The 72,089-nt window shown below is 31.6% G+C and overlaps 1 protein-coding gene and 2 long non-coding RNA genes across 3 annotated transcripts in view; 1 reads left to right on the top strand and 2 right to left on the bottom strand.

Moving 5' to 3' along the window:
- Nucleotides 1-6,467, top strand: part of LOC143058694 (C4b-binding protein alpha chain-like) — an 11,543-nt gene extending 5,076 nt beyond the window's left edge. Inside the window, exons 3-6 of the mRNA XM_076232153.1 lie at nt 769-1,001; nt 2,983-3,168; nt 4,744-4,929; nt 6,128-6,467. Coding sequence (XP_076088268.1) covers nt 769-1,001; nt 2,983-3,168; nt 4,744-4,929; nt 6,128-6,417 — 895 coding nt within the window. The 3' untranslated portion in view covers nt 6,418-6,467. The remainder of the gene's footprint in view (nt 1-768; nt 1,002-2,982; nt 3,169-4,743; nt 4,930-6,127) is intronic.
- A 9,669-nt stretch (nt 6,468-16,136) lies between these two features.
- LOC143058705 (uncharacterized) lies at nt 16,137-53,871 on the bottom strand. The gene is made up of 4 exons (XR_012973199.1): nt 53,625-53,871; nt 53,026-53,142; nt 19,504-19,614; nt 16,137-16,636 (listed from the first exon to the last, which is right to left on the bottom strand). It is a non-coding gene; the product is annotated as an uncharacterized LOC143058705 (long non-coding RNA).
- On the bottom strand, nt 44,445-46,590 carry LOC143059115 (uncharacterized). Its single transcript, XR_012973390.1, has 2 exons — nt 46,104-46,590; nt 44,445-45,108 (listed from the first exon to the last, which is right to left on the bottom strand). It is a non-coding gene; the product is annotated as an uncharacterized LOC143059115 (long non-coding RNA).
- Nucleotides 53,872-72,089: the final 18,218 nt, after the last annotated feature.

Raw genomic sequence — 72,089 nt, 5'->3', positions numbered from 1 at the left:
TACGTTGAATGTAAAAGGGAGTTTTCTCCCCTCTTGTATTTAAAAATAAGGCGTTTGGTGATATAAATCATTAACTAAATATAATAAAGACCTATGGTCTTTTGATTTGAGGTCCTTGGTTTATGACCTTGAAACTGATCTCAAGGTCATAGCTTAATTTGACGTTCTAGATTTTGACCTTTGCTTTTATTCTATATGTATACATGATAAAGATATACAACTTTTAGAAAAAGATATCAAACCATTTAACCTTGTAAAAAACAACCGGAAGTGACCTTTTGTAAACCGGAAATAGCTATTTTTTGTACTTTTTAATATAAAAGTATATAGAACCAGATATTTTTGGAATCAGTGTCAAGTAAATATTCAAATATAATCGGAAGTAACATTTTTCAAACCGGAAGTAACAAATTATCTCCCTTATTTAAAATAAATGTATGGAAACAATATATTTTTGGAATCAGCTTACTAGGAGCTATCATTTGACGATTGAAATGACATTTTAAACTTAGTTTCACAACTTTTCATATCAAAATACATTGTTTTGATGGAAAGACCTTCAATTGTTCTCTGAACAATTGGTTTTTAATATTTTCTTGAATTTCTTTAACTTTTGATGTGATACTTCATTCTTGTAAAATTATATTCAGTAAATGAACTAACAGTAATTTGTTCCCATTCACGTTAATACATCTAAATTTAAATGTAATCAAACATTTTCTTGGGACGATCTACTAAAACAAGTTTTTATTTTCATTTATTTATTAGCGAGTACTATTGGCTAGGCACTTCTTGGAAACCAACACTTCAACAGTTTCAGTGGGTAGATGGAACCTTGTGGTCTATAAATGATGCCATATTTCCTTATAAGAAGATTACAGAACCAAATTGCTTAGAAGGGCACGAATCTTGTGGATCTTATCAGAATTGCATCTTTTTCGAATATACTAAAATTGGATCACAGAAATGTAGCAACACATATAAATCTTTATGCCAAACTAGTACGTAGAATATTATGTATCATTCAATTTGTAAGTTCATGTTATATGTAAAATCCAGTTGTACTTTGACAACCGACTTAGTTGTCTTCTTCTCCATAACTACTAATAAAATAACAAGAGCACACTGGCAAGTTATGTTTAAAATGTATACGGTTATAATTTTCCACGAAACCCAATCGAATAATATTGATCTCCATAACAACAAAATAAAAAAAGAGTACAAAGGCATTTTTTTCATAAGACATTGTAAGATACACAGTTATAATTTTCCAACTGATCGAATGAGCTTGATATCTATAACAAAAACGAGTATGCAGGCAATATTAGTCAAGTGATATACGGTGACAATTTTCCGCCCGATAATAAGTTAATATTACTTTTATATTTTAAAATATAGTTTAAGTTGTAAACATATATTCTTTAGAAGCTACATTTCGATATAAACATGTTTAATTCTCAATTCAGATGTTATATTGCAATAATTTAATTTTGGAAAAATAACATATCTTCTGGCTAAGAGAGCCTATAGATATAATTTTGCATGTGACAGTGACGTCATTGATTAATATAATGACATAATTTGCAAAAATGAATAAAAAAAATAAAAGTTATTTATACAAAAATTATCTTTAAAAAATACATCAATATAAATATGAAAATTTTATTATGCAAAATTAGGAAAAAAGAACATAGAATGATAACATTTTTTTGGTACAAGTTAGTTGAATTCAATTTCGATTTATTGGTTATAAAAGGTTAAAATCGGTCAATCTCGATATCAATACATCGAATTCATTGCTGACAAATCATGATAATCCGTCAATCTAGAAAGATAACGTAATAAGAAGGAACAGGAGAATAGATAATTACATGATAATAAGATATTTTTTTCAGAATTAATATGAAAAATAAGTGTAATTTATATAAATAAACGTATAACTATCTTAAGACCATCATAAGACACCTCTCGCGTTGTCCTAACTTTATGACCAACTTTTAGAGATATCCGAATTTAGGACCACTTGGTAAACCCCACTTAGGACTAAGATATGTCGTAAGACCATTCTAAGACTTGTCTTAGAACTCAGAAAGCTTCGTGAAACTAGGCCCTGGTATTCAGTCTTTTTTGACAGGTCATATTCGTGAAAATGGGACGGGATTGCTACTTATTCTCATAAACATTTTCGCAAATTATGTACTATAATGTCTGTCAATGTATCATTATCATGTAAACCTGCTTCATCATAACAGAAAGCAAAGGTAGTTTATCAGGTGTTTTGAGTATTTACTGATCGAAATTATCGTTAGGTACGAATTACTGTCACCTGCTTTACTCAATAACATAATTGATAAAAACAACAAATTGCTGATATCTGAGCATTTATTTCATAGTTTATTTGTAAAACCAATATTTATATCTGCAATTCTTCTAAAATGAGGAACGCGTATCCGTATTTATAATAAACCAATCAGGATTGGGTATTACGTATTGAGGAGTAAATGCAAACTTATGTCCTATTCAACCTATTGTCGTTTCGAATAGTATGGGTTTATTCTATATGGAGAGTGAGGACGAAAGCATGGTTGGTTTGATGATAAAAGCATTTATACAATTGTAAATTTACATGATATATGTACTGTAGCAAATTCAAGAGGGCGGTCAATCAGTCACAATATTGCCAACATGTATAAAGTATTGGAAATAATATTCATTTAAAACCAAACTATCGTTCTTTTTTGTTGATACCAATGATTATTAGATTGAACAAAAAGTATTATAACAGATATTTGATATATTTTTTCACATTTTCTTCATAAAATCTAATTTAAATTAGGAATATGTTGAAACTTAAATTCATTGTTTACTAAAACATCCGAAATCAACGAAATTTAAGACTGAAAAAAGAGTCTCACTAGCATTTATTCCATTTAAAATTACTTATAACATAGTAATTATCTTTCTGATCATAATTTAATGCAGTTATAACCTGTACCAAACCACCTACGATCATCAACGCTGTAACAGACACCACGGTTGTTAAATCTCCAGGAGATATGATTACTTATACGTGTGACTTCGGTTACGAGTTACCAGGTGGACAAACGAGTTGGACCAGACAGTGTGGAGTCGATGGAAATTGGACAACGGATATTAACGTTTGTGTTGGTTGGTTGATTAAAATATGAAGAGGATGCATTATTAGACATCGGTTGATAGTTAAATGGTGTGATTTTACCTTATTCATTGATCTAGTGTATATCTTCAGCATGTTCAGTCTTATATTTCTTTAAAACTTACAATATGAAAAATGACAGATACTGTAAATGCAGAAAACATTGTGAAGCATTTTTTAATTCTTATGTTGATACGTACTTTGGGTATTTCAATAACACTCGCCCTCTGATACCGGATACATTTTTATTGAAATCATAAATATTATTATCACATGCTTGTCCATTCTTAACAGCAATTCGCTTTAATAACATCAATAAATGCACTCAATAATTTATGAATTTCCGGTACTCGATTGGTATGAATATCACACATTGTAGAACGAATTAGTTTTAATAAGATAATATCATTGCAAAAACATCAACACGATAATTACATGTTTTTTTTTCACAAAAACTAGCGTGTCATACTTTTGTTTACGACTCAAACTTATACACGCTTTAAGTTATATACAGGTTATTTACACCCAAGCAAGACCATTGGCTTATAAGTAGATTGTCGATCATAGCATTAAACATAAAAAGAAAACACAGAATCGTGTATACTAATTGCATTATCAAATGTATATTATGCAGTCTGACATCTAAATTGCTGTCTTGTATTTAAGTATTTTAAAATGATCTCCAAGATTTCGTAAACAAATGACGAGATAAAGTAACATAATGATAATAACGATAATAAATTTTATTTTATTATTGTGTAACATACTGATTGAACAATATACAATGTAAAAAATAAAACCAGTAAAATTATACTTCCATCGAAATATTTCGGTAACCAGGAAGTTGTTAAGTGGTGAAATTGAAAACAGACCACACGTTAACGCGGACTTATATATAAATCTTGAAACCAAATTTCAGAAATCCTTGTCAGGAAGTTTCTGAGAAAAATGCGACTGTAATATTAATATTCTGACGGGTGGATTGCCGGATGGATAGAAATAGATAAAACAGCATTCCCCCCTTTTTTGAAGCGGGGGTATAAATATACATTAAAACAATTAATACCGAGATATTGAATTGGCTTATGAGACACATATTTACAAAACATTTTACATTAATCGTAAAATTGAGAATGCAAATAGGATATGTGTCAAAGAGACAACAACCCGATCATAGAACAGACAATAGCCAATGAAAAAAATATGATACCCCCGTCGAAACATTTCGGTAAACAGAAAGTTGTTAAGTGATGAAATTGAAAACACACCACACGGTAAAGCTGACTTATATATAAATCCTGAAACCAAATTTTAGAAAGCATCATGATCATTGTATAACAGTTTCTGGGACAAATGCGACAAAAATAATCATATTCTGACGGATGAATTGACGTATGGATAGAAATAGATAAAACAGTATACCCCTCCATTTGTTTTTGAAGCGGGGGTATACAGATACATTTGAACAATTATACACAGCCATTGAGTTGTCTTGGTTTTTTGTACAATTTCAAAACGAATTAACATGCATATTAAACGCAATTAAGTAAATTTACTCTACATTTTAGTGAAACAGTGTATGACACCACCTGCTGTCAGTAACTCTAATCACAACACCGTTGCTGTTATTTATCCCGGGGAAAAGATAACATACACATGTGACACCGGCTATTACATGTCAAATGGACAAACAGTTTGGATCCGATTTTGTGAATGGGGAGGAACATGGGCAATGGATACTAATAGTTGTTCAGGTATTAGCTCGCAAGCTTTTTGTTTTTAAATGATGACAATCATTCGCCGTTCTAGTAATCATATGAAATCTGAGTAAAATTGGCAAAAGCCTACATCAAAATGTTGTGATCGGCTAATTATGTCAACATTCAACAAATGGCGTGACGTGCATTTATTTTTTGGATACAAACTATGCTATTACCTATAATTATTTAGATCATGAAATGGCAAATTACACTGTGAGCTGTATCGTTACTTTTTATGATACCTTGCAAAATTTTTCTAAAGCTGTGATGAAATATTCAATCATGTCGAAACAAGATGAACAAGAAACTAGCATAGTCTAAGCATTTTATATTATTTAGGCATGTCAATTGAATTGAATCATCATCTTTGGTAGATTGAACCAATTACATGCTGCTGCTATCGGTCCAGCTCTGGATCAGGAAACGGCATGAAATGTGTTTAAAAACAGTTAGGCATGCGCACAAACCTATAACATATCTTATCTTAGGAGATTATGTAAAAAACCAACGTAGATTTTTAGTTTCTTCTCAACCAAAGAAATAATAAGGCATATTATTTAGAAAGCAAACTAAAATACATTGCTTTATTCTACATATAACATGTATAGCTTCAGTATTTACACAAATAGTGTTACTCACTACAATTGTATATTTTGAAAACATATTCTCATAGGTTTCACAACTAGTTAAAAGAGAATTCGGCTAAAATTGTAAGAAGAACTTACGCGTGTGTTGATTAAATTGCTGCATTGTCCACAAAAAGATAGTTATAACTGAAAAATTATAACACGTCTGTAGTGTTTGTTGAAATATATAATTTCAGTGATTTATTCTATTAATGGCAATGCCAAGAGGTAAAGTGATTAATAACGCAAAAAATACTGCTCGAATATTAAACATGTTATATATGGTTGTCTGTTTTGTAAAACTCATACTCTAGATATATTTCGATTTATTCAAAATATCTTATAATTTTCTTTAAATCTATAAAAGATATAGCAAGATGTGCGAATGAGACAATTCTCCATCAAAATAACAATTAAAACATTACATGTCAATGTACGGCCTTCAACACAGATTCTTGGCTCACATCGAACAACAAGCTATAAAGGGCTCTAAAATGGTAAGGGGAAAACCGTTCCAACAGGAGTGTTATATTAAAATATTATAGACTTTTCGTTTTTATATACAGTTCCTGTAGTGACAGAAGATGCCACAACTATGAGTGTCACAACCGATCCGCCAGTAGGTGGATGTTCTTGCAACATAGCCGAAGTTCCGAATACAAGTCCTAGCATTCAGACATTTTCATCCTTCAAAGTAGAAGTAAAAACGACGAGCGCATACCGACGCAGCCTTGTTTCAGCACCTGACGACAGGGTATCGTCTGCTGTCATTGGTTACATGGGTGTATTCATATTATGTCTTGTACTAGCAGTTCCTCTACTGTTCGATGTTTTGAACATTTTTAGTAAGGAATAAAGAGAGAGGACTCATTCATGTCATTGATACTATATGTTGCAGAAAATAATCCGAATCAATAACATTTCGCTGTATAAAAAATAATGTAAGGATCAGTTGAACCGTAATGCATTTAACGATTCAATTTCATCATGTTCATATCAATGTGCATATCTTACATTATTAACTTTTAACTGAATTTATCAATAGCATATTCATTGTTTTACATGACATAAACATATACAATCAATTTTGAGTTAAAATAATTGAATAAGATCGTGACATTTTGATTTAGTTGATGTCTTTTTAACATAGTTTCCGTCAAACCAATGAACTTTCTACAACTAACTGTACTTTTATTTTGTGTTTCCTCATGTTGATCACGTTACATTTCTGACACACGAAGACGCTATTACCTGATTGTGAGTGATCGCTATGATCTTTATATTTTGAATTTTGTTTTGTTATTATGAAGATTTTCTAGACTAGATTCAGATTTAAAAGATGATTACAACACATAATCGTTATTGTTCTGTTCATGAGTCAAAGAAGTGATTTTTTAAATTTTCAAAACACAAGAATATGTTTAAATCACATCAACTTTTGACACAGATGGAAGACTCCACAATAAAAACAGGACGATGTCAGATGTACCCTTCAGGTGCACGTGAGATTTTTTATTTATGAGTTTGAATGTCACATTGGTATCTTTTGCCCCTATTATCAACTTCCCAACTATCAATTTCCCATTTCTAAACAGTATCATATCTTCTGCCCAATCGTATGGTGTTAACATCTCTCACTTGATATGTTATTCTCGTGCATGTTATTACTATATAGTATGTAGGAGTATGTTCCTTATGCGGAAACTAGTCAAACAGAGTTATGAGTAGGACACATAAATAAAGTATAGACACCATCACGAATAGGTTATCTATACGATATGTCTGTGTCCAAGTCTTTGATTATGGTTTACCATCTTTGTCGCCTTTTTTTTTTAAATACCAAACTGAAAGTAACCTCTTCCACAGATGACTATTTAGCTTGGTTTGAAATTGCATTTATATTAGACGTGTCTCGATCTTTATACGCCAAACATGAATGTATTTTGTTATCCTGTTTTATTTGTTGTGCTGACTGGATATTGTTTGAATCGAGGTGTATTTCTGCAGTTTACATGTCAATTGTATTATTAAACTATTCGTTAATAGACATAGGAAGATTTGGTATGAATACAATTGAGACAACTCTCCATCCAAATAACAATTTATAACAGTAAAACATTGAAGGTCAAGGTATGGCCTTTAACACGGATCTTTGGATTACACCGAACAGCAAACTATAAAGGCCCAAAATTACTCAGACATGTTAAACTATTCAAACGGGAATACCTAGATATTGTATTTGCTTATGAGACACATATTTAAAAAAACAATTACATGCTGCTGTCATCGGTCCAGCTCTGGATCAGGAAACGGCATGAAATGTGTTTAAAAAACAGTTAGGCATGCGCACAAACCTATAACATATCTTATCTTAGGATATTATGTAAAAAACCAACGTAGATTTTTAGTTTCTCCTCAACCAAAGAAATAATAAGGCATATTAATTAGAAAGCAAACTAAAATACATTGCTTTATTGTACATATAACATGTATAGCTTCATTATTTACACAAATAGTGTTACTCACTACAATTGTGTATTTTGAAAACATATTCTAATAGGTTTCACAACTAGTTAAAAGATAATTCGGCTAAAATTGTAAAAAGAACTTACGCGTTTGTTTATTAAATTGCTGCATTGTCCACAAAAAGATAGTTATAACTGAAAAATTATAACACGTCTGTAGTGTTTGTTGAAATATATCATTTCAGTGATTTTTTCTATTAATGGCATTGCAAAGAATAAGTAACATCGGAAATTATATCTGGTGTTTTCAGCTGAAGAACATAGCTACTGATTTTAAATTCTGCTTACTTGTGTAGCTTTTATAACTTGATCTGTGATAACTCAAGACGGGTAATTCACTTGCTGTTTCTTTGAATAACTCATTCAAATAACTGGACAAATAATCACGTCTCTTTGCTGCAGCATTTATCACACTTTTCTTCCCGATTCTGTTTGTGTTTTTAAAATTTCTCTTCAACAGAATCACAGATAATACATTTGTATAAAAACAACCACTCTTCTTCTTTTTTTTGGCATCTGAATTGTCAATTTGATTGAATAAAACACACATGGAAGCCAAACAAACCCTACAGTGATATTCATTTTTCCCAGTTTAATTCAACAAAAACAAATAAACAACAACACCAAACATAAATTAATCACAAGGCTTTGGAAATCATAAAATAATCAAGAAATATGCCTGTAAATGACTACGAATGACCTTCGTTAAATCGCTGAATATGGGACCATACCTAGAAACCAAAACAATGTCTGAACATCTGTGACAAATATTCGGACTTGAAATATGGATAAAAAGCAGATATTAAGGTGGCTCGTGGGTACAAAAATTTTAGCAAAAAATTAAACCTCTATTTTTTCATTACAAATTTTATTTATTACACTATTAGTTGTTACTTTATGATATGGTACAAAAACAACCCAAAAAAATGATTTGGTTTGGCCCAAGATGACTTTAAAATTGAAAAAGCTCCAAATTATCTCCCTTTGGTGCAAAAATGCCATTTTTTGGCCTTAAATTTGAAATATCTTTTTTAACTCATCGGTGACCTATATTTTTTATTATTGTTTTCAAATAAGCTGTACATAAACTAAATAATTGTAAAATTTAAGCGATTTCTTATATTAGGTTATTTTTTTATTTCGATATTTCCTCTTTTTCTCCTATTAGTTCCACAGAAAAAAAGGACATTAACAAAAATGTATGCTTCTTCCAGAGGCAGATTTTAGCTTAAATGAACGGTGACCCCATTTTTTTATTTCATTTTTCTTTTAAGTTTATGATAAAGTTCATTCATGAAAAAATATAGCGAAATCCTATATTAGAAAAAAAAAATTTATACCCAGGAGCCCCCTTAAGCCAAATATCTATAATATTAGGATTTAATTTCAAAAAGTGAATCGGGTCGATTGAAGTATTATCAGGCGGTTTTATTGTTGTTCCTTTAAAATAAACATATACTGTACGTTCAAATAATGCTTATGGAAAATCAGTGTTATTTTCAACTGTTTGCAGGTTCAGTGTGCTTTAACTGTAGAATTATTTAGATGCCCTTATATTGTATGAAGTTCAAGAAGAACTGTTTTTGCCAATTTCGTTCTCAAATTAATATTTAGAATGGCTTTGTCACGAAATTTGACTACCGGGTCAATAGTGGGGTATTCGATGCAAATATGGTAACGTCAGTTAAGGCTTATTTTAAAGTCATTTGTACCACATTTGATATTTACGACAAACGTTTTTCGAAAGCTAAATAATCGATAGACAATTTAGGACCTTAAATTTCCATGAGGTATTTAGGTAATTTAAAATCGTTATCTTAGCGACTTTTTCAATTTTCGCCGCTCCACTAAGTCGGAAACTAATGATATAAAATAAAATGTAATCAATATAAGAAACCTATCGCTTTTGCACTGTCGTGCTACGTATAACAATAGTAAATTATTATGTTTTGATGGGTTTCGTGTTGTTGTTGTACCCTTCCTTAATTGTGAAATTTTTCTCACACATCGTTGTCAATATAATGTAATTTGATGCGACTGTCGTGCAAGTGAGAGGTTGAGCGCTATGAACATGAAGGGACCAGGCTCAATCCACCATTGTATTCATATGAAAATGCCTGTCAGGAATATGACAGTTTATACCCATTCTGTTTATTTGTTTTGTCATTTGATTAGAGACACTCCGTTCCGAATTTTACTCTGAGTTCAGTATTTTTGTGATTTTACTTTTTATATTGATATCTTGTAATTTTAGAGATAATCATAAATACGTCTTCGGAGTATAAGTCGGTAATATATTTTTAAAGCTATCCATAAATAAGGATTAACAGTACTTTAGTTGAAGAGTTGCCACCGTCAATTGTGGATTTGACGGTCGCAAATGCAGTTTTACTGGCGACGCGTAGCGGAGACAGTAAAACGGAGATTTGCGACCGTCAAATCAAAATTGACGGTGGCAACTCTTCAACTACAGTACTGTTATTCCGATTCTAATGCATTACAAAAAGAAAAAAAACGATAAAACTTGAAAAAATGTCTAAATTTGTCAAATAAAAAAAAATTCGCGAAACTTCATGAATGATTTTGGCACAAAGACGTCATGGCAAAACGTGACGTCATACAAATGAAAACTTTCAAACTGGAGGTTATGACGTTACTTGTACCCTTCGAATTCGGATAAAATTACATTAAAACGGCGAATTCGAGGTAGGTGTTGTTTTATATTCGATTGTATAGTAGTAATCGAACATTTTTTTATTCATCAATTCAAAATGGCGGGTCCCTCCTTAGTGATGCATGGTCAACTGTGGATTTGACGGCAACTTTTAGCCAATGAAAAAAGTTGTTACATTCAAATTGCATTAGAATGACCTATTACTTCCATCTGGTAAACCTTTCGATAAAATTTCCCTTTTCTTGTGAAAGAGGCCTAGCCAGCTAACCTCAAAACATTTTGACAGTCTCCTTACATTGATTCACTAATAGTCTTTGTGCATCAGGAGTTAAAACATTTATTCTGAAATAGTTGCTTGCATCATACGGGTTATATTCGTTTCATTTTATGTTTTATAATGGCATGATACTAAACCCCTTACGGAAGGGATTGTTCTTGGTATACACATGATAAAGACATAAAATTTCAATCAGTTTTATCGAGGTCTGCTTGTTCTGAACATTTTGGTTCTTCATAATGTAAGCCAAATCAACAAAAGTCTGTATGCATTTCCTTGATTGTAACTGGTTATTTGTTTCACCGTCATTTTATTGTGAAAACATTTTATTCCCAGTATTTCCTTTACTGATGATGTTTGTCTAGCCAATACCATGTACTCTATCAATGTTGAAAAGACTCTTTCCAGGAATGCAATCAACAGCGCCTTCTCGTTATCCTATTTTAACATTACATCTGAATTTTGTTAAACGTCAACTAGACAGCATGAGAATAAAACCAAAATATGACTTATAGTGTACTTGAGTGTGGTTTCGGAATTATTGTCGAACATTCAGACTCCTATGTTTTTCTTACGATGCAGTGAAATTTTCCCCTCATTACACAGGTTTTATTTTTATTTTGACTTCAATTACTCATAATACAATATTTACCCACATCGAAGCATATTAAAGACTGCTTTTTCTTTAGATTTGAGACTCAAATCATATATATGCAAATATAAGGTATAATTCCGAGTCTGACTTTTTCTTGTCATTTAAAACAAAATAGCAATATTTTTAGCATGATTTGACCCTTGCCTACTAAAAAAAATTGGTGTTTTTACTGTCTTTTAATTGGTTAAAATTATTAATTTTTTTTCAATGTTGTCAATTTTGATGGCGACACGCCCACTCTGACGTTGTGTATTCATACGCCAACATGTGTGTACGTTGTTATTGTTAATACAAACAATATAAAAAGTTCTTTGAGCCTTATTTTTGATAGAAATTTATTTATAATGAATGGCAATAATATATTTTGATTTCATTGCACCGTAAATCTAATTTTTGACTCTTCACATTTTACATAATCCGCTTCGCAGATTATTTAATGTAAAGAGTCAAAAATTAGTTTTATGGTTCAATAAATTCAAAATAGATAATCGCCATTCATTAAATGTTCATCCGACTTAAAGTATCAATTTTAATTGATGGATTTATTTACTTTCAACTAGTTCATTCTTAAGTTTACGTAAATATGAAGCCGACAAGTAATATTATACCACAAATAACCATGAAAATATTTGAATGTGAAATTATGCCAAAATATTAAAATAACTAAAACAACAAAAACACCCGGAAACTCGTCCTTTTAGTAGTTGATTATAATAATTGTTATATTATTCGGGAGGAATAACCGATTTATATTCTTATAATTCAATTTCGAATGTAACGCGCCTTCTCATTAGCTGACGTTATTTTTTTATCAGCCCATAGACATAATTTAGTCATGTGACCGTGACGTCATCAACGTTTTTTCGTGGTTTTCTAGCGTTTAAAATTGAATTTAGAATTAAATTATAAGAATTGGCTTTAATATTCTTTCTGTTTATTCGAAATAACATTTAAAATGAGGTGAACACTGTTAAACAACCCGCTATGCGCGTTATTCAGTGTGCATCAAATTGTTTATGTTATTTCTTCATAGACAGAAAAAAATATTATAGTCATTTCTTAAATAAATCAATTATAAATACAAAGCAAGGTTACATCCAAAACTCTGGGAATCAAATAAACAGCTTTTAAAAGATATATCGGGTGTGTCGACAGGGTTATAAGCCCTTCCACTTTGGATGTATCACTCTCCCACGCTGACAAATAAACAGTCACAAAGGGGACAACTTTTTTAAACCCACAGTTACAATTGTTCTGGTATATGAAGTTCTAATGTTGTAGAAACGTGTCGCATTTGAGTTTAGGCATATAAATATTATATCATTCAACCAATTTGTGATGATGTCCAAGAAATCAATGGTATGTCGATTGAAGTCGTCCTTGCTCAAAAAACTCGGATTGAACAGTCTTTTTTGGTGGAAGCACAACACATCAAATGGTGTATGACTTGTATGAACATACAAGAGTGTAATGCATCAACTGAGACATATTGTGTACAATATATGTACTACAGATACCACTGTATATGTTCCACTTGTCGAAACCCTAAAACATTTTTTCTCGAATATGATCTACCAAATCAATATCACAAGGTTTGTATTCACTTGAGTAACACAATTACAGGTGGCACAAGTAAAGCAGATTCTCACTAGTACCCTTCAGGATCATTTAAGATCACCACTTGTTTTTGGTGCGGTGTGGTTCATCAGTTTTTAATTTTCTATTTAGTGTTATGTTTATTGTTGTTTATCTTTTGGTAGTTTCTTTGTATTTTTAAAACTTGTCATATTTGTCGACAATCCTTAAGTAAGAAAGAAGGTCTTAATAAGAAGCTAGATATTCTTTACACGAATTAGCATAAATGTAAATTATAAATTTCTGTGTCATTTTGGTCTCTTTTTTGGCTCATTGGCAATCATACGACATCTTCTTTTTTTATATATAGAAAAATAAACTATAGACTGTTCAGCATGTTAAGATAGAATGTGACACGATATCTATTATAATGGGCTTTCAAAGTAGAAACGAAACAATAGGGCCATGACACAAAATATATAAATTCATATCATTACAATTAAATCGTCCTTTTATTATAAAAAAATAAAATAAAAAAAGAGGATTTGAATGAAATTTCAGCAAAATAACAGAATGAAAGAGAATAGAGGTTAATGTATTTCGATACACCTTTTAGATTCTTCATGACATATGTCATTATACACCTGCTACTTTACTTTTTTATCTGTATAAATATTGTAGTAGTTATTTCTGCGTACACAATGACGTTACATAAATTAGGCCGTCATTTTTTTCTTTTGGATTGTTCTCCATTGTCATTTCAGGGCCTATTATAGCTGACTATGCGGTATCCGGCTTTAGTCATTGTTGATGTCCGTTTGGTGACCTATAATTGCTTATTTCTGTGTAATTTTAGTCTCTTTTGGAGAGTTGGCTCAACGGCAATCATACCACATCTCCTTTTTTATAGTTATTACGAATTAGTTGAATGTTATGTTATATCTGTATCACAGATTACCACGGATATGTTTGAATTGTAGTTACCACAATTAAATACTCTTTTCCTGAATCGGACACCCAAGTAAATACGTATCACCGAATGTGTACTTACATGAGTAGTACGCTGGATGTCATACTTGGAGCAGAATTGTTTTACACAGTCGGAAAACCTGATTTCCCCCTGTTTTTGTAGATTAAAGTTACACAATTTTACTCCATCTACGATTAAGTTGAGTCTTGTGGAAGTGTTTATTTACTTTTGTTACGTATTTTTTAAAATTATAATTTTTTCATCATAGAAAAACGTAGACCTCAAATATGACCAATGATTTCATATGAACTCTTATTGCTAACTTGTTCATAATAAATTGTCGATTAGAGAATAATTTAAAAGATAAATTGATGAATGTTATTCAGATTTGTGTTAAAAATTCAGATTTGTATAATATATACATATATTTCTCAGATTTGACATGAATATAGAAATACAAAATCATAGGGTGAAATCCATTGACAGAAATGATGTCCTAATGCATTTAAGACGTAAGACCCATTAGCATGTTCTGCATCTGCATATATGAATTATGCATTTGCAATTAATGTTAAGTAAACATCGATCACGTAATTATTCAATAGATCCTAAAATGCAATTTCCGTATGGTATGATCAAACATGGAACATTTTTTAATTGATTAAAAATGCATTAGAAATTTGGTGACTTTTATTTCAAGATAGGTCCTATCGCGTGCTAGTTTTGTTGAGTCTGTGATTAACGTGATACTTAAACTTTCCAATTATTAACTTCCAATTTTCAAGCAGTTAACAACTTCTCAATCGTACGGCGATAACAGATCGCAATTGATATTCTACACTCGTGCACACTAAACTGATGTATTGGCAGGATTTGTGACACAATTTTTGACAAAATGTTGATTCGCATAATGGGCTATTCATGCACAATTCACAACAGGATATGATTGCCCAGTCGATGCAACCGTTTTTGCTACTTTTAGAGTTCGTGCGACCTATTCAGTTGTTTTTTGTTTGTTTCCATGATTCGTCTTATTTATAAAATTTATGAGACTTGAACATCGGTGCACTGCTGTTGCTTTATTTAACTCTTCTTAGCTGTATTTTGTAGAACCTTTCGAAGTGTTGGATCCTCAATGCTTTTCAACTTCGAACTTTATTTGACCTTTTAAGCTTTTGTGATTTTCGAGTCTTTCATACACAATTTAAACCTTGGTATCTATGATGAGAGTATTTGAAACTTCATAAACATGATTTTATTATGAAACTGAAAAAATGGAATGATAAAAATTTGATTTTTATCATTCATTATCCGAAAACAGGAAAGTGAAACCTTTGTCAAACATCAGATTTATGATAACATCAGGAAACTTAAATTATTTCATGAACAAACATCATTATTTTTAGTCAAAATTTGCTATTTCTATCATTACAATCTACAAAAACAGGAAAACCTGACAGTTTTTAGAATGTAATAGATGTAAACTTTGACAAATTTTATGTCCATGTTATACATGTTAGACAAGTTATGCAACAATTTGGAATATTCAAAATTATATATGTGAATATATATATTGAAAAGACACTTTTAATTGATGAAGACTTTAAAATCAAGTTTTTTATTTGTAGTCTTTTATATAATCGGGTGGTAAAATCGATTATCCAAAATAAGTGACAACCATTTTTTAATATTGCATGTCATTTCCTTAGATCCTGAATTTTCGTCACCTATTTTGTCCAAATGAAATCTACAGGAATCAATCTTCGATCCAAATAAAGCACCGAAAATTACATCTGCATATATATGATTCTATATACACTCCTGAGTGTTTTTGTGCGGTGGAAGTGGGGTATACATTTCTTTTGGAGATTATTCTAGAAAAAACACTAAAGATGCACGAAATTTTAAAAGTTTTTTATTCTTATTTTAAGAATTAGCAACTTGCAACTTTCTGCTAATGATTGTACTGATTATTCGTTCGTTATATTTCAACTTTCAGATACTGATAGTATACATAAATGTATTCATATTCCTGCTGTTTTAAAGTTGCACCATTGTAAGGCAGCTTGAAAAATCCACACTTTTGCCTTCAATTGTAATGACATCATTTAAAGACAATTGCACAAAGGCTGCCAAAGAGGCAGTGTATCTAGGAGTGGTATGCGAGTCACTATAGTGGGTCCAAGCCCTTGCTATTTCGTTACCATTCTTCCGAATGAAGTAGCCGTCCTGGCTATTTGAGAGAATATTTGACAGCACTAAATAAAATCCTGCTTTATTAGGAGAAAACCGTCCTTCATCATACGAAGTTGACACATTAATACCATGAGATGATCTCAGCGATGTAAACTTTATTCTGCTCTCAGATGCAATTGATCCACCACATGATGTAAAACCAACTGAAAAAGAGAAAAATAACACTTATTTTTTCAATAGTTTATAAGTTAAAAATAGTATACAGAAATATATGGAAACGTGTATATCCTGTTTAAGCCACTGCATAGTCATTTATATTCCATTGATGATTTAGTAGTAGTGTTGCATTTAATCTGTGATTAGGTTAACAATAACATCTGTGTATACTAACATGTTTGTACATCATCACGGATTACTTCAACAAATGAAGGTAACAGTAGTATACCGCTGTTAAAAACTCGTAAATCTATGGACAAAAAACAGAATCGGGGTAACAAACCAAAAACTGAGGGAAACGCATTAAATATAAGAGGAGAACAACGACACAACATTAAATTACAATGTATTCATCAAATATACTCGCTGATTTTTCGGCTAAGTAATTCTGCGATTCAAGGTTATGTTCTGAATTGCAACCTGGACATAGGAGTTGCAGTTTCTTTTGTTGACAACACTTTTACAAACAATAAAGTTTTAAATGTACATTCTACCAAACTTCAAGTTTAAACGAACATTTAAGATATTGCAGATATCAACAAATCACGATAGTTAATAATTAAGTAAGATAACAACTTTCCTATAAGTTCAACTTGGCCTAGCAATGTATCCCCCTTATTCTTAGAATGTACTCTACAAAAAAAAAGCAATTGAAGAGTCACCGCTAATTAAGTAAGGGAATCCCAATTATTATTAAGGACCAATAAACAAAATAGAAGGTGCATAATAACATGATAAGTTGCTAATTCTGAGAACGTTTCATTTGCCACGAAATTACACAGTAGTGCTGAAAGTGGTATTATATATCAATCAATCAATCATCAACCATATAATTCGTTCGGTGAAAATACTTATAAGGAGCAAAGGTACATAATATGATGACAAATTATGTGAAAGTTTCATAGCGTTCTGATAAGTGGCCTAGATGCAGTTCCGGATAAAAAAGTAGGTCAGATAGAAGAACGAACGAGCTGACAAACAGAATCCCCCATCAGTAAAGACCATCCAGTTGAAACAATTTTATATAATAAACTCATCTAAAAAGAGTTACTGGAAGGGAGTTTTGATAGTATATTCTATTAATTTTTTGGCGTCCTTAACGATAATTCAGATGTTGAAGCAGATACTCCCTGTACAGTCAAAAAGGTTTACATTCAAAAATGTGGTTGCTAACCATCTTTTCCCTTGTTGACGCCATTGTTTACTTTGCGTATATAAGAATAAGTGGGCGACATTAGCGTCTAGCGTACCAAAGTTTTGTCTAAGCATTCATGATAAGCTATATCTATTTACTACACCATTTTGTAGGCGTCTTTGTTTAATTAATTTGTTTGTTTATTCGACATTTTTTGTCAGTTGGGTTGTATGTCTGTGATATATGTTTACACAGTTTTGAACGTCAAATCCCGATTCTTGTCATACTAACCTTTTATAAAATTGGGAATGAAAATTGGGAATGTGTCAAAGAGACAACAACCCGACCATACAGCAGACAACAGCCGAAGGTAACAAATGGGTATGTCTGTTTGGATGCCTTATCCATATTTATCAATATAACAGATCTATAAGCAACTGTCATACAAATTTAGCTAGCGATAAAACCAGGTTTAACCCACCCCTATTTTTTCCGGAAAATGCCTGTTCCATGTCAGGATTATAGCAGTTGTTTTTAAGCATTAGATTTTGTCATTTTTGACGGACTTTCTCTTTTTCAATATACCATGGATTTCAGCATTTTTGTTATACTTTTTTGTAAGGGTACGCTTCATTTTTGTAATTATTATCAGTACTAACATTGGTTTTGTTTTAACGTTAATGAGCTATGTCGGATAGAAATCAACCTTATGCAAGTTTATATATAAGACTTTGATTAATATACGAAATAGAAAATGAATTTAGGTCTGTTTTGTACTGTTCTTATTTCAACTCAACAAACAGTCACATACTTTGCATAGACATTTCTTCAACCATAATAGGTTTACAAATGTATTGATATTTATTTGCGTAAGGTCTATTTCTATCCGACGCAAGTTATAACAAAACGAAATATGTATTGTTATAAAGTTGGAAAAAAAACCGAATGGTTCCTCATCCTACGTGGATAATACATTTGTAATTTTAATTTGAGGTGCTTTGTTAACAACAGCGAAATAAAATTATCGATATATCTATATCAAGTGCACACTCATAAATGTCAATATAAACGGATGTTACAAATTACCTTCCAAATAAAACCAAATGCATCGTTACTTATGTACAAATACTATCTAGTTTGCACTTTGCAGATTTTATTTGTAAATACAGCAGTTACCCAAACCAAACTCTTTGGGGAGATATATCATATTCAAAGACATTTCGTTTGTTTACGTACTGGTTCCCCTCTATGCTACATATCATACAGACATACCTTGGGATATCACAAGTACAAACACATTGTTGCAGTGAAAATTAAATTCTGAAGTAAGCACAAAGGGAAGGTATGGGTAGTAAAGAATTTTAGTATAAGTTTAAATTATAACAAGTTATGGGCATGTAATTCTTGAAAATATGCCGCACAGTCTTATGCGTTGAGATTAATTAATCGATAGATGTCACTAGCGGTGACGGATCTTTATACCCTTCTCAAAAACCTGAGATCACCAAGTCTTTAGTGACTTTCTTGTTGTTAGTTTTGTTGTATATATGTAGTGTTTAGTAAATTGTTTAGTCATGGTATTTTTTGTTTTTCGTTCAAAGATTGCATTAATTTGGTATTCATCATCTGCCTTTTTGCATATTTTTTGTTGAGTTATCATCTCATTGACAAATACAAAGCATCTCATAAATAGTCACACATAACAAATGCTGACATCACCTTTTTGGAATAATCTAGTAACGTTGTTTTGTTTCGATGACATATTGAGCGGTTCTTCCAATTCAATTATCCGTCCTTCAAGGTATTCTATTTTTCTTTCAAAGTTCGCATCTAAATTTTAAAAGAAAAGAAAGTATGCTCCAAATCAATCATGTCCTTGAGTGTAATTATTTATTTAAAATACACCTCAAGTATTACATGTGGTACAGATATTTCGATAGACCTTATCCTCTCGAATTTATATGCATGGGTTATAGATTAATTCTTCCTGTGTACTTTCTTAACGCAATTGTTTTACATTGTTTTAAGGAAATTATTCACACTTAACTTAAACAATATGTTTTAAAATTTCAGTATGTTGCGGAAAAGAATTTATTAATATAATTTATCATTAGTAACTTTTAGAAATTGAGAACTAATAACGGTGCTTCTGTCTATTTGTTTTATATTCACTTAATAGTTCTATAAGTTTGTTTATGCTTCGTACCGTTTTATTGAATAAGGTAAATTTCAACTGACTTTTACTCTTTGTTCTGTCGATGTACTGAAAAAACTCCTTTCAGGGTAAGGAGAGGTTTGAGCGTTCATGAACATGTTTAACCCCGCAAAAACTATTATGTACCTGTCCAATGTCAGGAACCTGTTATTCAGTGGTAAATGTTACTTCTTTTCTGTCTTTTTCTTTTTGCAAAATGTACTATATAATAGTTATCAAAGGTACCATGATCATAATTAAGTACGTCAGACGCGCGTTTCGTCTACATTAGACTCATCAGTGACGCTCATATCAAAATATTTATTAAGCCAAACAAGTACAAAGTTGAAGAGCATTGAGGATCCAAAATTCCAAAACATTGTGCCAAATACGGCTAAAGTAATCTATGCCTGGGATAAGAAAATCTTTAATTTTTTGAAAAATTAAAAGTTTTGTAAACAGGAAATTTATATTTATAAAAATGACCACATAATTGGTATTCATGTCAACAGCGAAGTGTTGACTACTGGGCTGGTGATACCCTCGGGGATGAAACGTCCACCAGCAGTTGCATTGACCCAGTTATGTAAATAGTTATTAAAGGTACCAGGAGTATAATTTAGTACGCCAGACGCGCGTTTTGTCTACATAAGACTCATTAGTGACGCTCATATTAAAATATTTATAAGCCAAACAAGTACAAAGTTGAAGATCATTGAGGATTCAAAATTCCAAAAAGTTGTCCCAAATACGGCTAAGGTAATATATGTTTTGGAAGAGAACTCCTTAGTTTTTCGAAAAATTAAACAGTTTTCTAAACAGGAAATTTATAGCTGACTATACGGTTAGATTTTTTTCTGTATGGTGACCTAAAATTGCTTATATCTTCATGTTTAAAACTCTGATTGATAACTCTCTCATCCTGGCAATTATGTAATATATCATTATTTCTACATAGACAATTATTCTTCAGAATGTTCATTTTTTTCCCTTCTTATCCTTAAATTAATTTAAGGGATGTGATATTGTCTGTACGTCCATCCCATATTAGATTTATAATCATGTGTTTGACAAAGATTAAAGGGTTCATTTAACATTGAAATGTGAAACCTTTAGTAGGCATAGTGTCTTTTGTACACATGTTCAAGTTTCATATGTTTTGAATATACATGTATGTGTATTTTTAATATTTATATTATCTGCTTTTTAACAAACTATTTCTTGCAAAATATGTACTTATATAATCAAACTACATATTTCTATGGTGAAAACTTATTGTAAATCAAGTCGGTATTTAAATGTTAAGCGTGCACTAGATCATGATATTCGGCACATCGTTGAAAAAAGTAGCAAACAGACAAACATGAGCACGTCGTAGTGACTGCATTCTGCATCGATATTTTGTTATATTATTGTATTTGTTTCTTAGTTATAACAAAACATTATTATAATATAAGTCAATATTCTACAAGCCTAATGACAGATTTTGCCTGGATTTTGTGTTTTCTTTTGTACACTGTATAATTCGTAACATACTTTCTAAAATTAGTCTTTCTATGGAATTTGTTTATCTATACATTGTATCATCAAAACAAACACTGTTTATTTCAGTCAGCTTTGAACACTGTGCGGGACAAATCTGCCATTCCGGTATCGGCAAATCTGACTTTGTCGGTTTACAAGATATCAAAAAAAAAATTTGCCCAGTGATAGATTATTGAAAAATTAAAAAAATGCCATATGTCCCAACTTGTCACTGTTGTCACTGTTGTCACTGCAGCTGATTAAAAGTACATTTCCCATGGGAAATTTGATAATTCCTATGGGAATATTAGAATTTCCCATGGGAACATTGGAAGTTCCCATGGGAAAAATTACTTTTCCCATGGGAAGTTTAAGAGTTCCCATAGGAACTTTAAAGTTCCCATGGGAAAAGATGAATACAAAAAGTTCCCATGGGAATTAATTCTTCCCATGGGAAAAAATTTTCTTCCCATGGGAACAATTTTTCTTCCCATGGGAACAAATCTTCTTCCCATGGGAACAATTTTTCTTCCCATGGGAACAATTTTTTTTCACATAGGAACAATATTTCTTCCCATGGGAACATACTATATTACAATACAAACATTATTTTCCATTTGAATTTTTTTCTTCAGAAAAATTACAATTTGTTGCAAATACTGGGTATATGAGAATAAAAGAGAACATACTTCTGCCTTAGTTGGATGGAAAGCTGTAGGGCATAACACATTTTTGGAACCTTGTAAAACATCTCAGAAAAGCAGATTTGTCTCCGGGACAAGTTTGCAATTCCGCTGAGTGCAAAAGTTGTTCACCTTAATTTTTGGAGTTAAGTCAAAATGAAGTTGATAACTTGGTTGGTATTGGTTCCCTGATATTTGTCCTAAAATTGTTTGGCTCTAGCACCACTGTTGAAAAAATTATGCCCCTTTTTCAACAATTTCCTTAGAGGAATAGTTGTTTTCCTCAAGGGAAATCAAATTTCCCTAAAGGAAAAAGATTTTTCCTCATAGGGAAATTGTTTTTTCCTCAAGGGAAATTGTTTTTTCAAGGGAAAAAGATTTCCTTCAAGACAACAAATTTCCTCTAATGAAATCATTGTTCTTCAAATTTCCTCTAAAGAAATTTCTGAACATCAAATTTCCCTTATTTGTTCTTGTTAAACATTTCTTCGCTATACCATGTATACAAACAGTATGAATATAATTATTACAAGACTGTATAGTTGATGCAAATGATATTCAAAGCTTTCATAAATGTTTGACTCAACATTTTAATGACATTGAAAATTGATAAAGTCTGACTGTTTAGATCTAGGTATTGTTCATACTTTTTATAAAATTTAACTATGATTTATAAAAAAAATTTGTAGCAAATGATTCTGTTTTCTTTGTAATTGTTTCAATGCAATACATTAATAAGCAACCAATTTGAATGTCATACCATTTGTGGTGTTCTAAAGAATTTGTTTATATATTTGCAGGTTAAATAATAAAATATACACTTTTCGTGTTATTTTAAATTAAAATGTTCTTCTGTTTCAGCTTGTGTACAGTTTTCAATCCACTACGTAAGAATTCAGTGAATACATTATTCCATTCACTTAACATTTTCCTTCAATTCTAAGAGAAAACATTTTTGCAAATTGTTCTTCAATGATCTTCTTCCGTATATTTGATATGAGGGAGCGATGTATATCATGTACATGTATATGAGTGGATAAACCTGGTGTTCCTTTTTTCAACAACAAAATAGTATTTGTTCTGCATTCTCCTTTCTTTCGAATAATATATATAATATGTTGTTGCTTTTATGCAATAGTGTTTTTGTGTATCTATGATAGAACTCCATTTTGTTTATTGGCATTATCATGTGATAATGATGAAATTTCCTGTTTCTTTTTTGTAGGAAAGCACACATTCCAGTTCAAATTAATCCAATTATGCACTTTGTAAATAAATTTCAACTTTAAGTTTCCTCTTCAGTAATGACCTATTGATCATGAAAACCAAGATGTCTGATCACCTATAAATACACAAAATAAACAAATAAAATGTTATAAATGGAGAGAGAAACAGCAATAAATGTTTTTCATATGTATCTTTCTTTATTAAAATTCATTAAGTAAACTTGAACCTTGCGAAAAATAATTAGCTAGAAAGTATAAAACGCAAAATAAAGTAGTCACGAAAAATTAGTTGATTTACATTAGTCCAGTCTGTGTTTGCAGGAAATTTACATCATAGGTTGCCATATTCCTATTGTGCCTGTCCAAAGTTCAGAGCCTGTAGTTTTTGTAAGTTTAGTCTGACACTAAAATTTAGTGGTTGTTGTTGTTGTTGTTTCATACCGGTTATATTTATTTTTTGTAATTTATTTTGTAATAAACTAGACAATTAGTTTTACAGTTTGGACATGTTGGATTGTTTCAATTTTTCATCTTTGGGTCTGTTATAGCTGCCTACTTTGACTATAGGGTATGGATTTTCTCATTATTGAAGGTCATCACAGGCCTACAATTGCTTTCTTAAAGCCATGATAGTTTTCATATTTAATATACCACATCTTTTAATTTTTATAGTAATCATGATTATCATCTTTCAAGTTCAACAACTTTAAAAAATAAATAAAAGTGGCCTTACCATTTAGTTTTAGTTTGCTTCTGCAAATTTTAAATTGCCTATCATTTCTGCTGTTTATAATTTCTCTGTATCTTCTATAGTTCTTGTCCTATACATAAAAGAGTAAAAGTTATTATTGAATGGCATCTTGCATCAATATTTTTTTTTGTTGTTTAATGTACATGATGTATATTAATGCGTGTTTAATAAGAAGAGTGCACACGCTGAAATGTCTCGCCTTCTTTTACTAATCATTGATAATATGTTGATAGTCCTAAGTATAAAGCTTTATCACAACTGTCACATAAACTTAACATTAACCAAGATAAATAAATAAAGACTAATGAACCATGAGAATGAGGTCAATGTCAGATGAACCATGCCAGGCAGACATATACAGCTAACAAGGCTTCAATGCAACAATTATAGTTGACCTATTACTTATAGTTAAGAAAAATAGACCAAATCACAAAAACACTGATCAATGAACCGTGAAAATGAGATCAAGGTCAAATAAAACCTGTGCCACTGACATATAGATCATAAAATATTTCTATACACCAAATACAGTTGACCTATGGCTTATAGTATTTAATAGATAAAGACCAAAACTCAAAAACTTAATTTTGACCACTGAACCATGAAAATGAGGTCAAGGTCAGATGACATCATCCCACTAGACATGTACACCTTACAATCATTTCATACAACAAATATAGTAGACCTATTGCATAAAGTATGAGGAAAACAGACCAAAAAACAAAAACTTAACTATAACCACTGAACCATGAAAATTGTCATAAATAGCATAGACACCTCTTAGTTTTGAGAACAACATGCATTAAATGTGCAAGTATAATCATTGATAAATCATGCACAAGATTGACTTTTTTAAAAAAGCCTATAATATATTGAAATTTTCTGAAAATATTGCATGCATTTATTAATATGACCAATTTCAAGAAATGCGCAAAGATGTGAGATGATTTATATAATTGTAATTTCAGGAATTTACAGTAAAGGCTTTCATCCCCACTGCATTTTGCACTTTTCCCACGTCAGGAGCCAGAAGTTATGGCCTTTGTGACCTTTGTATGATTTTTATTTTAGTTTCTTTTTTAATATCAAAGAGTTTAATATGACGTCCATTATCACTCAACTAGTATACATTTTTGTTTAATGGCAAGCTAAAGCATGCCTCACAGGCAGGGATCCAGGAGGGTCTGAGGGTTGGACATGTTGGAACCCCCCCTTTCTACATTGTTCTTTATTGGACGATCAATGCATTTGAATTTTAAAATTTAACACCATTCGAACGTAAATATATTTCAAAATTAAGATGCTGCAATGTAAAATCCCAGTAGAGCTGGGAAGATGGTATAAGTCATTCCAAAAGAAGAAAGGACATGCAATCTGTGTTTATAACTGCAATTGGCAATGAATTCCATTATTTATTTGAATGCAATTCTTTATTTATTTAGTAAAAAAAATATCAGAAATCAGCATATTCCAGAGTACTATGTGAAATATCAGAATTAAGCAAAAATGAAAGGACTAACTGTCATTGACAAATATTAACTTATTATTTAAAAATGTGTCTATATTCATTTCAAAGTTAACTAAAATATTATAATGTTAAAATATTATAATATAAAGTAATTTTCCATATATTTTATTTCTAAGTTTTTTTGGTTTTTTTTAATTGTATGTGATTGTATTTCGTAATTTACCTCTTGTTTCACATGTCAATGTGACGGAGTGTTTTTCAAATAAAGCATATTGTATTGTATTGTATTGAATGGGGACATGTAGTTGGACCCCCCCCCCCCCCCATTTGTCTTTGGTTAGGAACCCCTCCTCGGGTTGTGGGATTTTCTCGTTGCATTGAAGACCCATTGGTGCCCTTTGGCTGCTATCTGCTCTTTGGTCTGTTGATACATTCCCCATTTACATTTCGATTTTATATTCAGTTCTATTATAAATGTTAGACTTCTTGTTGGTTTGGTTTCACATTTCGGCTTCGTCAGAGGAAAGCGTTCCAGAAATAAAATAGCCTTGCAAGACGTCATAATTATTTGGTCTAGATTTTCACCACCATCAACATTGTAAAGCTTGTCTACCTGTGGAAGAAATTAGTTTGGCGCGTTTACAAAAATATAATTGTCTGTGCTGACAGGGGAGTGTGTGTGCATACCATGATTATTTAAATTTTCTAAACCTTCTTTTTCAATATTTTGTGCATTTCTTGGTAATATACTGTCAGACCTCGAGTGCTGCTTTACAAAAACGATCAACTTACATGTAATGTAGGGGAAGGAAACTAGCTAAAAAGACCAAAAATAAGCCACAACTAATGGGGTCTCATTGGGGGTTCTGTTCACGGATCTCGCTTTATAGTTACTATTTATTTTTTTTAGATTCCCGCTTACACTATGTAAGTAAACAATTCTAATATTTTTGTAATTTGTAATTTCCTATGTCCCGCTAAACTTCATTTTCAGTTTTCACGGCACAATAATTTGACTATTAGTGACACTAAGTACTGTGGTATTTTCACGGGGGGGGGGGGGGGGGGGGTAACTTCGATATTTTTTTGGTAGGGTGTGCCATTTTTGCCTAAAAAAACGTACCCATTTTAATATAACATTCACTGAAATTCAATACCTATAGTTATATAAAAATTTAAGAAAGAATGACCTATACTTATATAGAGGGGGGATATGACCTTTATCGGGACTCCGGGATCGGGTGTTTTTAAGCTCAGGATTTCGGGATTGACCCTTTCGCGATCCGGGAATTCCTTTTTAAAATTTCGGGACCTCTGAATTTCGTTTTTTTTTAAGCCTGGGATTTTGTGATTTCGTGTTTTTAAGCTCGGGATTTTGGGATCAGGACCCCTCCTACCCTCCCTCTATATACAATATCTAAAATATGACCCATACCTACATAAGCACTAACTCATCATCACTCATCATTCATAAATATACCAGATACCCTTAAGTTTTTATATATGAATTGACATCGTTTGATGCACATATATTTTATAACGTAAGATTCTCAATTTAGCATATTTATATTATGATATGTAGACCAATACATACCCCAAATCAATATACAGTTATCAAACGTAAATGCATTTTAATAAGTAAGTAAGTAAGTAAATTTTATTTAGAGTCGGCACATATATACATATAATAACAGAGAAAACATGAGCTCTGGTGAGCTCTTTAACCGACTAATATAGGATGTCATTAAAAAGGAGGGTCATTCTTATATAAAATCTCGCAAAATAATGACCCATATTTTTGGCACATCCCCGTATACCCAATAATAGGAAGTTGACCCCCCCCCCCGTGGGTATTTTACCAATAAGGCCATATATTTCGGTGTGTAGAAATACCGCAAAGGAATTCTTAATGGCGTTGACTAAGAAGAAAGTTTTTGCATTAAGGAAACTAAAACGATGTTTTAAGATCACAGAGAATATGGATATATAGGAGGATATGATTAAATACCTCATATCTGTAAAGTTAGGTATCAATAGATATTGTAATTTTGAAGTTAAATGACTTTTTAATCAACGCGTGCCACTCGGCACGTGACCAACGGCTTATTGCAAATTCACTAATCATCATGTTCAATCAACCTAATCCAATACACAATTGTCTTTTTATCGTTACTTATTGATTAATTAATGGTTGTTGTTGAATAAACCTAACGGTTTAGCGTGGTAAAATTTCAAGTTTATGAAAGAAAAATAAAAATAAAATGAATTTTGTGTTTTAAAACTTTGCCTTTGTTATATTTTGTTTTTAAGGAAATTGCTATGCAAGCTTTTTTTTTAAATTAAAGAACCCTATTTTGAGATACAAATTGAGACAAAAATGCTTTTGAGATTTAATTTCCTTGTTAACAACACAAGAGTTTACATATATTATCATTATACCTTGAATGAGTGACATATGCATGCGAGTATGTGGTGTCCGTGGGGTTCTTCAACATCCGATTACAGAAGTAATATAGAAAAACTCCAAGAGGTAAAATTATATTACGTTTTAAAAAGAGACTATAAATCATAACTGTCTCCTATGAACAATAACTTTAAAACTGATGTCAATGCTTTTTTTTAACAATTCATCTTTATTTCAACAATTGAAGATGAATACCATTTTATTTTATAATGTAATAAGCATCGTGATGTAAGAAATATAATTCACAATGTGCAGGCGCGAATCTAGAGCTTGAAGCGGAGGTTTGGGGGAGGGGGTACGTGATAAATGTTTAGAATACTAGAGAAGTTTTCTTGTTATATAAAACCATTTGTTTTTCAATAAATGGCAAACTTTTTGTTCATCCGGCATATGGTTACTCTAAATAAACTTTTGATTAGTTTAATTATGTGATTACAGATCGTATCTACCCGTTTTGCAATTGCTGTATCACCCTAAATGAGGCTAATAAAGATATGTATAATAAAATATAGAGGTAGCAGTCTTGGATTGTCTTAATTAAATCCTTTGATCCTCTAATTATCAAGTTACCCTCTGGCCAATGTAATTATGACTTGTGTATATTTAAAGAAGTTACTATATATATATCTTTATTCTCATAAAGCAAATGCATAACATCGGTACAGAGATAACAAATACAACAATAAATATTTACAATATGTACAAAACAAGCGAGAGAGGTTACAAAAGTTACAAGCCAGGAGTACAAGCACGGGCCGACAAACACAAGTATTTATATTTTCTATAAAAAAAAACAAAGCTTCTTCAGAACTGGTTATCTTGTACTTGACATAACTTCAGAGAATTTAACTGTATTTTGCCGTTTTGTAAAATATGCAGTTAAAAACTCTTTTCGTTTTTGATTGAACAATTTGCATTCAAATATAAAATGATATTCGTCACCTATTTGTCGATTGTTACATAGACTGCAAAAGCGGTTTTCTCTGATTACGTTTTGCCATCTTCCTGTTTCAATCGGCAACTTAGTATTAGTCGTTTGAAATCGACAAAAAAACAATAGTGTCTTTGAAGTCCAAAATATTAAAATATTCTTCAATTTCAAGTTTTTCTTAAAAATTTTGTAGTTTATACCTTTTGACGAATTTTGAATGAGGGAATTCCAGTTCTGAATATATTGATCTAGCAATCTCTGCTTTATGACAGTTTTTAACCATTCTTTATTATCAAAATTTTGTGACTCCCATATGTTTGAGGAACCACAATCTTGAAATATTTTTTGTATAAACAAGATCCATTTTATCTGGTTATTATGTAGCGACAACGTGTCACCCTATTCAATATATAGTAAAGATAACATTAAAAAATATTTTAATATTTTCAAGCGGTGTGGTTGGGTGTCACGTTGACAGGGGGGGGGGGGGGGGGGGGGGCTGGGTTCACCTTAATTATGATTAAAACATGTTTTTTGTACTGCCTCTAATCAACAGAAACTAAAATCTCATTAAAAATGAAAAATCAGAATATATTTTAATATAAAATTTGTAGAACAGAAGTTAAGTATCCCATAAAACATAATGAATCATTATACATGCAAAGACCAAAGCAGCAAAGATATAGTCAATAGAATATATTTGCATTTGCCTATGTTCTATCCTTATAAAAACTTGCTGTGAGGCATGGTCCCTGACATCAGAAAAATGAATGAAGTATTGGCAACTGGACGTTAAGCAACCAAATATAAATCCTCACTTTTCCGTGAAGTGTTCACAATTATTTGTCTTTTTAAAATTAAAAGGATTAAAAATTCCCAAACTGAGAAGAGTTGAAAATACTTTATTACTTTAGAAGTAAAAATTATAACAGACAGAATAAATACGGCAGAAACAAACAAATGGGAAAAAAATAGAAAACAATTTGAAATACCATACATACATGTTTAAACAGTATACTAGCAGATTATGAACGGGTCAAGGTTGAGCGAACGTGAATTTCCACCTATTACACTAAAAAGGTGACAATCAATTTTTTGAGGCACGTGTCGAATACACATTAGATAACTTTCTAATTAAAAAAGGTATAATTGTAAAATTTAAAATTATGAATTTTTACAAAGTCTATTTTTATATGCCATGTCCTTTGTGACAGTTGTATCATTCCATCAGGTCCTTAGTGCACATTTTTGTTCTTAGTGCACTAAGGAGGTCCTTTGCGGTATTACTACGGACCCCATATATTTGAAGCTGTTCAAAATACTGTACATTATAGGTACGTGTATCAGATTGAACAATAATTGTCATATATATAAAAAGAATAAGTAATCTGGTATGAAATATGTCCACTGGAACGATCGTGCAAGTGCTATATATATATTATAGCCAGTCAAGGTCGTTAAAAACTTCCATTTGTTGTTGTCCACTGAAAATAAGCTCTTGAATACACGAATCCCCGTTTTATTAATGCCAAATTTATTTGTTAGTATTTCTTATTCTTTTTCTTATGATTTTATCATATTTTTTTTGTTTAAATTTTTTGTGTGGTTGAACATGAAATTGCCTCCGATGCTACAAAGAAAATTTGTTTCATGTCAAATGTTGCAATATATGCTAAGTATTACACGTGGACAGGATGTTCCCCAAAAAAATCAGTTATATATACACACCCCGAGGGTACACGCTAGTGTCATATGGAAAATTACTGGGTCACCTGTAAGATGGTAATCAGCCATGCAACTAATCAGGTTACTTAACTGACCATGTGACTTCAATTTAAAGTTTATCGGTAGATCAAAATGATAAATTCGTTTTAATTAAACATTTCAGATCTAAAGGATTTATCATTATAATGAAGTGAAATAATTAAACCATATCGTATTATTTTCAAAAGATTATTTATTTTCATATTTTTTTTATCTATGCCGGGAAAGAATTGAAAACTGTATTTATAATTTTTAAATTTATTTTATAAAAAATCCGTGTATGTCTCATGAAATGGAACCCACGCATTCCTACTTAAGATTTATAAAGGAGTAGGTTCAGTAAGACCCCTTTTCGGCCCCAAAATATAGCAGTTTTACTAAATTATATAGTACTAGAACCGAACACCTGTTTTGGGATATATTATATACATATAGTTAATTTACCGTTAATAACTGCGAGAAAATGAATAATACACAAGTTGATAATTGTCTCTTCTCTGCTTATTAATTTGCATGCAATATTTTCTTTGATTTACTTGTGAGATCACCGACACTAATAATAATTACCTAAAAAAATAGGTGCTCCGTACTGGGAAGATCATATCGGATCCTATCAATTTATTGGTTCCATTCCCCCAATTAAATGAGTCTACACGTCTCCTTAGAAAAAATGCCTTGCAATGCGTCTGAACCTGAGGTCTGAACTACTAAGTACTTCCATATAATTTCGAAAACAGATAATAATCTATTTCACTGGATGAGATTTTTAAATGGAAATGTATTAATTTTTATTTATTGCACAAGTTTTACAAGGCAAGATTATTCTCCCTTTTCGCACTACAAATCAAATGGTTGCCTCCTTACACCTACACGAGCTAAAACATATACATATGAACATTTGATATCATTTATTTTGTGTGACAACTCTTCACCAATGACCTGAGTGAAAGGTTGACATGGGCAGATCCAGAAATTTCCATTTTTTTTAATTTAATTTTTTTTTTGGGGTGGGGGGGGGGGGGGCAGAGGGGGATGCTTGCTCCAGTCATGCTTCAGTGATTCCCTATATAATCAACAAAATATTTCACACCAAAAAGGGGGGGGCGGGGCTTTCTCCTTAATAAGAAATCTCTGTTTTCAGGCATAGGCTCATATAAATTTGCCTTTTGAAGAACTGAAATAAATATGAAACAGCTAATGAGTTTTCAGATGCTTTACATTAAAATACATCATGTACATACATGTGACATACACAATTATATATAAATGTAGAATCAAATCTTGATAAATGTATGTAGTTGAAATTGTTAGCTTTAAACATTAAAAAAATGAACTCCCAAAGTTTAAACACAATTAAGAATGACCATGTACATGATGTAGTCTGTAATGTATGCCATTGCCATGAAGCTAGATCATTGTAGGTAAACTGTCATCTATTCCCTTAAATCTTTGTCCCCAGTCACCCCAAGTTTGATTTAAATTAGGGAGCTACCATTTGATTTTTATTGGGGGGCTAGGATGAAATTTGAAAAAAATAGGCAGAACAGGAGTTTTGAGAAAAAAAAAGGCAGGATGAGACACTAGCAAAAAAAAAAGTCAGGACGACAATTTAGGTAAAAAAAGTCAGGATAAACTAAAAAAAAAAGAGGCAGGAACGAACAGAGTGAAAAATAAAAAGGCAGGACAGAGATTACAGCTAAAAAAAAATGCAGGATAAAAGTTTTCATCCTAGCCCCCCCCCCCCCCATAAAAATCAAATGGTAGCTCCCTTAGTCAAGTATATATCTACTCTATTAGGTCTCTAGTTTGGATAGTGTATAACTTGCAAATTAAAATCATACTCCTTCCAAATATCTTTCTTTAAAATATTATGGATGAAATAGCAAGTAAAGAATGAAATTAAATTGGATGAAATGTGTCAATTTTTTTGGTAAAGTAGTACATTTGTATGTCTGAAGTTGTCAAACTTAATGATAGACCCTTCAGGGGCGGATCCAGTCAAAAGGGGTTTCCTAACCCAGGACAAAAAAGGGGGGGGGGGGTAATTACATGTCCCCATTCAAATGCATTGATAGTCCAAAAAAGGGGGGTCTTTGACACATTCCCCATTCCCATTCTCAATTTTATCATGTAGTCGTCGTAGTCCGAAGACACTTGGTTTTCGCATAATTACTTTTAGTATAAGTTAACAGAAATCTATGAAACTCAAACACAGGGTTTGTGACCAGAGTTTTTGTCCAGAGTTTAGAAATTACATGAATTAGGGGCCAAAAGGGGCCAATATTAAACTTTGTTTGAATTTATAGAAAATTGAATTATTGGGGTTCTTTGATATATATATATATATATATATATTCCAAATCTAACTGTGTATTTAGATTCCTAGTTTTTTGGTCCTGTTTAAATTGGTCTATCTTAAGGTTCAAAGGGTCCAAAATTAAACTTATTTTGATTTTAATAATATTTAAATTCTTGGTGTTCTTTAATCATGTTAATATGCTGAATCTGAATATTTACTTAGATTTTTAGTATGGGCCCAAATTTCAAGTTGGTCCAAATTGGGGTCCAATATTTTACTTTGTTTGATTTAAAAAAAAATGAATATATGGGGTTCTTTGATATGCTGAATCTAACCATTCATTTAGATTTTTGATATTTTGGCCCGTTAACAAATTGGTCCACATTGAGATCTAAAGGGTCCAAAATTGAACTTTATTTGATTTCATCAAATAATGAATTATTTAGGTTCTTTGATCATGTTGATATGCTGCATCTAACCATGTATTAAGATTTTGAATATTGGACCATTTTAGAGGTTAATCGTCAATTTAAAATTTTTAAGTACTTGGAACACATTCATTCAATGTCAGAAACCTATACTGCATCAACTATTGAATCACAATCCAAATTTACAATTCAGAGTTGTATCCATAAAATTGAGAATGGAAATGGGGAATTTGTCAAAGAGACAACAACCCGACCAAATAAAAAAACAACAACAGAAGGTCACTAACAGGTCTTCAATGTAGCAAGAAATTCCCACACCCGGAATTTCCTTCAGCTGGCCCCTAAACAAATATATACTAGTTCAGTGATAATGAATGCCATACTAATTGCCAAAGTGTACACAAGAAACTAAAATTAAAATAAAACCAGACTTACAAAGGCCAGAGGCTCCTGACTTGGGACAGGCGCAAAATGCGGCGGGGTTAAACATGTTTGTGAGATCTCAACCTCCCCCTATACCTCTAACCAATGTAGAAAAGTTTGAATTGAATGTTGTGTCCATACTTGCACCAACTGTTCAGGGTTTAAAGTGTACGTTTGTATCAAGCTGAGCCATGCATAGTATTCTTATTGGTTATTTATATATTAATTTGAAATTTTGACGAGTGAGACACATACAGATTATACTGTAAACAATATTTCAGAGTTTAACGTAGTCAAGCAAAACAAATCATAGAAGAATAGTTGAATCATGTTTTTGTTGTCCAATGAAAAATTAGTACGAACACCAAGAAAAAGTATGGGAATGTTTGTTTTTTAAACTATTGACCAGGGTGAAAGTCTTTGAAAGTCATGACTGACAAAAAGTTTGTTAAATGAAATAGCACAAATATTCCATTCTTATTAAATATTATTGTATATAAAGAAAATACTGATGTTTAATAATAGTTTTTACCCTTTTTATGTTTTATAGGACAAGAAATATAGAAAAATAATGAAAAATATAAACAGTTTCAATAGAAATGAGAGACAAAACAAGATAAACAGAATACAACAAGGCCTAAATGGTAAGACCACTTCTATATACTGTAAATTCAGAAATTATTGCTTGCATTTATTATTGTGATTTTTCAGGGAATGGACAACTTATTGTGATTACCATGATTACAAAAAAAATCTGCATCAATTATATATACATGATATATATATGTTTCTGTTATCAAAATATGATTTCTTATTTTTGCCATACTCACCCAGTCACATTAATCGCATTACTAAAAACCTCTGGATAATTTCTGAATTACAGTAATAAACATGATAAAAGTAATTGCCTTTGAATGATGACTCTTATAAAAAGAAGAAGATGTGGTATGGTAAATGAGTGACTTATCCACCAGAGTTCAAAGAAGTGGATGCAAGAAATTAAAGGCCAATGATGGGCTGGCCTTCAATAATGAGACAACACTTCCTTTATAGGTCAGCCAATAAAGATCCCAACATGAAAAGATTTAAACAATCCAATTTAGTTCAACATGTTCAAAAACAATAACAATTAATAAAAAAATATCATGTCTGTGAGCACTCAACCTCTTACCTGACCATAATATAGGACAGTGGTTCAAATAACACAGCATATGAACATTCTATAACAACTTTTGTAAGTGGCTAAACTTTAAATATCACTGCAAGGCACTAAACAACGAATATTAAATCTTGGACACAAAGCACTGAAATAAGAGAACTCATATAAAGCATGACAAGTAAGAATATCAAATGAAAGTTTCTCAAATGTTAAAGTCATATGAAACGAGTGAGTGATGAAAAATAAAGTTTGTCCAACTTTTGAACCAATGCATGTATACATCATAAACTTACACTAGTAGCCAGATTAAAGTCTGAAACGGTCATTTTGGTCTGATCAAGTCTTGATTGACTTAATTTACCGCTAGAGAAATACGTTGAGACTTTTCAGATTTTAAGACACTGTTCAGATATGTTATGTCAAGTCTGTTCAGTCATGTCAAGTTAATCAAGATGGAAGGCTCTAGCGTTCAATCAAGTCTGTTAAGACTGTTTTGGACAAATTAAGACCAATCATAAAAAGTATCTTTCAAAACTTTCAGATCGGGTTAAGATCCGTTTAGTGTGTTAGAATGATATTAGGAGTTACGCCCCTTTATGTGGATGATACATTGTATTATAAATGCTAGAATAAAAAATGTATATTATTTTGAATTATTAAACATAAAATCATTCGTTGGCTTTTTATTTCTGTTGGTCTTTGTTTAAGGTGTAAGAGAATAAATTATATATTATGCAGTTTTGTTAGCTTGTTTTGTTGTAGAAATAAATTATTCGCCAATAACTGTTTCTGATTTTATTTATTTTTTTTTTATTTTCTGGTGTTAATTTATGTATTTATCTACTTATTCTTTGAAAAAAGTAATTGCAAATTTTGGACGTAATACTAACAAAAGAGTGACAACAACATCTTATAAATTTCATACGTCCAAATCATGTTTCTGGATTATACTTCATCTGGAACGATCAACGCAAAATACAAGTATTTTATATGTCAGATAATATATATCGTTAATTTCGTTATCCTCATCAGGCCGCATCAGGGAACCATGTCTCCGTTTGAACTAAGCTTCTGAAACTGCTCTAAGGCCGTGAAGTGAGAGTGTTAAAACTATAAATAACATACCATCGGAAAGAGAAGGATGTCGATAGGTTTTACAGAAAAGAGAATGATCGGCTATAAATATGAATAATAGAGAAAATGGAAAAAAATATAAAGAATGGAGAATAATAAGGTGCTTGAATATAACGAATTGATAATAATAGACAAAAAGTATAAAGAAAAAACCCTGCCTACTAAACATTAAAGAATACAGAAATGAAGGACCCCCCTCCAGATCCTCATAGATTAAAACAATATAACCTAATTTTAAGTTCAGCATCGAGTATATGTCTTAGTACATCTTTTTGTAAATGCGCTTATCCTTTCTTTCATTTGAATAAAAAACTTATTTGATATAAAATATGTATTTATTTGTTTTTTCAGATTGCACTATTATAAATAATTCTTCTTCGTCTTCTCCTTCTAAACTGTAAAAGTAACGTATGTATGCGTAATATTCGGTCTATAAAGATTAAGTTCGATGGCACGTGCCAATAATCCAAAGGTAATAAAATCAACGATCCATAAAATAACGTGGCAATTACAATGGCTATTTCACAGTTATATCATACGTGCACCTGTCATGGTATCATACATGTACCTCCGTATGTGTAGTATAAGGTTCTAAATCATTTTTGATATCTTCTTTCTAACACTATTGACGACATTGTTTAAACTACATGCTCATGTCACAAAACCGCAAATTTAGTATAGTTATTAAAAAGATAAACGATATCGAAAATGCATTTTTTTCTATCAAAAATGTATGGTCGTATATTTGTAACTCTAGGTGTTTACCTAAAATGTATTGAATATGTAAAAGTTGAGATTTTTTTTCAAATATTTGCCAAAAGAAACATTTTCCGAAAAAAAAACCCAATTCATATAATAACGTTTTGTTCTTTAAATCTATTTTTGGGGGTCCGTAGAAATACCGCAAAAGACCCCTTTAGTGCAAAGAACAAAAAATTGCACTAAGGACCTGATGGAATGATAAAATTGACACCAAGGACATTGCATAACTAAGTTAACGTTTTAGAAATAAATAATTTCAAGTTTTATAATCATATCTTAAGTAATTAGAAAGTTATTTAATGTTCTATCGACACGCGCCACACTCAGTTGATTGTAATCTATAGAAATTCATTTTCGTTCAACCATGACCCGTTTTGAATAGACTAGTATACTTATTAAAAATGTATATATTATGTTATTTTATGTTGTTCTTATTTTTTATGGTATAGTTATTACTGCCGTATCTATTTCGCTTTTCTGTCTGCTATAGTTTTTACTTCTATGTAAAAGTGTATTTTCTACTTATTTTTGTTTCTTTTAATTTCGTTTGCTTGTTCCGTGAGATCACTTTTTTAAGTTTTCTAGTAATATTTTATAAAGATATTTTAAAATAGTAAAAAATGTATAGAGTTTGTTTACCAACACATACTGACATAGAAGATACACATGTTTCGCAAAGTATAACAGTTTATTACATTTTTGTTGAGCCTGCTACTTTTGTTGCAAAAGCGAGACATAGCGATCCACAAACCACAAATATTCACTTTGTGGTTAAAGTGTTTGAAACTATAATAACTTTCTTAAACTATCCTGGATTTCTACTAAACTAGGACAGAAGCTTGTTTTTGATCATAAGATAGCTGGAAAAAAAAGAATTGTTTATCCGTATTTTTATTTATAACTGACTTTTTGGTTTTTCTGTAAGCTTATATGAATTCACTCTGTTTAATAAAAATCACATTTTTATGTTGGGGCCTTTTAATGATCGGTCGACTATATGGCAATGTTTTTCTCGTTATCGAAGGCCGTATTGTTGCCTATAATTGCTTTTCTACCTCAGGCATAGATTACCTTAGCTGTATTTGGCAAAACCTTTAGGAATTTTGGTCCTCAATGCTCTTCAACTTCGTACTTTATTTGGCCTTTTTAACTTTTTTGGATTTGAGCGTCATTGATGAGTCTTTTGTAGACGAAACGCGCGTCTGGCGTATATACAAAATTTAGTCCTGGTATCTTTGATGAGTTTATTTGCTATAAGACGTCTATGACTATTTTCGACCTTGTCGTCTTATTTTTTAAATTACGTCATTGATGAGCTGATCACTACAACGTTTAAACAAAATATTCGTTCCCGTGAAAACTATAAGATTTGTTTAACTTTCAAATTTCATCGTGATCTCTTCTCAGGATATAACGGCTATCTGTATGTTAGTTTTACATCTAATTTCCCAATGCATGTAAAGCGAGACTTTTGTTAGCTTGATTGCTTAGTTTGTATATTTTACAATTGTAATTGGGATAATATCCAATCAAATTTAAATATAATATGTACAGATTAAAATGTGCCTCTACATTGTTTGAAGATGTCAATGTTATTTACAAAGCTTGAATTCATGTTTATACCAACAGAGCAAGCAAGCCTATCAAAATTTTACTCTACAAGCATTAGGAAATAAGCTGTAAAGTCGACAAGATAACAGGTTAATGTATTCAAGTGATTTTCAGAATTTAAGATTTGTTGCAATTCTAAAGTACAATGGTTAAATCAATCTTATTATCTTTGATGTGCCACATGGGCATCCCTATAAAAAAGACAGTCCAGTCCATGCGTGGCCCATGACATTAGATATTATGCATGTCAGTGGATATTTTCTTTGTGAAGCTAGCACTAATAACCTATATTATTTACGTGTCTGAAATATTTTGAAAAGTGTAACTTAACTCTTGAACAGACCATTTATAAACGTCGTTTGTGTGAATTCGGGATTTACACGTATTAAAAACTCTTCACTTTTCGGCATTCGAGAAAACATATATTCAGCAAACACTATTGAGGAACACTAATAAAAAATAAATTTAATTTGTTAATATTTGCAACTCTTAAACCCAGCTGATATTTTTTTTATTTCTCACTTGACAAATGGGATATACACGACTTCCCAAATTTAATCTAATATTCACCTAATATATGCTCAAAGTCAACTTATTTTAAAGAAGTTTTAAAAATAAAATGGTTAAATGCATTTTTTTTTTTACATAAAGCACAAATATATTTACATGTTTCATTATCAGATCAAAATATCTTAAATACCCCAGTCCAGAGATACTGTGTATATTCGGCTGAATATACATGTACCATATCGAGAATTTTACATTCATACTTGTTACGTAACGAGATATGTGCTCAGGTAAAAAGATCCAGCAGGTGGTGTATATTCTAAAGTGTTTATCGTCTTCTATTATACATGCCGATGACGATGACATTTAGCTTGAGGGCCATTTTGTTTTCGCAAAGAAAAACAAAAAATTAAACAATTTTATAGATATAATATTCTGTTGAAAAATCATTTTTAAAGGTGAACAGATAAGCATAACGTCTTCGCAATTTCTTGTTAACAGCCATGGACACAGATGTCAGAATGAATAAGAAAACACTAAATTCTTAAACAATATATTGTAAAATGGACACCAAACACATGTTGATAGAATAGTGTACTGATAGTATAAAAAAGAAGATGTGGTATGATTGCCAATGAAACAACTATCCACAAAAGACCAAAATGACACAGACATTAACAACTATAGGTCACCGTACGGCCTTCAACAATGAGCAAAGCCCATACCGCATAGTGAGCTATAAGAGGCCCCGATAAGACAATGTAAAACAATTCAAACGAGAAAACTAACGGCCTTATTTATGTAAAAAATGAACGAAAAACAAATATGTAACACATAAACAAATGACAACCACTGAATTACAGGCTCCTGACTTGGGACAGGCACATACATAAATTATGTGGCGGGGTTAAACATGTTAGCGGGATCCCCACCCTCCACCTAACCTAGGACAGTGGTATAACAGTACAACATAAGAACGAACTATAAAAATCAGATGAAAAAGGCTTAACTCATCAGATGGACAAAAATACAAGTGGACGCGGCCCGGTACTTATACATCCCGACACAAAAAGACACAATGAACAAATCTGAGAGTATTCGCAGTTATCTGACAGCTAGTTCAAAGTCACTAACAACTAATAAAAAAATCATGTAACTAAGACTAAACTATCAATCCGTACACATCCAACATCCATCTATCTTTTTCAGATATTTCTTTTCCGCCATTCATAAGTTTAATGTTTACTTTGACTTAATGCTATACATGTATAATGTGTGTTCAGAGATGGATTTATAAACTTTATGCTTAAAATAATAAACCCAAACAGACAATAAACAGGTGATTTGGTGACCATTTAGACTTCGTTTAGATAACACACGTCTTCAAAATTAATAGTTTAAAATAAAATGTTGGGGATTTAAAATGTATATCCAAACCTATTCTATTACTTTCCTCTGAGCAAAGTCTTAAGAAAAATATATATTGAAACTGTAGGAGATCATAGTGGGTTGAACGACAACGAGACACTCGCAACCAAACAACAAAAATCACATAGTCACGTTTCTCCAACATTTGATAATTAGACTAAAACAACATAAGGGATTAGGGGGTCCTCATAAGGACTGGCATCGTGATAATTACCTGTAATTCACCTATATCAGGTCTCAACTCAAATATTGTAAAAAGGGGGATATTGTTAAAAAATATTTATATCAAAACATTAACAAACCATATATTTTTGGTCGAGTATAACCAGAAACGGTTACGTAATTATTTTCATCCGCCGTATTTGATTTACAAAATTAAAAAGGTTATTCAACAAAAAAATCCTTAAATAAACAAGGAAAATTCTAATCAAACTGAAAATTTCATAAAAAATTATGAAGAAATAATCTCGAAATTATTTTTTTTAAAAGATATTTTTTTATTGAAAGTAACATGTTCACTGACTGTACCTCATTTTAGTAATTTATTCCATTACTTGATATATTTTTGTATTTCTGTTACATGTAGATGTTTAAATCTAAACCGATGCAAAACAGCAAAGTTTTATTTATGTAAAAAGTCACCAAAAGCGATTGTCTTCTAGTGCGAAGAACCATATATCTACCTAGTCGTTCTGTCTGTATATCACTAGAGCCGAAGCCAGTTTTCGTGGTATGCTGTCTTGGCAGATGAAATAGTCAGTCGTATATCTGTTCACTTTTTCCTCGAAAACGGAGCTGATACAAATTGGGTACATCACGTCGCGTCATGATCTATATAGTGTTGAACTGTGGGAACTGGCTTGGTGAATATTGTGCACTACTAGTATTTTCGATTTGTTACTTAAACTTTGGACAAGTTGACTAAGAATTTTGAATTAAACTGTATAGGTGATAATAAGCTGCGTTTTGTACTTTTATATAAGATTAATGACTCAAGATATATAAATTCTTAATAGCTCTCAAAATATTAAATGTTAATTTTTATTCAAGATCGCAACATTGTAATCTATAATACATTATTATGAAAAATAGAGAACAAAATTATGAAAAAAAGCAAAAAATTGCTTCCGTCCGTACGGTAACGGATACTGGATGTGTAGTGATTGATAATTTAGTCTTAGATTATTTGTTGCTTGTTTATGTATGTTTTTGTACAGTTCTTTTATTGTTCTGTTGCACCAATGTCTCAAGATAAGGGGGAGTGTTGGAGCCTGTAATTCGGTGGTTGTCGTTGCTGTGTAATATATTCGTTTTTCGTTCATTATACTGTACATAAAATAGGCCGTTATATTTCTCGTTTGAATTGTTAAACATTTGTTTTCTCGGGTCCTTTTAAAGCTGACTATGCGGTATGACTTTGCTCATTGTTAAAGGCCGTACGGTGATCTATATTTGTTAATGTCTGTGTCATTTGGTCTCTTGCGAATAGTTGTCTCATTGGCAATCATACCACATCTTCTTTTTTATGTATAATTGTTAACTTCTATTTCATTTGGTCTCTTGTAGAGAGTTGTCTCATTGTCTATCATACCATGCACATATAAAATAAAAAATTACATCACTGTGTTAGACTATATGGACTTTTACAATTTTGGGAGACTATTAAAAAATATTTATTTCTTTAAAAAATATATACCTTTTTAACAATATTTCGGTCAAGAACATGTGAATTACAGGTAGATATCAAGATCCAGTCCTTAAGAGGACCCCATAATCCCTAGTGCTGTTTTAGTCTAATTACCAAATGTTGGAGAAACGTGACCACACCAAGGACGGCTAGTGGGCAACATATAAGTGTTCACCAATAGATAGGTGTATACACAACATGCCATTTCTAAATCATCCCTTATGTCTTTATTATTGTGAATAATTTATCCCGGATAATAAAATACATGTTCTAGTCATGTCTTTGATTTAACAGAACAAATGATAAAAGATTCAAAAAATTGTTGTTTGTGATTATTCATAGTTGACTAGCTCTATATTTACCAGTGACACGCGTCCTAATTTTCAAGAAAAGGGACAGAAAAAGTATTAAACAAAAATAACCGGTTTTTCAAAACTATATTTTTGAAAATTCACTGCATGATTTAAACAGCTTTAAAGTGTTTCATTTAATTCTATCTTTTAGCGTATACGAAAAATTGATAACAAGTTAAACTTCAGTGTTCATGACTTACGACTATTTTATATTTCTTGTGAAATTGATAGATGAGAAGGTTTTCACAAATACCGAACAAAAAATATAGCGTAAACGTCAATTAATGGACAAGCAACACAACGAGAAAAATAAAATTTATATGAAATAAAGTAACAACATAAGTTTACAAATACGTACTTACATGTTGTAGGTGCATTTAATAAAAACAACATTTGAACTTGTTATTAACATTTTTTTTTTCAATTGTAATTTTATGTGTATGTATATTTAATGTTACCCGATATGGAGTTCTTCTAAAAATAAAAAACACTTGAATGGGTATTTCTGGTGTATATACTTGTATCACACGTGCTATCTACATGTACAATATACGGAAATGACACGGCTGGGTATTGTAAAGTTACTGAAGGAAGATTAATGTCAGCTGCATATCCCCGGACGAAGAATTTACTGGTTTGTCAAAACGGTCAGTTGTAATTTGTCAAATTGTAAAGGTTTGAATCGCGCCCATCTCTTCTTTCTTTTTTATAATATGAATTGCGCCAATAAATGGAACTTTACACATTCCCCATTTCCATTTTCCATTTTATTAGTTGTGTCATATTTACCTCGAAACGATTTACTTATTTGCACGTACATGTTACATTAGAATACTGACTTCAACTGTTAAATAACTAAATATAATTACTAAAGATATGATTATAAAATTTGAAATTAAGTACTTTAAGAAAGTCTCCATTTTATGTCATGTTTTTGTGTCAGTTCTATCACCCCATCAGGTCCTAAGTGCACTATTTTGTTATAAGTGCACTAAGGAGACCCTTTGCTTGTACCTGTCAATACCGGAAAGGACCTCATCAATGCACTAAGAACAAACATCTGAAAACAAGTCTATAATATTTGCGCAATTAAATGGTTGTTTTATTGGCGCAAATGAATGCTGCAGTTTTTACAATAAAGCATGTAAAATAAGAATTGGCGTAATTAAGTTGTTGCGCAAATTCATTCTTTTTCAGCGAAACTAGATATCCAGTGGCAGATTCAGAGGGGGCGTAGAGGATGTACGCCCCTCTTCAATGATATCTCAATGTAAATGTAGTCCTGCTTTTTTTTTAATTTTACACTCTATTCTGTCCTGCATTTCTTAGTTATTAATTTATTCTGACTTGTTTTTCATTAAGTCATCATGACTTTTCTATTTCGCAAGATGGCCATACTGCCTTTTTTCTCTTAACTCCCGTCATGCTTTATTTCAATTTTTATACGTCAGACAAACTTCTTCATGCATGTAACTTCATATTTCAAAATGGATACGAAATGTCTTAATTGATACGTTCTACATTGCATTTAAAACATCCATTGAAAGAATATTGTATAATAAGAAATCCTTGTCCGCTGTTGGAAGTTCTGTTTCGCCATTTTTCGTTCTTGTCATGAGACGATATTTCAGGGGTTTTGATTGTTAAACTCGTTAAATCAAATAACGAACATATTCCATCTCAACATGAGAAAGAGTGGCTCATTTACATTTATCAATGATTATCGTTTATAAGATGTTGTACTTTCAATGCTATTTATAAACGCCGAGTAAAATTTTAAAAGTTTGGTATACAAATTTTAAATTATTGATCTTAAAAATATTCAGTAAACAATGGGACATATCAAACAATCATTATTCATCTATTATATTATAACAATTTTTATTCACAAAGGCTTACAATGATAAATGAAATCAATGTTTTGTTGTCAATGTTACAATTTATGTATTGTTCTATGGTGACGAGTCTTTGAGTTCTGACGAAAATTATAGTGTTTTTCTATCTTTCCACAAAGTATATAAAAGTACCAAGCGTTTTTCTCAACTTTGACAACCTTCTTCTGTAACAGATGTTGGCAAAATTTGTCAACGGCAATGTTCAAAGCGCTTAGACAATTCCAGTGCACCGTTACGATTCAAATATGATGTAATGGTATAGAAAAACCTTGCAGCTGAGTAACTTTTGACAAAAACATGCTACATTTGAGAAAAAATGGCTGTAAAAATTTTACATATATCTGCCGTCGCCATATTGGGATAGTCGTAATTCCAGTTACGGTTACCAGTTTAATACCAGTGCAGTTGAGAAATATGGTACATTTATTCAAATGCAGATATAAACCTTATCAATATTAAACCCAATCCCGCAAGCAGCTGTGGTCATCCTGTTGAGGATAGTATTCACTATTTCTTAAGTGCCCTTTTATCAACGAAGCAAGAGAAATATTGTTTTCAAAATTAGAAAGATCTACTATATCCATTTTGCTTTCATTGGCTGGTGACGGTGACCTTTCCTTTCAACTATTGTATCTGTAATTATAATGTATGTTTCTCTGAAAACTTGTATTTAGTTTTTAGAGAATAAAGTATCTATCTATCTATCTATTTCAGAAAAACAAAGATATGTTTGAGTCTGTACAATCATATATCAGAAATACACTAAGATTTAGAACATTCAATTAAAATTCGAAATTCCAACTTCCTATCTCTTCACTCTAGTTCAGTTTTAAATATTACTCTTATACGTTTTGTTTTTGAAACAAGGCTATTTTTTGTCAAAAGACAAGCGCAATAACCCCAAAGCGAATTGCGAGAAGTGGTTTCGTATTTCGTTAAAGAAAGAAAATACTAATAGTTTATGTAAAATAACGTACGGTGTCGCGTTTATATCTTTTTAATGCATTGGTGCAATTGGATGCAAACAATAATGACCATAAAATATCAGGTTTGCGAGATCAGACAGTAACCTAACAACTAAACAATTGAAAACTTAGAGATCAATGTTTAACATTCGCCAGCAATGAGCAATTTTCATTAATAAAACATGATTTAGTCGAATACTTTGCGAGTAAAGAAGAAGAGACTACCATAGATTTGTTATTAACCCCAAATGTTTCTCTGCAATCTTGCGTTATTCCTTAATCAATTTAAATACACAATAAAATGTATCATTCATGATGACACGAGGTCCCACAATAGAGTGCACAAGTAAATAAACACAACCGTCCTTTTGATGATCAATTTGTTAACTTGCTGGGACTATCATTCTAATAGCATAATAGTCCCCGTTAAATCTGAGATCTACCGTTAAATAGTACTGTAATTGTATTAATGTTATTATTTTATTTTTACGCTGTCTTAATTTGTAATTTAATATAGTTATTTTTAAAAGTATAATATAGTGTCTTGTAAGTCATTTTTGGGCAGGATATTGTTTGTTTTAGAGTGTATGAATAATTTTTATTGCAATCAACTTAAAAAAAAAACTAAACTATGTGGACCGTATGTCATCAAATAAATTTTACCTTATACAAGACAGCTGATTGGATAAATATGATAGGTTGTTACGCCTACATTGATACTGATGTCCAATCGAATACCAGCAGACACCTGTCAGTAAAAAACAAATTGCAAGCGTGGCCGATTTATGTGTTTATTCGATATTTGAAAAATAATTTAGATAGCCGCTATTCGTTTACTCTTTTTCAGGTGAATTCCAATAACTGTTTTTTCACTTTCTTATTAAACAGAAAGGTATTTAAATATGAGCGTACAACCAGTAACGGAATACTACAAGCATTTTATATACCGTGTGTATAAAAAACATTATCAAATTATATTTGTAGATTGTAAAAGATTAAGAATATTTTTATATCTGTTCTAAATCATCTGAAATAAAATAAAACATATTTCTCTCTGCCTGAATGCAATCGTAAGCAAATTTTTTTTTACTTTTTTTTTTGTCTATTTGCAAATGACGAAGAATTCTCCTTAAACTGAAATATTAAACAGACAGACTAACTTTAAAGGACAAAATACTAGCGTGTACTTTCATCCGGCAACACTCCTTTTGCGCCAATTACTGTTTTTCAGGGGTATCATTTGCGCCAATTTTTTTTTTCTTCAAATGTATCAATTGCGCCAGTTTTCGGAACTCATTTGCGCCAATTTACCTGAACATATATTGATCGTACATATTAAAGATTAATATATATTTAGTATCATTTTTGTCTGAGGGGAAGTCTTTCACATACACATGAGACAGACACACACAAGTTAGAGCGTCGAATACTACGAACAGCATGCAAAAGAAAAGCTACAGAAAATATATCCGAAAGACCAGCTAAGATCATATGTTTGGAGCTATTCCATCATGAAGAGGAACATCTACAGAAAAATGACTTGAAGTGCATAAGACAGTCTATGTACAGAGAGAGAAGATAACTGTTCCCTGCCCAACCAAAAAGATCAGTAGAATTTCAAAAAATTTAAGTGATGTATAGTGATCACAAATAAAGAAGAAGAGTTTGTTTTAGTAAATGATATTGACAGTGGCATTGTTATTCTGGGTTGTGAAGCTAACTTGAAATTTCTTTGTATGCGGGGCAGAAGATGTTTTTGCATACAATACATGGATTCAGGAATGGACATTTAATTTATATTCCACTTTTAGATTGCCTTTTGCCTTCTTAATCAGGAAACTGTAATAGAAAAAAATTTCTGTGTTTAAGGAATGTTTTTCTTTAAATTGGCGCAATCGTATATTTTATGTTTGGCGCAATTGATACCATGTAATTTTTAAACAGGTGGCGCAAACGTAGCATTAGAGAAAAAAAGTTGTGGCGCAAAAGGACGCATTTTTGGCGCAAACGGATCTCTCCCCTTTCATCCAAGGAAATGAATTTCTATAAAGTAACTAATCTAAGTGGCCATCGATGTGTAATATTTGACCCTGGACATTATTTTTGAAGCAATGCAATACGTATAATGTATACTATCAATCAAAATTAAAGAATTTTGAATGTAACAATATGGTACAAATCCATTTGATTTATTGAATTTTTATATATTTTTTTTTATCTAAATGAAAATGTTGTAAACTGCTCCCAGTTAATATAAATAAGAAGATGTGGTATGTGTGTCAATGAAACAACTCTCCATCATTCAAGTCACATGGTATAATTTAAAAGAGGTCAAAAGTACGACCTCAACACGGAGCTTTGACCCTCATCGAACAGCAAGCTATAGCGGTCCCTAAAACGACAAGTGTAAAACAATTAAAAATGAAAAACAAAAGTCTAATCTATAAATACGGTCATTTCGCTACGTTATTTTATAGCTTTTTGGTCAATTTCGAAATAGCAAGTAAGCGTCTCACTGTTTTTCAAAATGAGTAGTAACACTGGTGCTTCAAAATATCTGATACGAAACAGAAATATAAACCGTACATTAGATTTTATCAATCGTGTCTTAACTAACGTTGTTTGGTATTTTTCTATGATATGATTTACTCTTGTATTTAATTCGTGCTAAAAAAAAATGGCGAAAAAAAAATTCAAATGAGTTATCGACATCGGTCTTTATATGTATATAATGGTCAATATAAACTGTCAATTAAATTTAAAAAAAAAGCTAATATAATTGTTGCATTTATTAAAAAAAATATAAAATAATGTTTTATTTGTAAATGTAATAATTTAACCCGGTTTAACCTTATACATCTTATATTAAAGATAAAACGTGGAACTTCATTCATTATACGTCCAGTGACACGAATGCGTAATTATTTAGGTAGTTTATGCTCATCCGTTTCGGTTGACTGCTTAAATAATCCGTTTATTAAAATGTAAATAACTTTCACCAAGCATCTGTCATCTGTGTACAATTTTAAAATAAAAAGTAAATCATATACTTAAAATATACGTTTCTTGACCAAATATAGATAAGAACTATTACTCTACATTAGAAACAAAAAATGTTTAAGAACATCTTTGAGATATATTTAATACTGATCATTATATCTTTAGAGGCGGAATGCATACATACAGGACTACTTTATGTGAGACTGTAAAGTTTTTATGACAAATTTTCCGGTTACAACAATTAATCTTTTCTCATATAACCAATGAAATGTTAAAGATTCTATCGGAAATAAATGAATTGTTTTTAAAGTTTGCATACTTTATTTAATTAAATAGATATACAGTCATATTAAAAGATCACAAAAGAATATCATCCAAGATATAGAGATTATATTCATAAAGGGGGAGTAACCCCTGATAAAAACAGATAAAGTGTCGCCCGTTTTATTCAAAATATTTAAAATCTTAACACAACTGAACACGATCTTACTGCAACTAGACAAGTTGTTCACCTTTGGTCTTATTTAATCTGAACGTGATCTAATCAAGTCTTATTTGGATGCTAGACGAATCTGTCTTATTTATCTTGACACGACTGATCTGACTGAACACAATATATCTTAACAGAGTCTGAGTGTCTAAACAGGTCTTAACGTTTTTCTCTAGCGGTAAATTAAGTCGATTAAGACTTGATCAGACCAAAATGACCGTTTCAGACTTAAATCTGGCTACTAGTGTTAGTCCTCTGTGCACGATTTTATCATTATTTTCACAAGTATATCATATAAATCGTCAATTTTTTTTTCTCTCTGTTTGTTATGATTTAACAAATAATGCTGCTCATTAAATGCCGTGTTTTGAAGCTGAGTTTTACCGATTGCCACCTTATAGTAAACAAATCACAAAAAGCATGGGTATTGAGCACGTGTTTAACATGTATAATCAGCTATTTGTTTATTTCAATGACAGATCCTTGCATATTGTGGTCACCGGATTTTTACGAGGAGGGTTACGCTCGGGTCACTATGTATATGGAAAATATGTATCGGCGAATTGCTTCCTGGAAGCAAGCAATTAAAAATAAGTAAACTTCTTCTAAATGTGGACAAATTAAAGAATTTTCCTCAGAAAAAAGTATATGTACTTAAGTTGCATAATGAAAACTATCCATTTAGTTATAAAAAACATAATTATTATACATATTTTTTTTTAATTTGAGGTTTCTTATGACTTTAATTAAAACATGATAAAATAAGCATATTTATATTGCTGTTTTTTTCTCCATTTATCATGTTTATAACTTTTTTATTTTATTTTGTGTATTTATAGGTCAGATATCTTGGTTTTTATGATCATCGTCAGGTCATGCAAGTCTATACTGAAGAGGAAACTTATTTGTTAATACTTTTCTACATAATGTGCTAATTGGATTAATTAATGTGAAATAAACTCAATTGTGTGTTTTTCTGGAAAAAGAAATAGAAAAAATTCTACAAAATTGCTATAAACAAAATGGAGTACTATCAAAGATGCACAAGGACACAATGGTGTAAAATGTAACAACCTACATATTCACTGATGGATTATGGAGAAATTAAGAAAAAAAATAGTATCTTTGTCATGTTTGTTGTCGAAATAAACACATGCGTTATCCATTCATGTACATAATATTATGTACATGGCTCTCCATCATATCAAATATACAGAGAAGATGTTTGAAGAACAAGTTGCCAAAATTTATTCAACCAATTGAAGGAAGATGTCGTGTGAATGGAATTATTTATGCACTGAACTGTTATGTAGGGGGTAGAATAATTATACACAGCAGCTGAAACAGAAGACAAGTTAATTTGACATGAAAAGTGTTTATTTTATATAATCTTTTGTATCAACATGATCAATAATTCAGTCTAGGAGAAAATATATTTATACTGTTTGTCAATGTTTGTACTGTTATGAAATTTTTATAGAGGAAAAACATTTCCTTAAGGGAAATTTGATGTTCAGAAATTTCCTTAGAGGAAATTTGAAGAACAATGATTTCCTTAGAGGAAATTTCCTCAAAGGAAAATTTGAAGCGGCAAATTTCCTCAAAAGAAAAAGAATTTCCTCAAAGGAAATAATTATGCAGCAAATTCCCTAAGGGAAATCTTTTTCCTTTGAGGAAAACTCTTTTTCCTCTGAGGAAATTGTTGAAAAAAGGGGCATTACTTTTTCAACAGTGGTGCTAGAGCCAAACATTTTTAGGACAAATATCAGAGAACCAATACCAATCAAGTTATCAACTTCATTTTGACTTAACTCCAAAAATTAAGGTGACAACTTTTGCAATCAGCGGAATTGCAAACTTGTCCCGGATACTGTTAATATTCTTATACAAGAACTCCAAAAATTAAGGTGACAACTTTTGCACTCAGCGGAATTGCAAACTTGTCCCAGATACTGTTAATATTCTTATACAAGACCTGTTTATTTTCTCTTGCTTATGACCTTAGATATATTATTAATGCTGTATGTTTATGCTTATGACCTTAGATATATTATTGCTGTATGTTTATGCTTATGAAATTAGATATATTATTGCTGCATGTTTATACTTTTGACCTTAGATACATTATTGCTGTATGTTGATTGTCACTTGCTTATGACCTTAGATATATTATTGCTGCAAGTTTTTTTTTTAAATGCTTATGACCTTAGATACATTATTGCTGTATGTTGATTGTCACTTGCTTATGACCTTAGATATATTATTGCTGCATGTTTATGCTTATGACCTTAGATATACTATTGCTGTATGTTGATTGTCTTTTGCTTATGACCTTAGATATACAATGTATAATATTGCTGCATGTTTATGCTTATGACCTTAGATATATTATTGCTGTATGTTTATTGTCACTTGCTTATGACCTTAGATATATTATTTATGTTATTTGTGCAGGTTTATTGACACTTGCTTAATTAAGTTATTTTATTGCTGTTTGTTTAATTTTCTGTTTTTGTTTCACACATTTTACTTGATGGTGTTATCTCAGTGAAAGATGAAATATTAAAACAAAAGTGCCTTATTTGTTATACCAATTGTAATGTTTTGTCTTTTTGAAAATGATATTCTCAAATGTACATAACTTAAATTAAGAAGTGTTGAAATTAAGTAAGGATATGGTATGTGATTGCCAATGAGACAACTAAAAACCAGAGATAAAGGTATTTTCAGCCAGTGACTGAACAGCCGTCAACAATGAGCAAGACCTATCAACATTTAAATGTCTGCATGAAAAAAACACAAAAACATTCAAATGGATAAACATAAGACACTGTGTGCAATGGTGTGAAAGCTATATATGCAAAACTATATACTGAAAATTCAGAAATTATAGCTAGCAATTGTAAGTGCGATTTTTCTCAATTTCATCATTTTTTGGTGTGCAAAATTTAGAATAATCCTGTTTAGTTCATAAAAAATTTCAATATGCAAGTGTATATTATTGTGATTATAACCCTGTCACTATTTTCACAATAATAAAAACAGCAATAATTTCTGAATTTATAGTAGTTAAATTTTTGACACATAGTGATTTACTTTCAATTAAGCATGCCAAGACAAAAATCGTAGAACACACAATTATATATTTCTACAAGATTCAAAGAAATACTTGTACCCATAATAACTTAGTCCGTTTTGTGAAATTGCTTCACTCATGCAATTAGAGGATTTTTTTATGTTTTCTTTTTAGTTATATCACTTCCCATGTGAACAATTATTGTTCCCATGGGAAAACATATTGTTCCCAAGGGAAAAATTATTGTTCCCAAGGGAAAAATTATTGTTCCCATGGGAAAAATTATTGTTCCCATGGGAAAAAATATTGTTCCCATGGGAAAAGTATTTTCCCATGGGAAGAAAAGGAGTTCCCTTGGGAAGAAAAGTTCCCTTGGGAAATTTAAAGTTTCCCTTGGGAAATTTAGAACTTCCCATGGGAACAAACAATTTACTTATGTTCCCATGGGAACTTTAAAGTTCCTATGGGAACTCTAAACTTCCCATGGGAAAAGTAATTTTTCCCATGGGAACTTTCAATGTTCCCATGGGAAATTCTAATATTCCCATGGGAATTATCAAATTTCCCATGGGAAATGTACTTTTAATCAGCTGCAGTGACAAGAGTGACAACAGTGACAAGTTGGGACATATGGCATTTTTTTTATTTTTCAATAATCTATCACTGGGCAAAATTTTTTTTTGATATCTTGTAAACCGACAAAGTCAGATTTGCCGGTACCGGAATGGCAAATTTGTCCCGCACAGTGTTTTTGGTACGCACGTCAAACTCTATACGTATGGTATTTTATTGTTAATGTCTAGTGTGAGAAACGTGACCTACGGATAAAAATTGTATATTGTGTCTATGGTTTCTGATATCAACCATTCTTATTTCGATTTTATCATAGATCACGTGGTAGGCACTAAAATACGACTATTAAGATAAAAATAAATGTCCGGATTGATTCAAAGGAAAATAAACACACGAACATGACATAAAGAAAACTGTTGGTAACTGTAATACTTTGTATAGCATACCTCTCTCTGAATTTTCACGTACCATCTTTTTGATAATTTCAGGTATAGACGTATTGGATTCTGATAGCTCATCTATTCTTCTATCCATGTTTGCCATTTTCTCATCAATCAATGAATCTGCAATTAAATTTGAAATTGATGAATGTTTTACGTCTAGGCATAAATATTTGCAGAACCTCAAAATTCCATAAATGATCTTTATGGTGGTTGTTTGTGTCACAGCGTCAGTGAAACGAAATTAATGTAATGCACGTTGATATAACATGGCTGATTCATCTCAAAAGATGATGTACCGTTTCAAAATATAACGTATTCTGGGTAATATTTTCGAAAGCGTATGCTAAAATGTATTGATTTGCTAACGATATCATAAATATTGGAAATTTAAAATTTGAATTGACGTTCTTCAATTTTAAGTTACTCACAATAAAATTATCAATAGTACTTTAGAGTGTGAAACGGAGAATTATAAATACAATATAAAAGGCACAATGGTCACTTTGTCACGTTGGCATTAAAGTTTAATGTGTTATAACCTTGAAATAAATCCATCTAAACCCTGAATCCACACATAACAGAATGTATATAGTTTAACTTACGTAATATAAAATAAGTCACAGTTAGTCCAATAGCAATATACACCAGGGACACTACAAGAATCAAGATAAAAATAATAGACCGTTGTTTCCACGATATTAAACCAGTATCGTCCTTTTTGACAGTCTTGATGGGTTCGTATGTGTGCCCGTCTTTATATGTACTGGTATCTTCATATACATGCATTTGTATTCCAGAATCCATCTATAATATGTTGTAGTTACAATTCGAGTGACGTACACAATGGCCCTGTAATGCAAATGGTGTTTAAGAGTTATTAATGTTATTAAGTGCATCGGAAGATGGATAAGTGTTCAATTTCCCCTTTGTCTAACACTCATCATAGATACCGGGATTACGGTTTGTATACGCAAGAAGTACGTTTCATCTACAAAAAGTCGCATCCTGATATTCGAATCTATTCCTTAGGTAAAAAATCACTAGTATTTCGAAAATTTCAAACTTCAATTAACAGTCAATTTATGATTATGACCATTTAAATGATGATGCATGTCAACAAAGAACACAGAAATGTTGTTAAAAATATTGACTTAAAAATAAAAAAAATTATCTTGCAATAATATATCGGATGTTGGACAAACTTTTCGGTTTCCCGTTTTCGAAGAGTTATGATAAAAATCTCATTTTTTGCACCAAAAACAATACTTTTCTAGTTATTCAATTTTGTCAATTTCCTTTTTCAATCTAATTTGTGAGTTTCAATCACAATGAATAACTCATCATAAATACCAGAATTAAATTTGTGTAAACCAGACGCGTAATTCGTCTACAAGACATAGACTCACAAGTGACACTCATAGCAACCAGTTTATAAAATGTATAAATACGACGACGAGGAACATTTAGTACACAAAGATCTTACATGTTAGAAGAGTAAATTAAATCATTTTATCCTGCAATTGGATGCTCTACTATACAGATACAGTCCTACAGATATAGCTATGCTGTATCTGTATACTATACAGATATCGCTTTAAAGCTCCGCCCACTACCGGACTGAGTATTGTATGAACCTGCGTGACCTTAGAATGTGTATTGCAGTCGCATTCCAATGACGTATTAATTGCGAATTAACGACTACTTTTATACGTTTTGTTTGTTTTCAAACATTTCTTTAGAGTAATAAGTATCACACAAATTTTCTGATAACATACACACATGAACAGCAGTCTTTTCTACAATGACAACTATCGATTTAAAAACTTGAAAGTGTATGATTGTGTAACAAACACAACCATGTCAATTTCAGCATGTATGTTTAGTGAATGTCGAGTCTGAAGCGTAGGACAACTCGTACACTCCTATTTTAAATTGGACAATGTTTTTTTTATTTGATTTTACTGTTGAAATTAGTTGTTATGTTAAAATAGATCGTATCGTTTTACTACACGGGCCTCAAGGGATTTCAAATCAAAAATGAATGCAAGACATGTGTTTTTGTGTCTTTCAAAACACGAATAATATTCAGAATTAATTGCAGGATAAAGTCAGCTGTATTTGTACTCGGCTCAAAACAGGTTTATTAGCTCGCTAAAAGCTCGCATACACCTTGTTTCCTAGCCTCGTACAAATACAGCTGATATTTAAAGACACTAAAAAGTTATTGTCTATATAAATAAGATAAATATATGGTACACAGTAGTACGAAAATGAAAGAGCCGCATAACTCTAAACGTAGCAAGAGCGGTTGCGTTGACAGGGTAATCCAGTCCTGCTATGCATGAATAACACGTCATGCAAGTCAACACTCAGTCCAAAAATGTAACAATTAGAAATAGGTTATAAAGGGTAATATACATATAAGAACTATTTTAGTACTAGTATCCAAAGATCTAAGACTGCATATAAATTTCGCTAGTGAGTTAAGACAGAAACAACTCGTATCGGAAAAAAAATCATGATTATGGTTGTAAAATTTAATGAAGTGTCAGTTTCTGTTGTTTGACCTAATGATGTTGTTGGAACGGAAAAATATCTTCACTCATCGTTGAAAATATCTCACGAGTGGTGTTAACAAGATATTTAAATCTTTCATTTGAGTGGAGCCATATATAACGGCGTACGATAGGACAACATCTTAATGTTGACTTCACAAAACTAAGGCATTTAAAATCAGTTTAAGAATTTCTATCTTTAATCATAATACAAGAAAGTTTCATATTCTGATTGCTCGGTAGATTGGTTGATTTTTTTTTTGGCTTAAAATGTATAGTTATACCACTGTTTAAGGTTAGGGGAGGTTTGGGAATCGGCTAACATGTTTAACCCCGCCACATTCGGTATGTATGTGCCTGTCCCAAGCCATGGGCTTGTTTTTCAGGGATTGTCGTTCGTTTATGTGTTACATTTTTGTTTTTCGTTCAATTTTTTGTACATAAATTAGGCCGTTAGTTTTCTCGATTGAATTGTTTTACATTGTTACTTCGGGGCCTCTTATAGCTGACTATGCAATATAGGATTTTCTCATTGTTAAAGGCCGTACGGTAAGGCTTAAATTAAAATATTATTTGTTTGCCCTTTACCGACCGACTCTATAAATTCGTTCCGACTGAAAATCTTTTATTTGTATTTACCAGCAATATTTTGTTTTAATTATTTTTTGTTCCTCCCGAAAATCTTATATTTGTATTTCCTGCTCAAAACTTTTTTACCGGAATCCACAGGTTTTATCTTCCCCGTATAAGGTTAAGTCCATTTGGTATCACGTCAGCGTTTGGCATGAACACTTGCATTTAGAGATTCAAAGCTTTTGATTGAAGTCGATGTTGAAAGTATAACCAACGTTGCCCTTTATACTTGAAGAGCAGGGTTCATTCAAAAAAGTTTGTCCAATACAAAATTATCAACGTGTGTACAAAATATTTTGTTAACGGATGTTGTATCCTATATAACATGTATAAGGATGACGTTTAGTGATTCGTATATCCGGATGATTATGTTATTGCTGCCTGTTACCAGCTTTGACATTTTATTTATATCTGAAATGAACCGAAGTCCTGTAAATTGGAGAATAATTGGCAGTAAAATCGCCAAGTTTTCCTTGCAGACCATTTATAAATGCGATGTAAAATATGTGACATTTGAGTTTCAAGTCTTTTAGCTTTTTTTTATAACACCCGGACACACTCAGTCTCTAGGGTTGTAAATAAAGTAAGATAAATGCTTAGTTTTAGCTCTTTTAACTGGTTGCATGATGACGATGGTGGGAAATGCACTGCTGGGCAGTGGCTTTATATTCTAGTCAAATATTTTTTTTTTATTTCACAGATATCATCTCTGATAATTTCAGTTCAAATTTTGATAAAATTGGTAGAATGTCGGAATGACACATACTATAGATAGGGGTTGGAGGGTCCGGATCCTGAAATCCCGGGCTTTAAAACATGAAATCCTGAGCTCCCGAATTTAAATAAATTTAAATTCTGCATCCCAAAAATTAAAAAAAAAAAACAATTCCTGGAAATCCTGAAATCCTGAGCTTAAAAACACCCAATCCTGAAGTCCCGATAAAGGTCCTACCCCCTAATAGATTGCACATAGTAAAGCTGTTTCACAAACCATGCTAGGGAGATATATATGATATTAATAAATCTGTCGGTCAAGTTAAGCGTACAAGGTACATGTACGTAGTACAGAATATCAGTGCAAGTTAAAACTCTTTAAAAGTTCCAGGCATATAATTGTTGAAAATATGCTCGAGCCCTATATTTTGATATTTAAAAACAAATAGAAGTGCATATAAATTAACTTCACATTATACATGATAATTTTTTTTCATAACTTCCTGGGACTATTCAGAAACGTTAATAAAAGTAAAGATTAGTAAAATCGATCATTCTTAAAACAAGAGCAAATACAGACAAAAATGATATCATTCAGATATTGTATCTATAAAATAAAATATTATACCTACCTGCCTACCCATGACAAAAAATGTACCGAGCCAAGTTATTTTATGGGAAAGAAAAATAAAATATTTTACCTACCTACCTACCTTGTTTCAAAAAATAGGGTCGGAAAAGGGCAAACAAACAATATTTTAATTTAGGCCTAACCTAAAGTTGTTAATTTTTGTGTCATTTTGGTCTCTTTTGAAGAGTTGTCTCATTGGCAATCATACCACATCTTCTTTTTCAAATCTAATGGCAAACGCATAACTCATAGTTAGATGGAGAACACGTTAACGAGGTTAAAGTCCAAAATTCCTACATAACAAGTCAATGTCATAATTCAGATTGTACAGCTTCATTGTAAGTGGACATTTCTGTCACAGGATTTTACTCATTGGTACAGTATTTCTATATCCATGTCAATCCTTGAGGTACCTATCTTTTTTTAAATTTTTTACTAGTAAACAAATCTGAACTATTTATAATACACACGTTAGCAATAAGAGTTTTGATATTCTTTTTTCATTGACAGAAAACATACTACAACCATTCCTTGATTTGTCGGAAATATTATAAAACCGGCGCAACAATTCAGAAGATCCCCAATCTTAGTTTCTGAACATTGTACTATATATATTTAAAATCAAAAGAAGTCCAACACTGCAATTTCGAAAGGTTTTGTCTTATGTTGGTCAACAATACTTACAGAAAACAATTTGAGTTTGAATGAAACTTTTTTTTAGGAATGGTTTATTACCGAAACGACATAAATCGTGTTTGCACGAAAACTTACTTCAACACCAATGAATAGAAATGTGTAACAGTTTGACTCCATGGACATGCATTATTGATTGAATATGTTGTTTGCTACATTGTAAACATCTAGTGAGGATATGTATGAAATTCCTGTACCTTAAGCTATTTATTTGGTACAACTGGCCATCTTCAAACGATATTAATCAACTAATAGCAAAACATAGATTTTTTTTCGAAAAAATATGGATTTTCGACTTCAAAAATAAATAACTTTAGCTGTATTCGGCATATACTTTCGGAAATTTGGATCCTCAATTTTCTTCAAATTCATACTGTATTCGGCCGTTTTTTACTCTGTTTGATTCGCATATTACTGATGAGAATTTTAGCAGACGAAACGTGCGTCTGGCGTACAAAAATGTAAGCCTTGTATCTATCTAAAATTTTTAAAAGTTGGAATTTTCAAAACTTATTTGTCTTTGTGTATTTCTAATATGGTATCGTATGACGAGGCTCGGTATTGATACATCCAGTAATTATATTATTGTGCTATGGTCATTATTTTGAATTGTTGTCTTTAATTTTTGCTTATGTACTGTGTCAATCGAGTGTCTAGCCAATAAACACAACCCGCTCTGCATAATCAGCTAAAAAAGGCACCGAAATGACAAATAGGAAAACTAACGGCCTAATTTATGAACAGACAAAAAAGAACGATAAACAAATATGTAACACCATTTGAACACAGCAACACACAACAACCACTGAATTACAGGTTCCTGTATTGGGACAGACCCACACATACAGAATGTGACCGGATTAAACATGTTAGCGGGATCCCAGTCAGCTCCATAACCTGGGAAAGTGGTCTAACAGTACAACATAAGAACGAACTACAAAATCAGTTAAAAAGACTTATCCATTAGATTGATACAAATAGAATTACATCTAACAAAATCACAAAGTGGAAGTAGCTGGGTACTTGTACATCCGAACAACACAAATACTTTAGTACAAATAGGAGGGTACTCGCAGTTACTGACAGCTAGTTCAAAACCAATAACAATTAATAAAAAAAAATATCATGCATCTAAGACTGAATTATGTCTGTTTGTTTTCCTCACACAGTGCTTTCATTTTAATGAAATTCCATGCGACTGTCATACAAAAGAGGGACGAAAGATACCAAAGGGACAGTCAAACTCATAATCTAAAAAAAACTGACAACGCCATGGCATACAAGTGAGGTTAAGCTAGGTATAAAAACAGGTTTAATCCAACATGTTCTGAATAAGGCAATGCCTGTACCAAGTCAGGAATATGCCAGTTGTTTTCCATCGTTTGATGTGTTTAAGCTTTTGATTTCACCTTTTGGGAAAGGACTTTTCCTTCACAATTTTCGTTATTTTTGTTCTTTGATTTTTTCAAGACAAAAATATTCTCAAATATTACTCTTTAATAGAAGTTTCCTTTAAAATGGTCCTCACAAACTGATAAATGATGCATAACATTCCGGAGCAACTGATGTCAACCCACTTTTTGGCTGAATTCGTGTTCATGGTGTTGTTCTGTCTTAAGTTTGAGTCTGAGGAGCCAAAAATTTATAGAATGAAACTTTTTTCTAAACTTAATTTTTGGGTTTATAAGACTGTAAAAAAATAATTGATGAAGAAAAATTAATATGGTGGTGCACTTCTTTTTTCGGTACGGGTCATTGAAAGTACCTAATTTTGATGATTTTCCTATTTTTCATCAATTTTTACACATTTTTGGGCCATTATCGTGAAACAAATCACAGTTTCACGATTACTTTTTTGTTCATACTTTCAATAAAGATGAAGTGCAGACCAATCTGAATAGATTTAACTAAAAAAAAAATATAGGTAGGTGTTAATATAAGAAAGTTTTATCATATTTTTATGCTTTTTCTTGTCAAGTTTACCATGTTGTCAATTTTATAAATTTGTGATTTTTCTCTGTTTAAAGAACAAAAGGCATATTATTTCAACTTCTTTTTTATAAATGATTGAAAAAATACATATCTAAGAAATTTGAAATGAAAAAGTTATCTTGGATGTTCATGTTTCTGGTAAAATCATTTTTGCACCCCTAACAATTTTTCGCAAAATTTCGGCTAAAAAGACTGACTTGATTAATATTAAAATTTGAAAATTTCATTACTCTGAAACCACTTATTGGAAACATACAATTCTTTCACAGAGTTATGTTTGATTATGATAATTATCTAATTCATTGCTATTTTCCACTTGTATCACATGTTTTTGAAATAATAACAGAATGAGATTTCAATGAGACTGAATGAGACTGAAACGTCAGAAGAATACATCCTCAATATATCTTCAAATTTTTAAAAGAATTTCATATATAATGACTTTGCATTCAAACATTACCAGCACCATATGCAGATATTTTGTATTTCATAAATACCTGTAAATATTTGTTGAAAATGACAATAGCAAAACTAACACCGATGACTCTATTTGAGCCACCAATGCTGTGAATTTCTCAAAACATGTTTATGGCGTTTTTATACTATATCTGTTAGATGTGTACCTATTGATACTTTCGTCTGAGTGAACATGTTTTAAATATATGTTGTTATTGTCTTTGAACTAGTTTGCAGTAAACTTTTATTTCGGCGCTTTAGCTTATATATTGGTTGTTCATGTGCCTCGTGTCAATCTTTAGGTAAAGACAATAATAATTAGTTTGAATTTATTTTTTTGTCATTATGTTAACTTGTGTCTGTCTGTCTGCCTGTAGTTCAGTAGTTATCGTTGGCTAATGTATGTCATAGTTTTCCTTCGTAAATGTTTTTTTATGAATCATTTCACTTATTTTTTAAGGTGTGGTTATTATAGCCGCATACTAGTATACGATGTAGGGTTTTATCATTGTCGAAGACCTTACGGTTGCTGATGGATAGTTGCCTCATTATCAATGATATTACATCTCTTGTTTTTGTTGTATAGTTAGCGGGAAAATTGATAGAGGGCCAAAAATTATCAATATTGGGTCAACGAAATAGTGTCAATAAAGAAACTTATATTATTGGCTTTGTAATTTTATTGTGGATCGACAATTTTAATTAACTGATTTCACTGTCAGAAGTGTCAACAATCACTCACAGGTTTTTCAGTACTTTAGGTATCGTTTTTCGTATAAACTTGTGACAAATATAAAATAGAAGATGTGGTATGATTGCCAATAAGACAACTGTCCACAAGAGACCAAAATGATACAGACATTAACAACTATAGGTCACCGTTCGGACATTAACCCGAACGCATTATAAATATAACAACATATACTGTTTGGAAATAACAATATATACTGAATTGAAGTAACAAAAGATACTGTATTGAAGCATGCGTATAGATCTGTACTAGAAGCATGGTCACATAAGCATATCTGCTAAAAGAATATCACACTGTCTTTAACTTAAAAACGTTACAATAAATTCCATATATATGTATATGCCATACATTTTTTTTTTTCAATTTCAGATATTGTATTTTACTAATACTTGTAAAAAAGCTCCTTAAAGTGACAACAATGTCACTAAGGTTCTTGCCTGTATTGTTAATTTCTAATAGAAACCAGGAGATTTCATTGGCAAAACTTCTTATAAATCTATATATGATTACATGTTAGTTTCAATTTACAGAGTGATTCTGCAAGCATGTATACAACATTTGTACAATAAAAAAGAAAAAACGTAACTTTGACCGTTTTCTGTTCAGCTTTTCGTTTCGAATTTTAGTTTAAACATATTTATCTAGAGTGGATTGGGAAACAGGTTTTGCTATTTATATTAATCTCTTTCCACTTTGCGGTTGCGAGTGCTGCATTGTATAGCGTAGCGGCATTAGCCTCCTCTTTTTCGAAATCTACAAGGGTGTCTTTTACGGGAAACAGATACAGCTATCTCTCTCATAACACGGGTCAGCCATTTGTCGTCCCTTTCCGACTGACTATCATCGTTTACTCAAGACCATACTTGCAAATGGTGTCAAGGGAAAGTTCCTGAAATTTTTATCCCGGAACGGAAATCAAACCATTAACCTTTGTTAGTAGTCCGATGCAGTAGCTACTACACCACGGCTTTCTAGTTTCGGACTTTAAAAAAGATAGTATAACATGGTTTCTTGTTATATTGAAGTAGATTAGATAGAGACAACCTGTAAAAATATAATGAAGAATTTCCTATTTGAAACTCAGCTTAGTTGTTTATTTTAAACCTTGGTTTGAACTTCTACAACTTTATTTACAATACCTTTCCTTTATTAATGTTTTTTTCTGCTGCTAAATTTATAGGTATAGTACCTTGGTTCAGAATAGTATACATGTATTCTTAACACTTTCTAACTAGGCGAAAATATAGATATTCAAAGGTATAATAGCTTGATTTATACTCTTTCTTTCGGTGTTGATCACAATGGCTTGCATCCACTTTTTAGTGCTATGATATGCCAATAAAACTGTAAAAAAAATGTGGGTTTGAAGTAATACATTCTTTTAAAATGCTAATATATTTACATGGTCATCTAACAGGTCATTTACAGTCCATACCATCATACTATTCCCAATTGTTATAATAGACGATGACATTATCAATTATAATATGTTCATTTATATTTTGTGTTCAGGTAAAATTGAAATGGAATTGGGGAATGTGTCAAGGAGACAACAACCCGACCATAGAATAAACAACAGCAGAGAGTCACCAACAGGTCTTCAATGCAGCGATAAATTTCCTTACCCGGAGGCGTCCTTCAGCTGGCCCCTAAACAAATGTGTAAACTAGTTCAGTGATAATGGACAATTGTATCCATTTAGATTGCGACTTAAAAAATACTTCTAAACAAAACTTATTTCAACCCTTGCATAACATTTTCTAACTTGATCATTTTTCGGTCCCCTCTGTAGTGTTCTTGACATAGAATATCCCATCCGATCTTGTGAGGCTTATCATGCCAGATGAATGAATAAATTTGACTATAAAGTTGTCTTATCACATAATAAAGACATCATCTTTCTATCAGTTAAATTGAGGTCTGGAGCTGACATGTCAGTAACTGCTAGTAGTCCTTTGTTAATTTATGTATCATTGTCAGTCATTTTGTTTAGTTTCTTTTGTTACATATTCTGAAATAGGACTCGGACTTCTTTGAACTGAGTTTTACTGTGCGTATTATTGTGTTTTTGTTTTTTACATTGGCTAGAAGTATATGGGGAGGGTTGACATCTCAAAAGCATGTTTATCCTGCAGAATTTTGGCATCTGTCCTAAGTCAGTTGCATCAGGCCTTTGTTAGTCTTGTATGATTTTTAATATTAGTTTCTTGTGTCAATTCAGAGTTTAGTATGACGTCCATTGTCACTGAACTAGTATACATATTTTTGTTGATGGGCTAGCTCAAGCACGCCTCCGGGTGACGGAGTCTCTGAAACGGACATTATCAAGATGCTTGATTTCTTGACTGACAACATATTTGCTACGTTTGGAGGACGTGTCTTTTAACAGACTGTCGGAATTCCAATGGAAACCAATTGCGCTCCTCTTCATGCCGACTTGTTTCTTTATTACTATGAGGCTGACTTAATAGAGGAACTTCTTAGGAAGAAAGATAAGACCGTGTGTGGCATAAGGGATTGCTCTAAAAGTTGCAAATGATGGGAATTGTTAGTGACTTAAAGATTACCTGTCGAACAAGAAACAAAGGGTTGTCATAAATGGAGTAGAATCTTCCTCGGCAGATGTAAATGCTGGAGTACCCCAGAGTTCAATTATTGGGCCTTTGTTGTACCTCATTTAAATTAATGATGTTATTAACGAAGTAAACTGACAGATTAAACTATTTTCGGACGATACATGCATTTATGCTGTTGTAGATAATCCACTGGTTTCATCGATTTCTTTAAACTACAATTTGCGTAAAATAAATAGCTGGGCGGATAAATGGTTAGTAAATTGTAAGCCATCTAAGACAGAATCCATTGTATTCTCACGTTAAAGCGAACCAGATCATAATCCAACTTTGGATATGAGTGGCGTCATAATATAAAGAGTTCAAACTCATAAGCACTTAGGATTAACTTTCTTGAGTGATAGAACATGGAATCATCTCATCGAAAAAATTATATCAAAGACATTACCTCAACTAAACTTACTGCGTCGGCTAAAATTTAGGCTTGACAGAAGATGTCTTGAAATATGTATTTTAGCTGTGTTGCACTACTTGAATATGTTGATGTTGTCTGGGTTAAGTGTTCCGAATTTTTAAAAGTCAAGCTTGAACATATAAATTACGATGCTGCACGCATCGTTACTGGTGCAACAAAACTCAACAGTCTACGCTTACTTTTGGCAGAATCCGGATGGGAGACTCTTCAACAGCGAAGAGATAAGCATAAACTTTTACTTTTTCATATTATGGTGAATGGAAAAACCCCATGTTAACTAAATGATATCATACCCGATCATTTTAGAAACATAAATCACTATAGAACTCGTTCCGCAAATAATTTTCAATCAGGACCCTGTCGAACTACTTATTATATGAATAGTTTCCTTCCATCAACAGTTCGACTTTAGAATAGCCTTCCCCCAGATATGAAATATGCTGGTTCTATCGCTCCACTAAAAGCATTTCTTACGATAGATCATTATATACCAAAATATTATTATGCAGGCAGTAGACTAGGTCAGATATATCATGCCCGAATCCATACCGAGAGCAGTAGTCTAAAGGTACATAGTAAACAGATAGAAACCTCAGAACACTTCCTTCTAAACTGTCACATTTATCATCGAACTGGTGAAGCCATTTTTGTTAACCTAGTTGGTACACTTAACATAGATATGTAACTTTATGATGATCCGAACATTACAGATATAGACAATAAAAAACAACTTTCTTATTGTCCAAGACTATATATATATATTGAAAACTAAGAGATTCACATAATAATTCTTGTTGGCCCAACAACATGTCACCCAATATTAAAAAAAATACTATCTGTATTTTATATGTTGGCCCAATAACATGTCACCCAATATTAAAAAATACTATCTACATTATTTATATGTTAATTTCTATTACACTTGATTTCTTTTTCTATGATATTATGTTATATGATTGTACGTTTTCTGTCCATTGTAATTGATCTTGGCGTTCAAAAGGAGAGGAATTTGTATAAGTGACTTGTCATTTGTTTTCCAATACATGTTTTGTATTTATGTACGTATTTATGTATCTGTTACTGAATAAAATATTGTTTACACTAAAGATAAGAGGGTAGCAATATCCTTTAACTCTACTTTCCGCTATAAGGACCTATAAGAATAAGAATAAGAATTAGAATACTTTATTAATCCAATTATGGACCCTTGCGGGTTTTAAATTTCATACAATGATTACAATGATTTGTGTTATAACAATGAAATAATGAAATGAAATACATGACAATAGAACACTGAACAGTTATTGCATGCACATGGAAGAGAAAGTAATATGGGAGACAATCAATTTCTGTAAGGATTATTCACCTTTAAACAGATATGGTGATTTGAGCTTGATAAAAATGAAATGCAGCCCCAACTGATTAGATATAAGGGTATTTTTCTCCCATGTACACACAGCAACCAATTACTAGATATTTATGTATATAATTATATTTAATTCAAAACTCTGGATAAGAAAAATACTTAACTTTTTAAGTATATGTTGATCTTCAGTGGTCATTAACCATACAAATTTTGATTTGCAGTCTAAGTTATTAAAATTTTGACAGTGCTCATGAGCTTGTGCAAACAATGATTCCCGACATTTATTATACAATGGACAGTTTATTAAAAAATGAAACTCATCTTCAATATCATTATGAGAACAAAAATTACAAGTCCTCTGTAACCTTTCTATAGGTTTATTCTTATGTCGCTCTTTTTCTACTCGTAATTGGTGGGCACTTGTGCGAAATTTCTTGATTGAAAACTTTGAATATCAAGATACTTTTCCATTTTGAAATTACTTTTATGGGAAGAGTATATATCTAGCTTTCCATTAACATTATCTTTACTATTGAACCATGCTTTTAAAAACAATAAGTTGTTTTAATCTATTAAATTGAATAATCAATACAATATGTTTCTTTTACTTCAAGCTTTTGTAAAATAAATTTAACCGAGGAATACCATGTCATAGTGTTATTTTCATATATAAATGATGTTCTTTCACTAAATAATTCAAAATTTGGTGACTATGTTGAACGCATCTATCCTGTCCACTTATTGATTTTGACCTACCTAATTATACTTTTGACAAGATTTAATATTAAACGAATTACATGATGAATGGCACTTCCGGTGCAGAATCAACTCACCCTTCCGCAGCACATGGGATTGCCCGGTGTTTGGTTGGGTTCGTGTTGCGCATTGTTTAGTTGTTTATGTTGTGTTATGCGAAATATAATTGTTTGTCTTTGGCAAATTTTCGTATCTTATCATGACATTGTCAGTTAGTTTATGACTTTTAAGTTTGAATATCCCTTTATTATCTTTTGACGTTCTTTTCATTATCAAAATGACTTTTTTCAAACAATTCTTTACGAAAATTTGACATAGAGTGTTGATGATGTTTATAGATATAAGAAGATGTGGTATGAGTGCCAATAATACAACTCTCTATTCGTCACAATTCAGATTGTGTTTTTTTTTTTTTTTTTAAAGTAAACCATTATAGGTCAAAGTACGGTCTTCAACACGGAGCATTGCCTCATCGAACAGCAAGCTATAAAAGACCCCAAAAATCACTAGTACAAAATCATTCAAAAGGGATGTATGAAAAATAAATTAATTAATGAGCTGATGAAGCCCATATGAAAAAACATCAGCAATGTTGTCTTACCAATAACAGGTGAAAATATGAATTTATACATTAAGTAGTTACATGTAGCAAAACCATTTTTACGCGGACATAGACATTGTGGTACAATGTAATTGTTCGTTTGAATGAATGAAATAGATAGCATCTCCTTGAGAAATTAACTAGGTGGACATAATTATATCCCTGCTTTAAAAAAGTGCGGGTTTACCGTTTGACCTCTGTCCGTCCGTCCGTCCGTACATCCATCCATCCGTCAGTCCCTCCTTCTGTCCCATTGATATTTCCGTCGCATCTTTCTCATGAACTACATTACAAGGATTTTTGAAATTTGGTTTCAGGGTTTATATAAGTCAGTTAAGCCGTGTGATGCGTTTTCATATTCGTCACTCAAGAACTTCCTGTTTTCTAAACACTTGTACCATCTTACATATGATAGCCAAGTTGAACATTTTCGTCATTTTTCTCAGGAATTCTGAAATTTGGTGTCATGGTTTTTATAAATAAGCTATACCAAATGATGCGTTTTTGGATTCATCACCCAACAAATTCCTGTTTACCGAAATATTTCGGCGTGGATATCATCTGTGAGCAGTAGCTCGCAATTTCTCATTTGTTGACCATTTTAAACAGTAATGCTATAAATGTTCGTTTCAATTGACCAATGGTCATGTGGCATTACATAACTAAAACTAATTCATATTCATGTTACTATCTTTAGCTAATTACTTAAATATAGAGGAAAATTGTTATTGAATTACTATTCCAGTTACCTGATGATTGTGTTAGAAAAACGAAAATACACAGGCCACCTAAGACTCACAGGATATCAACTTATTGACAAAATCAGTGTATCATTTTATTTTGCCAATTTACATTTATTTTCTTATTCATTTCAAATTCGAAAATACTTTATATTAAGGTGTACCTGTTGAATACCTTTTCAATTTGGTATGTAATGTATTACCCGTCTGGTATTCATTTAAAAATTAAGTAAGTTCGATTTGCACAATTCCCCACAAAAATAAATAACTGTTTAATTGGAGACCAAGCGAAAAAAAAAACATGTCTTATACTCGTATAAGTTATCCCTCCTGATGTGCAATCAGCATTGTTTTTTATAAATATTTTTAGTCCGACTTAGTTGTTGTTGTTGTTTTTGTTTAAATTGTTTTTGTATTTCCTGTCGTATGGACTCAAAAAAAAAAAAAATTAGCACAACAAAAACAAACACACCCATTCTCCTTTCCCTTGGAAATTTACGATATACATGTAACACTGTGTCTAAACCACACCGGCAAAATTTGTTCGGACTCGATGGTATCTAACATCGGGCACAATGACGGAACATCAATAGACAGAAGAAAGATAGATTTCTCCTTATTTTCTTATTTTTTTCATGAAAGCAAAGAATATATATACATATACAACTATTTTCTATTGTGGTATGCAATATTTTCTACAACTGTTCTATATTAACGGAGAAATAAGTAAAAATGCATGTCAAAATGACGAATTGAGTGAACCTTGCCTCGAAATTGTTTAATTTCTCGTTAAATTGTTCACATTGTTCGAAAAGAAAGGTACGGGAAGATAGATACTGACACGAAGATTGCAAATTTGTTTATTATGAGCATCTCAATACTTGTATTTCTGTGTATGGAACGAAAGAAAAGGGTCATGTCAAATTAAAATAAACCGGTTTCGTCAATGTTGTTTACTACACAATCACCCGGTTTCGTCTACATATATCACCCGGTTTTTTTGGTTTTTTTTTTTTAAACAAACAAATTAATAAAAAGATACGTTGACACGGATCTGAAGATTGTCTTTCGAGAATTTAAATATATATTTATTGTAATGTAAACTTGGCGTGTTAAAATCTATTTTAAACGGGCACGTCTGGACATAGGTAATTATGGTAACACACATTTTCCTAATGAAAGGTGTATCCCTTATTTCATTTAACTTCAAACTAATTTTAAATTTGTCAAAGAGGGGAATTTTGTACAATAATTGGCAATAAACAGCTGTGCCATGACCGCATGATACGCCCGTCGTCTTGTGAGTGAAGTTGTATGCAATAATCAGGAATAGTTTCTGAGATAATGTGAAAACCTCTTTTTCTTTTTTTACAAAAAACTCAATAACTCTAAAATAAAAGTTTGAATCATCACCTAAAAGTATAGGGATCTTAAGATTAATATTAATAAGAAGTGAGTAAAATTTAAACAATAATCATAAATAGGTTTTGAGATACATCGCAATAAGTGACCCCCCCCCCCTTTTTTTTGTTTTACCAAAAAAAAAATTAATCACTCTAAACCAAAATTTTAATTATCACCAAAAAGTAAACAGAAGTTTAAAAGATTTATATAACTAAGAAGTATTTAAAGTTTGATGCAGTTGTAATTCTTCGTTTTTGAGATATGGCGCGACATGTTAAAAAAAAAACCCATTCCTGTTTCACTTACATTTCCTGTAACTCAAAAAGATTTAATTTGATTTTCACTAAAAGGTTTACAGATCGTTTGACCATTATAAGAAATAACTATGTTAAATTTTAAGATATAGATAAGCTGTCCTCAAGTTATGGTGCGACATGTTTATGCTGGACAGACGGATAGACGGATAGATAGACTGACGGAGCGAATGATTGATAGATGGAGGAACGGACGGATGAAAGGACGGAAAAGGATGAAAGGTGGGCGGACAGACGGACAGACGGATAGACGGATAGATAGACTGACGGACCGAATGATTGATAGATGGAGGAACGGACGGATGAAAGGACGGAAAAGGATGAAAGGTGGGCGGACAGACGGACAGACGGATGTATACAATTATACGTCCTGTCAAAATTGTGACGCGCGTGTAAAAACGCAAAGAAATGGAAAAAAAGACTCGTAATTAAAGGTCAATAAGTTTTATTAGGATGTCGGCCAAGTCGACTTATTTGTATATTTTGTCTTCCTTATCATTTTTGCCATATAACTTTTATAAATATTTGAAAAAATGTATAGAAATCGATAAAAAGAACTTGAAATTCGTCACTTATCTCATAAAGTGTATACCGAATTAAATAATAAACATAATCCAACTCACTTAATCCGATTTCCCGGGTGTCCCTGTTTTCTCATTTCTTACAATATTTTAATTCGGTATACACTTTATACGATAAGTGGCGAATCTGGAAGACGTATAGGTTACAAGCCCCCCGACCCCACCTTTGGTTGCCAAAACTATATTGATTCATGTATTTAACGATTTTGTAAAGCAAAAAATAATCAAAATATTGTTCAACTCGGCGGTATGTATCTGAGACTCATATAAATAATAAGCCGCTGTCCGGTGAAAGAAGTTGTTTTCCAACGACCCACAAAACTCATTTTCAACGCTGAAGTTAAATAATCAATTATAATGTAATGCGATTATGATTTTTTTTTATTTGACCAAACCGGGTTATGCATTGTGAAATCTATGACGAAACCGGGTGGTAAACATTAACGAAACCGGCCAGTTCCATTTTGACATGACCCATTTCTTTCGTTCCATACACAGAAATACAAGTATTGAGATGCTCATAACGACTAGTTTTGCAATCTCCGTGTCAGTATCTATCTTCCCGTACCTTTCTTTTCGAACAATGTGAACAATTTAACGAGAAATTAAACAATTTCGAGGCAAGGTTCACTCAATTCGTCATTTTGACATGCATTTTTACTTATTTCTCTGTTAATATAGAACAGTTGTAGAAAATATTGCATATCACAAAAGCGAATAGTTGTATATGTATATATATTCTTTGATATCATGAAAAAAATAAGAAAATAAGGAGAAATCTATCTTTCTTCTGTCTATTGATGTTCCGTCATTGTGCCCGATGTTAGATACCATCGAGTCCGAACAAATTTTGCCGGTGTGGTTTATACACAGTGTGTAAGTAATAATGTCATTATGTCCTTGATAATGCACTTATAATGTGTGCGGTAAATGTCTCTAGAAAGCATACTCCAATAGCTTTTATTCAACAAACAATGGGGTTAGAGCATACTATCATGTGTACACTTTTGTTATGTTTTATTTGTACCTATTACCAGTTTCATCAAATATATTTTTAACTCACACGTAACTTTTGATGGACACGCTATTTTTGCAGCTCTAGTGAAGTCAGAGAGAAAATCAAAGCCCGTTTTTTACCAATTGTCTTTTCATTCATGGAGCCTTATGTCGTTTTACACCATCTATTATAGTTCTTGGTGTTTCGAAGAAATAGTTTTGTAATTTATAACTACAATAAGAATTTTACAATGTATGTGATTAGCAGTTTCTTGATATTTCAGGTTCTGATGTATTTATTTTCACAAATTTATATGTTTCTGTATATATTTTATCTATTTGCACATGACAGAATCGACATAACTTGCATGGTTTCAAGTGAAAAAGTTAACGAGGGTGACATAACAAGACACAAGAGGGGCGAAAGATAGCAGAGAGACAGTCAAACTCATAGATCGAAAAATAAACTGACAACTCCATGGCTAATAAAGAATAAATACAAACAGAAAAAAAAACAGTACACAAGACATAACATAGAAAACTAGATACTAAGCAACATGAATCCCACCAAAAACTTGGGGGGATCTCAGGTGCTCCGTAAGGGAAAGCAGATCCTGCTCAACATCAGGCACCCGTCGTGTTGCTCATGGTATTACAAACTCGTTGAATAGTCTAATTCGGTAGATCCCACTCGTGAAAATGAAATTGGAGTGTAGTAACGACACAAGGAACATATACAATATCATCTGTAAAACGGTTAATGTAAAACGGTCAACCAACTCGTGATGGCCTCCTTAAAATTTACGAAGGGATAATTTCAACCTTACCATTTGGAA

This window comes from Mytilus galloprovincialis, chromosome 14 (assembly GCF_965363235.1).
Source record: "Mytilus galloprovincialis chromosome 14, xbMytGall1.hap1.1, whole genome shotgun sequence".
Lineage (NCBI taxonomy): Eukaryota > Metazoa > Mollusca > Bivalvia > Mytilida > Mytilidae > Mytilus > Mytilus galloprovincialis.
This window is presented reverse-complemented; position numbering and strand designations above follow the sequence as displayed.